The sequence below is a fragment of the Schistocerca nitens genome, chromosome 1 (genome assembly GCF_023898315.1).
Source record: "Schistocerca nitens isolate TAMUIC-IGC-003100 chromosome 1, iqSchNite1.1, whole genome shotgun sequence".
NCBI classification, from domain to species: Eukaryota; Metazoa; Arthropoda; class Insecta; order Orthoptera; family Acrididae; genus Schistocerca; species Schistocerca nitens.
In genome coordinates this window covers 814,052,143-814,124,231 of record NC_064614.1, presented here as the reverse complement: position 1 = coordinate 814,124,231, position 72,089 = coordinate 814,052,143, and positions in this window count along the sequence as shown.

The window sequence follows — 72,089 nt, the reverse complement described above, 5'->3', positions numbered from 1 at the left end:
TATAGACACGAGAAACTATTCTTGATCACAACGTATTGAACATATCTTTCCACAGTCATTATATCTGGCTAAAATAACATGAAATACATCCTGCCACAGACAACATGTCTGTCTACTGGAACCGTCAGAACTGGAGAGCCGGAATGCCCGAGACACTTAGCGCGCCAAGACAGCAAGGCGTGACCCGAACGCCACCGAAATGCATCGGCAGTAATATCGTCAGTCTTTTGTTTTAGTAATACTTTGATTTTAATAATTTTCAAATGACTGATTGATAGCTGGCTGTTGAGAGATGTTTATTTAAAAAAATGAAGTACATTTGGATGACAGGTTTAATTAATAGTAGCAACTAAAGTTTAACGTTTTGGCGTCCTACATCCGAACACAGCAGCCAATTACAGAGCAGCAGCATCATGCAGGCGGTCTTTCTCACGGGAACGGTGCCGAATCTAACATCTGTCACCGGTACCTCATCCCACATTGCGTCATCTCTATGCTTCTGGCATCTCCACTGCCCTGGGAATAGCTTCCTGGAGCCTAACATGATGGCTGAATAAGCCAGAAATATTACACACAACAACATCCGGCTTGACACTTCAGGTTAAACGCCTCGATTTGATATCGGTACACACGACGCTTTGCATCAGTTGAATAGAGCAAACTTACAACTCGTTGTGACCATGCTGCACGCTTCCAGTCAGGCACCGTACAGTTTCTGGGATGTTGCCGCGTTAAAAATGAGCGGCCTTATGTACCGCTGTAAGCAATGGGTTTTTGCGAGGATCCGACACACGCATTTCCCTTCACAATGTTCGCTCGGGCATTGGTTTAGAAGCAACTGGATTCACTGACAGTAGCAATTCCCGCCAGATTGGAAACCAACTGTCACTGGCAAGGCATGAAACTCCTCTCCGGCCTCTGTCGATATAGATCGTTGTGCGACAACAGTTGTTCAGACGTGTTACATGATTGCGAGTCGTGCACCATTCTTTGTAGACACAATGGACAGTCTGCACTGCTACAGCAAAAAATGGGACAACATGATTTACGGCGTCGTCATAGACACGTTCAAGCGCGATAGTTTCTTTCTGCGATTCCGTCTTGTTTGTCACGCAGATCCCTCTTACTGTGCTAATTCCATACAATGGTCTGGCACATACACGCTACGTAACTACCATGGACTATGTCAATAACTTTATATTTTAATTCTTCCATTTGGTCCCTGTTTGCATAGAAAAACAACAATATTAGAAATTGTGTCCGCCATGATGCAAAACACGTTGTTTTTGTTTACTTGTTTATTTTCCCAAACTAGTTTCAGCGACAAACATCAACATCATCAGTCGGTTTTTTAAATCTAAGACATGCAGAAAATACCATAGCTACACAAACAAAGTGACGCATTATTACATTTCTGCTATTCGTTTTTTGAAATATTGTTTTCTATGGATACTCTCATACTACCTTATTTATTGTATGTTATAGCATTTTTTTGAGAATTATTGTCGCTGTTTGCAACATATTTTCTGTGTTTTTTTTCTGTTGCCGTTTTTGTTCTGAATGTTACTGGGATCCCTTGCTTTTTCAAGATGTTTCAAACTCTATGTGCTATTTTGTTATTATATGTTAGTGTGTACCGTCTGTCTCTCTTTCCTGAAGTGGTGTGGTCTGCTGTGTTGCCTGTGTGTACTGCATGTTTCAGTTTTACTTTGTTGCTGGGTTTGTGTATGATGTCTGTTCTGTAGTAGTTTTCAACAGCAATTTGTTTGATTGTATTTACTTACTGAGTGTAGTGTTCTGGTTTAAGAGGTATTCTGTTTATCCTGTGCAGCATGTGTGTGAAACTGCCATATTTATGCACTGTCGGGTGATTGGATGAGATGCGGATAGCAGTGCTTGTGGATGTGGGTTTTCTGTAGATGGAGAATTCATGTTGGTGATTGTTTCTTGTGATTGTATACAGTTCAGAAAAGACTAAGACCAGTCAGAGAAACCTGAGACAAATTCTGCAACGCTGGATTTGTCAGAAAAACCTGAGACAAATTCTGCAACGCTGGAATATATCAACTCACTTGCAACACCTGTCAGGCCCGATACATAGGACAAACAAGCAGAAACTTTCGAACGAGGTACACAGAGCACATGAGAGCTTTAAAGAGTGACAGCACACATTCAACTTCTGCAGAACATCTAATGAACAAACACCATAACCCCACTAATATCGAAAACGATCTACACATTCTGAAAAACAACTACAGTCTCTACCAACAAATAACAATAGAAGAAAATTTCTACATACGAAGGGCTGTAGTCGAAGGAAAAATGTAATAAACGAAAACAACACTTTGCAACAACACACGCTTTACCGCTCTGAGAGAACTGATCAAGGACACAGAACAGAAAGCACACACACACAAAAGAAACACATCCCTATTACACACAGAGACATAAATAAGGAACAGAAGTCGTCGTAACTACCGCTACAGATTTCTTAGCCTTCTCGCTACATGCGATACACCTCTCGCCACTTACGCGAACAGCAAGATGGCGTAATATTCTTCATTACAAACAAAGTGCGAAAGTTTTGTTTTTCTGAGTGAAGAATAAGCTACATACCATCCAACGAACGTTAGTACACGAATAACTAAGTAACAGCCCAGTAAACACCAAATAACAATTCCACACCACTACCGCAACGTCAAGTGTATATTGCTGACATACGAAGTTCACCTTTTAGTATTTTGTTTACTAACAGCCGCTCACACAGTTGCAGATGGCATGATATTCGCTGAGAAAAAAAAAACACGGCAGCAGAAAAAAGGACAGAAAATATGTGGCAAACAGCGACTATAATTCTCAAAAACATGCTATAACGTACAATAAATAACGTAGTATGAAAGTATCCATAGAAAACTATGTTTAATAAAACAAATAGTAAAAATGTATGAATGTTTCACTGTGTTTGTATAACTATGCTATTTTCTGCATATTTTAGATAAAAAAAACCACTGATGATGGAGATATTTGTCGCTGAAACTAGTTTGGGAAAATTAACAAGTAAACAAAAGCAAGGTGTTTTTCACCAAGGGGGACTCAGTTTCTAATATTCTTGATGGTTTAAGTCAGCGGTGGAAGGTCACATGAGCGCATGGTACAACAGCTACGGGGTCTACAGCGCTTGAAAGCGATCAGTGTGGTCTTTAATCCGAAACTGGTATGATGGGGTCATGCAAACTCGAGGAAATTTTGTGTTTTGTTTAGCTTCAGTGTTTGCAATACTGAAGCGGTGCTGGTCTCACATCAGTAACTTTCAGAAAGTGTGCTCTGTGCTGCTGACCACAGCGATTGTGATTACAGCACATTAAGTTTGGACGAGAGACCAGTTTTGCTTTCAGTTGGGAACTGACTTCATCGTACAATGATTTTGTTTTAGGGACGTGTTTTCTGCCATCCGAGATTGAAAAGGCGTTACCTTCTCGTAACGAAACGAAAAAATTGACCCTAAATTCGCTGAATGAGTATAGTGTGTCCTTCATGAAGGAGAGAGAGAGAGAGTCCTGTTCCGATGATGACTCATATCTTGATCTGTATTGTAGAGGATCATACCAAAGTCCGAATTCAGCTTGTGTTTAGCTTGAAATATTAACAACTATCAAGATTAAATGGATTGTAGGGATCTGTTTTTATTTCATTCTCCTAACTTTGAAATAAAAAGCTGGGGCCCTGAGGACACCCATTAAACGGTAGTGCAACGAAAATTTCACCATAACAACTACAGATTAAGGGGGTGACTCAAATTTTTCTTGATGACGTTATATGTACGCTACAGATACTTGTCTGTAACGAACTTTTGGGGTTCGATGCTTACAGCTACATATTGCTTCTATAAAGGCAAGTAACTAGTGACTGAAATGACTTTGTTTTGTGTTTCAGGTGAGTGTCTGGCGCGTGACAGCAGACGCCCGCATCGGCCCACTGTAAGTCGCACGTAGTTGCTAACTGCTGCCGCTTGCCGGCTCTTGTAGCCACCCCGTGGGAACCTGCCTCTAGTTTGTGGAGGCGATTCACGAGAGCTCTCACAGTGTTTTCAGTTCCAGCTACCCGCTTGTACTGAATATGGTACTTGCTTAGAGAAAGCTAAATTTCTGAGATTGAATTGCTCGTTCCACAAGTTGGTGTTTGACTGAATTAAACTTACCGAAATCAAATGAATGGGATAATGTTTATGAAATCATTTAAAATGCAGTCTTATGGAAGGATATCCGTCAAATACTTTCAGACATGTTGAAACTGGATTGTAATGAATGTGCCACGTAAATGAAAAATTGAGGCACGCAAGTATTCGAGCACAAAATTCCTGTTTACCGCAAATAGTCATTTTAATCATTTTTCGTTTTTTGGAGCCTTTCCATACTGTAGCCAAGGTGACCTTCGTAGTTCCCAGCTCCTGTACATCTGAGAAGTTTCCACACACATATGGTTTAGAGGTCATCATGAATTCTTTCTGAATTTCGACAAACAGCATTATGCCACGTGAAAGGGGAACCTAAAATAATTTCTTAAACTCGACGAAATGACGATAGAAGCGAAAGAAAATACTCTGGTGTACAAATCTTAAGCGTGGAAGTACATTTCCCCTGATGTGTCATTGCTAAGTAACAGATCGATGAAGTAAGGAAGATTGGGTTTAAAGTCCCATCGACAGCGAAGTCATTAGAGACGGAGCACACGCTCGGATTGTGTCAAGGATTGGGAAGAAAATCGACCGTGCCCATTCGCAGGAACCATCCCAGCATCTGCCTGAAGCGATTTAGGGAAATCACGGAAAACCTAAATCTGGATGGCCGGACACGGATTTGAACCGTCGTTCTCCCGAATGTGAGGCCAGTATGTCAAGGCTCAATGAAACGTGGGCCATACGTAGAAAGACCTGTCATAGTGTAGTACAGAAGGTAACTGAAAGAAGCACACTGTACGACGAACAGAAAGGACACTTTTATTTAAAGAAAGTAGTGAAGAAAAAGGAAGATAAGGAATAAACGAAATGAGACTTCGCGGTTTGGGAGAGTACTTGATGTATCAGTGGTTAGAAAATCGAGTCGAATTTACATAGAAGTTGACAGTATGAGCCTGTTCATCCGCATGACGTTACAGCCCATCGGGCCTAGATGCATTTACTGGTTCGGCTGCGAACGGTGTCACGAAATCGCAACAACCTCTCTTGAAGCAAACTGGCTCACAACAGCTGTAACTGGTTCTTAATATCCTGGATACTGGCATAGGAACAGGTTTGACGTCCAAGCTGATCCCTCTTATGTAGTATCGGCGAGGGTCTCGCTGATAACAGGAATACCTCAACATCACGCAGACACGTGCCACTTGTGGACGAGCGTTGTGCTGTTGAAAAATGGCAAGATGACACTGTTGCATGGGAGACATGACAAGTGGACTAGGATGTCCATGGCGTACCACTGTGCCGACAGAGCTCCATCAGTCACTACCAGACGTGACCTGAAGTCATACTCAATGATTCGACACTCTACGTCGCTAGAAGTAACACTACGGTGCCTCTCTCAAACACAGACAGAATGGGACCTCTTCCCACGTCGCCGCCATACTCGATGATGGTCACCCGTGTAGGGTAGAACCTCTGAGCACATGGCGACACCAGTCATCAGCAGCCTATACTTCCTGGTCACGGCACCACAACAACAGTTTGTGTTGTTGTGTTAACAGCAGCCTACGTATGGGATGGTAGCTGCTAGCTGTTAGTCTCCGACCATTTTTGTAGGACGACAGAGAATGTTTCGAGGAGTCCAATACTTATTGTGGGGTCGCAGACGCTGATGTGACTGACGCTCAAAACAGCGATCGTCCCTTGTGGTGGTCAGATGTGGTCGACCGGAACCTTGATGACGAGTATGACAGCCCTCACGTTTCTTTGCAGTCCAACATTGGGGCACTGTCACGCCCGAATGGCCAACAAGTCTGGATATTGTACGATTCGACCAGCAAGCCAAGCGGAAACTTGCAAAGAGTCCCCTTTCCAACTCTGTCAGTTTCTGATGACGCTGTCTCACAAGAGCACGCCGTACTACTGTGTTCTTCACAGTGATCACTAAGCATATGACGCTGTCCATGCCTCTGTTCATGCCTGCTATATATCCTACTAGGCCTGGCAACACCACAAAACTCTGGTGTTCGATCTACCTGTCACGGTTAATTGTGACGCTAACAATTTACACACCCATCGATGATGTGTACGAAGCTACATTGGCATCCGACCATGTTCTCTGGGTGTTTCACTTTTCTTGCAGACACTGTAGTTCCAATCTAGTCTCTGAATAAAGGGCAAGGATTTGTGCGATGAAAGACACTACCGAAACCAGTTCCAAACTATCATCTGAATTCCGCAAACGATAATGCGTGCCACTGATCGCCACTGCTTCCAAGCCGCGACAAGCGTCGCAGTTCCGTGGGTGGGCAGGGTGTGAGCGATGCAGTTTCTCTCTTGACGGGAGAGCGTCAATTACGACGTCATACCAAAGGGAACGGACGAATGTGGTTAATTGAGCGTAAAAAATGTTGTGTCAAATTACGACCAGTTGTGGTTCGGTTGACGCAAAATGGCCGAAAGCTGCGGTGAGTATTGCATCAGCACCTAGTATGTATGCCTCATTGGGAGCCCTAGCGTGGTCTCTCTAAAGGATCTCAGCCCCAAAAGAAAATTAGCGGCATAGCTAAGTTCAGGTGTTCTTATGTTGAGATCGATAGGAACCGCCGTGGAGAGCTGTCGAAAGCGTTTAAAAAGATATTTCCTAACGCTGTCATCTCGATCCATGAGACAGGAATGACATCTCTGTAAAAGTAATAGGGTTTTTTAAAGATTCAGGTCAACCTTGATAAAAGGTGTAGCTGTGGATCGGAAGGAGACCCATGTAGTCGCCTTAATCGCTTAAACCATACAAGCATACCTCCAGTACCTGCATTACGTACACAAATTATCAGTGTCACTGGTGTCTCTCTTTTACTATTTCTGTGCACTACGACCAATGGTTCTCTCGGATTGTATGTGTGATTAAGACTACTGGGGAAACTGTTTTGATCGAGGACCGCAGCTTACCCTGTCTTAGGGGTGTTTGGCAACGATAGTAAAGTCATCTGAAGAATATAGCAACCGTTGTGTTTTATATTGGTATGAGAATGATATGGTGGATTCCTGACTGATACAGTACATCATCTAAAATTTCATGGAGAAACTAAGAAGTGTCTTACAAATAATAATAATAATAATAATAATGAATGAGGATGAAGTGATGTGGTATTTATAACTACGTACTTTGTTCAGTGCAAATGATTTAAGCGATATGTGCAATTGCTATGTTATAAGATATTACTGAACTAAGGGTTCCGGTTGTGTTGTTTCAACTGACACGCTTATGAAGATGAACAAGTGTATTTTATTTTTACCAGTGCTGTTGTAGACAGCTATATTGACTGAAATACTTTCAAGCACTCGTTTAAGCTAAACGAGGTGTTTCTTTCAGTGAAATGCTCAATGACGTCCCGAACAACAGTCTCCTCAATTTCTTCTCTGCGTTAGTACTAATACTAACGCCTGTATCATCAGCTGATTTTATATACTGACTTTCGTGGAACGACTGAACCAAAGTACCTGCCGCAAGATTGTCTATGTTGGCACCCTGTGTGACTCCACAAGGGAAAACTACGGTCACAGTGCAAATTTCTTGTTATCAAAATCAATTTTATAATGTACTGTTGATTTCTATTTGCACATTTTTTATACAGTATGACTGGTTTCGATATCTCTGTATCATCTGCGATCCATGTAGTTACCTCCAGCAACCCGTGGTTTCCATGTCGGAACTATACATCGATTCTAATTATCTTTGTGCACTTATATGGCATGAAACTACAATTATGTCACTGCAGAAACCCATTAAATTGGCATTTAGTAGTCGAAAAACAAGATATTAGTTTATGTAAATTACGAAAAAAAACAGCAAGGCACATATTATTATTGCAACAAAGTCGATTGCCGTTGTGAATATCCGCTATAAATATTAAGAGCTGTCAGCCATGGTGTGTGATTTTTTTAATGTCTGTAAAGTATCTTAAGGTAAACAAACAAGCGAAATACTGTGCCTACCCATCGGCACCCATGTCCTTAGGGAAGTATACTACAGTAATTTCCTAGCTTATAAGATACTCTGCTGAGCGGTAATGTTGTTCCCCTGCCACTGTCTGAACATGCGTTGTTGCCTAAAAACTTCGCAGATACCTTGCGTTACTCTTTCCATCACTGGATCATCATCTCAGATACCCTCCACGTGGAAAATGCGGAGTTGCAACATAATAGAGAGTCCACATTAAACTGTAGGTTCCCATATACCTGGCTGGGTAAGTTAACTGAAAGGTCGGACGTAGGCAACGAATGCCACCTCCAACAGCAACATGCCCAGAAAAGCACTATTGCAAAGAAACTATGCATTGAGGACTGCTGTAGTTTTCAAACACTTCAGTAAATACATTTGGCAGAGCCGGCCGCGGTGGTCTAGCGGTTCTAGGCGCTCAGTCCGGAGCCGCGCGACTGCTACGGTCGCAGGTTCGAATCCTGCCTCGGGCATGGATGTGTGTGATGTCCTTAGGTTAGTTAGGTTTAAGTAGTTCTAAGTTCTAGGGGACTGATGACCATAGATGTTCAGTCCCATAGTGCTCGGAGCCATTTGAACCATACATTTGCCAGACATCCATTTGAAGTACATGCTCTCATCTAGTTGCCACATCTTGTACTGTGACTCATCACTTCATAAACCCAACTGCCACTGCTTCAGAGACGAATGACGGCATTGCTTACACCGCCAGAACTGACGGCTAAACTTCTGTGTTAGCACGGCCTGTGGGAAGTTGGCAACGCTGGCTGCAGGCGTAGTAGCGCCTCTTGCGGATTACTCAGACTGTCACGTACCAACGGAAATATTGTCTGTTTTGGTAAATATGCTAACTGAAAGGAAACTCTATGTGGTAACGGATTGATCTGTAGTGTAGCCTGAGGTCTAAATTAGGTGAGAGATGGGTCTGTAACGTAACCAAATGTTCACTTGCCTGTGAGTTGACGAAGCCAGTTAATGTGAATGGAAGAAAACTAGCTGTAGTGCAGACTGAATTGTAACGTAGCTCATTCTCTAGGTTAGGTTGAAATGTGACAGTCGGTCGTTCAATCGCAGCAATAACATTTAAAATAATCGTTTCAGGAAATTTTTATCGTAATGTAGCAATTTCAGATAAGGTGATTAGGTAGGAACTTAAAAGTACAGCTTAACTTTCGTGGAACATTCCATTTTATATGACAGCATTCTGAAAAACTATATTTCATTGGACATCTGCATATTTTCACAGTCTCGCGTCGTGTTGACGTTTACCGGTAGCAGTTTTCTCATTGGTTCCTCCATCGTGTCTAAGCAGTCAACAACACCTGTTGCGAACTGCTACCCCATATTTCGCATATTTTTCTTGTAATACAATTTTCAGCGCACTGTATGACAATTTTTATGATTTTTATTAGAGGATGTTCTTCTTACCAACATTTCAGTACCCTACATTAGACTGTAATGCATACCAGTCTCTTTTAATTGGGCCTGGATCTATTCTTTAGTTTTACCCGAAGCGACGTCATACGTTCGTTCTTGCATCGGTGAAATCTGTGCAGCTGTACGACCGTGAGAACCTTATTCTATCTCCTGTCTATGGGCTGGTCTCTCGCTGACTACTGTACCTCAGCTGCGGGGACATACTTTGCGGCAACAGCTGACAACGACGTCCGACAGTTGAATTGTACGGTTCACTTAATTTCTAAGAACGAAGAGAGTGGTAATTGCTGACAGTGTTTCTTCCTCTTTTGCGCTTCGTATAGACATCGTTAACAGTGTGCGTGGACGCACGTAACACCTGATAAATTTGGCCAGTGCGGTATCTGTATTTGCTGTCTTGTTCCAGTCTTTCTGTCAAGACACGAGACAGAAAAATCGCCTGTTATGTTGACGTATTGTGCTTCTTTTTATAATGTATTCGAAACTCTTTTATCCTGAACTGACAGCAAGCTATGCACTGATTCTGATATCGGTACTGATAGCGGCTGACAAACGCCGCAGTCTTCACTAGTGGGCAATCACAAGACACCGTGGCGCCTCAACTACCATGGCCAGATAAAGCAGCTAGTGACATCGTTCAATCTATCGTGGAAACCTACCTGTTGCCTGTGAACCCAAATATGAATTGGAATAATACTGTACTTGAGGTCTTCGCTACTGCGCACGACCATTGGCGGACATTATGTTTAAACTGTTTTGTTCTGCTTTGGACTCTAATGTAATTTGACACTCATAGATGGATTACAAACTAATTCACTTGTAGTGCTGTGACTGCTACTTCAGCGTGAATAATTCAGAGAATTCTTCAAGTTTAGTGTCAAATGCTTCAGAAATCGCTGGGGTCAACATTATCGAGGTTTTAGACGAAACTAGGCTGATTGCTCTGAGATAAGAAATTAATGATATGAAATGAAACTGTCATTTATAGCGTTCACGATACAGCAAGAACATACATTCATAGCAACTGTTCAGACTGACTTTCGTATCTGATGTCTGTGGCATTACTGTGTGTTTTATGTTGTTCGTTTTCCTGGTTGCATGTTACGTTTGAAAGATTGTAACTCTAATTTGCTTTACTGAATAGCGTAAGATTGTGACTTGAATTTGGTATGCTGAAATCGGGTGCTAATTAGACCATGAAAGCGGTTTAAAACTGTGAGCTGTCTTGTGAGGTTAACCGTGCGTTTACTGGGCCACTGTTTCACGACTGGGTAACTAGTCTAGGTTTACCACATTACCAATCAGACTATCATTGATTATAATCTTTTACAGTCATACAACAACCGGTAATATATCTATATAAAAAGGAGAATTTAAATAAAAAGAAAGAAATCAGTTTATATTTGCAAATTTATTTTAAAGATTGTTCATTGAAATTTCAGCATATTATACGTGAGTTATAACTGAGCTGGTGCCTTATTTACGATTGTGAGACTGTGAGATTGGAATATTACGGAACACATAAAATATGGAGTCAAGATTGGGAGACTGGATACAACACTGCATTCATAAAACAACACACAAAGAACATTGAAACGCATGCAAGAGAAAGTTAATCACTACAAACAGATTCAAATTTTTACCCAAAGAATTTCCGTTCGAACCACAATCCTGTCCGTCATGTAATTACCACACACTGGTATACTAAATTCACATTAAATCTTTGTGAAATCTTCCCAAGAAGAATAGCTGATGGCTACTTTGGTGATTACACCACATGCTCCACGTGGTCAACTTGATTTACAGAAAGCGTATAACTCCACAATAATTTAGATAATAAAAATACATTCGATCGAAAAGCAAATTACAAAAGAAAAACCTCGAACTGGTTACTAACGTCTTACTACTAACCTGATGGGTCAAACAGTTATATAAGCACGTGGTACTGGTCTCACAAAGTACACGCCACGTGGGTTGAACATAAAGAAAAGTTGGTATATTCAAAATCTTTTCAAGACGATACGTTATAATCACACAAGCATTTGCCTTTAAGACTGATCTTACTTAGAGTTACTGACCAACACGTGGTTCCACTTTACTCACAAAGTAATAACAAAGCAACTACCGCCAATTAATCTGAACTGGACACGAGAATTACACTCCGCTGCAATTAAAGATAACCTTAGCTATTTTAAAGCTAACCCGAAATAAAATGATTAAATTCTCAGTTAACCTGAACTTAACAAATCCATTGTCCTATGGACTTAACAGACACGCGCTTGGCCGGAGATCTTACCATTTCAGACGCTCGAACCGCCAGACTGCAACTGCCTACCGCCAGACTGCTACTCTCCAACTGCCAGACTCCCCCTGAACTACCCAGCGTGCTCCCGAGAGTCGCTCACAAAGACCAACGGAAGGCGCCAGAGGGGCAGCTTCCTATACCAACATGACAGGGGACGGACCGGACCATACTAAGAATGGAAACCTCTCTGCTTTTAGGAACCGTAGCTACCTGTTTCAACGTTGGTCCTACTGTTCTCTAGCAGACAGCCTTGTCTGCTACCCTCAAGCATGCAGCTACAAACACATTTGATCATTCATCCTCTCACACAGAAGGGAAGGGGGATGACAGTATCTTATCATATACAGTATATAACAGAAAGCGGATGTAGGTTCCGTATGAGACTGTGTGACATGAATTACATATAAGAATTACATATAAACTGTGCTTTAAAGTGTAGTAGTGTGACGGATCGTTCTTGTTTACGTGTAAAAGTAACACGTTCCACTACTCAGTCTCCTCCCAGATAGTCAGAAACGCCACAGTAAATTTAGAAGAGGAATTTATTTCTTAAAAGACAACAATTTTGAGAAATTAAACATGAAAGGAATCCAACAGAGACCTTTCACGTTAACTTTTGTGGAAATATTTTATAGAAAAAGAGATAATTGGAATAACAATCCGAATAAATCACAGTTATATTTTTACCCTCTTACTAGTCAGTGGAGACAAGACACCTTCTAGAGGAGGATATAGCGACAGGGTTCGCTTCTCCATAGCCAAAGGGTTTGTTTCTGAGGGAGAATCCTTCTGCGCAGCAGGACCTGCTCCGAAGCAAGTGGTTAAGGTGTCCTTAACATTGCGTGGGAAAGAAACAAAACAATGGCGTGCTTTCCGACTTCTGGTGCTGTTCCCACGCGCACAGAATCGCCAACCAATGGGAACCGCTAATTTGCGTTCTCGTTAGCGCTCTCTCTCTCTCTGTCTCTCTCTCTCTCATACACACACACACACACACACACACACAGGCTTATGTAAATGAGTCGATGGAGAAGTTCCATAGCGTGCCAGCAGAATACTAAAACTTAATGTCTGTCAATAATCAATTGCGCCGACTTTACACTTTAGTCTCTTGGTGGCAGTCTAAAGGACTTCGCACGTAACGTCATATAAAGAATACTTAGCTACTCCTTTCATCTTGAAAGAATGTTTTCAGTGTAGCTTTTCTCTCTGTTCTGTATGAAGTTCTTTATTAAAACTTTTCAAATTTGACTCTCGCACTGGTACTCAACGTCTGTTGGAAGTTTTGCATGGGATAGAATTGAGGCCTACGGCTACCTGGATGCCTCGGGGAACAACGCGTCCGACGTTCTGAAGCTCGCGTAACTACGCTCGAAACGTCGTAGGTTTATACTTGATGTTACCTGAGGTCAGCTTCTACTTTGTTTTCCATTCTTCTGTAAATAATTTGTATCAATATTTTGCAACAATGACTGATTAAACTGATGGTTCGGTTGTATTCACGCTTTTAAGCACCTGCGTTTTATGGAATTATAATTATTACTTTCTTCTTCATGTCTGAGGATATTGCGCCTGTCCCATGCGCCCTGCAGAAAAGGGGGTATGTTGATCGGTATTACGGGATAATTTTTTTGTCATAACATTGCTCTCAAGGATCCCAGTAATTCTGAGGGAATGTGCTGTATCCACCTGTAATGACCGGATTTTATTTTGCTTGATCGAAATCCGGTTTTTGTTCTATGTAATATGAAATAATCTTCTTCTTATTTTACCTAATCTTTGTTGGATCGGCATGTGAGTTATTGGATTTGGCAGTGATAGTGGAAGAGAATGGTGGTCGGATTGCCTTACTGCAACCACCCCTCCCCACTTCCCTGCTCCCTCCCTTCACCCTTCCTCACCCCCCGTCCCCCCGTCAATCCCCTCCCCACAGGACGGAATCTGTGTTTTTCAACTGTTTGCCTCCAATGAAAATCTGCGAACGTTTTCTAAATGTTTGCAAATCGCGTGACTGAAGAGGGACGTGGGTGCCAGCCCGTTATTCACCTAGTTCAGTGCCGTTCAATGTGCCGCTCTGTGGAGCTGTGTGATTCCGCTCTTGGCTCCGGCTCTGTCGTAGCTCTGCGAGCGGGAGCGCGGAGCACTGGACTGTTCGCTAGGGCCGGCCGCTGTGGCCGAGCGGTTCTAGGCGCTTCAGTCCAGAACCGAGCTGCTGCTACGGTCGCAGGTTCGAATCCTGCCTCGGGCATGGATGTGTGTGTTGTCCTTACGTTAGTTAGGTTCAAGTAGTTCTATGTTCTAGGGTACTGATGACCCCAGATGTTACGTCCCATAGTGTTTAGAGCCATTTGAACTATTTGTTCGCCTGGCAGTGAGAGGAAAACGGCGCTGCGCAAAGCTGCCTTCTTCTCCTTTGGTGGAAGACTGGTGTCGTATATAGAAGACAGCATTTGAAGTTGTGTGATAACTAGAAAACCAATACACTCTGGTGAGCAACTGTGTACATGCATACTAAAGGAACCATCATTCTAATTGTACACGTTGAATATTTAATTAAGACGCTTATTGCAACAATTTTAACGCCGAAAAGCTTTTCGAATGCAAGAAAACATTGCCAGTAAATAAATATGGACAAAATGAATGTAAGTACATACTAAATACTAAAGTTAATGGATGAAGGCAGACTGGAAGGCAAAACTAGGAAACTGAATAACAAAGAAAATATGCGAAATTAATTCTCCTCAGTTTTCTGTTGCTGCTTTCCATATTTATTTACTTTCCTTTGCGTAAGCGCTTCAATGTTGGGAATTACTGATTCAACTCGGCTCGGTCTCAAATCACATTTCAGATGATGATCTGATTTGAAGTATCTCAGTTGTATTTTACACAGGTATGTGAGGGAAAAGAGCTGCTCACAGTTGTTCGTTGATCTGAACAGAGTAAACATCCGTGCTGCACGTCCATGAAGTTTCGGATAACGCTTCTGTGACAAAAGTTTGTAAATGTCACTTAAAGTCTTTCTGCTCTGATATCTGTCTTTTATTCTGAATCGCACTGAAGAACCATGATTTCTATTTGGAGAGGGTGGCTTACAGAAACGACGAAACGACGTCCACAGAGCACGGAGTAGCAAAAATTTCTAAATCTATATCTAAGCGCGAAATATCAGTACATTCTTGTCGCATCCGCCCTACACCCCCTTCCACCCCCCCCTTCTTACCCCTCCCCCCCCCCCCCCCCCCACTCTCGCGTCGATAGGACTAGTGGTGCCGTCCGTGAACGTTTTTTTGAAGGATACGCCTTATATACCCTCCATTACTACCAGTGCTGCCACCATCCGTCTGTGAATCGGGGTTTTGCAAGCTGACGCGGCGGTCACTTTAATGTGACTGGGCCGCGCAAAAATATTAAAACTTACTTGAAATGTGGCTTTAGCAGTGTTTAGCTACAAAGCCATCTGCGTCACAGCACATTAAAACATACCGATTGGTGCAGATCATGTTCAGATCCTGACACACTGGGAGGAGTTCTTCAGTTTGTGGCTGTGCGCATCTTTTGTGCCCATTTAACAAGATTGGTGTTTTATCTTCAAACTCCAGTCCTCAGTAGGTAAACGAAAGTCCAAGCGAGATGTTGAAGGCGAAGGCTAGCAGGAGGAGCCTCCCTCAGCTCCAGTCAGGGGACTTGTGGGCGAGTTTCTGTTTACCAGTAAGTAACTCACTTGATCTTAAAAATCTGTTCCCACATCTAAGTCTGACTGGTGACATCCGATGACCATGAAGTGGATGGCGTAGATTAGCACTTTGCCTTTACCGAAAGACTTGCGCTGCGACGAACCCCCTTATGTGAGGTGGAGGTATTCCCATAATAGGATAAATTTTTTCAGTACAGGGTTGGTCTCAAACACACCGATACGGTATATCCAGTCTCATTAACACAGACATCCACATGTTTGACATGGGTAGAAATTCACCAAGCCGCTGCCGCGTATTCTGCAGCTGACGAACAGTGTGTATCGTGGGCAACATTGGTGGAATCACAACGGCTGATTATTCTAAGACAGGAGCACAGAGAAATATTGGTGGTTGCCTGAAGTGAAAGGTACCTTGTGGTCGAAGATCAGTGGATGTACGTTTTGAGATTGGTGCATTATCTATTACGAGATTGAGAAACGTACTTAAATAATTTAGACAGAGACGGCAATGGTATGATTACTGCAGGAAATACAGTCTCCACCAGTCGTTGAGTTTGTTGCCCAAGAAAGGGCTGTCAGTTTCGTCCCTCTGCCGTATTTCAGAGGAAGCCCATCCCCCTCTGCAGGCGACGACGACTGAAGAAGGGCACATCCAGAGAGCAGCTCCGGACAGACAGGGCGGGCGAACTGAAGGACTAAGACGGCGAGGGAGAATTTATTAGAGCTCCGAACAGAGTTTATGGTGGCGCCGGCTGCGGGCAGAGAGGGGTGGGGGGACGGCGAGGCTCCGTGCGTCCGTCAGCCAGGAATAAGAGGAAGAGCCGGGCGGGCCCAGGCGGTGGGCCCGCTACTGTAAAACGCGAATTAAAAGCCTCGGATTGCGACGCGGAGGGCCGCACTGTGCCCGGCCGAGCCCTCCTCGCCGGCATCTTTCTTCAGCGCCGCACAGTGAATAGTCCTGGCAGCGCCGCCCCCTCCCTGCAGCCGTACCGTTATTACTGTGCCGTTTGTATAAAACGGGAGCTGAATGTTTGAAGTTGCTTGTTTGCATACACCGCCTTAGAAATTCATAACCCGGAATGTTTGAGTTCCATCAGGCTCAATGGGCGGTCACGTTCCCATCTTCCGTTCCCTCTCCCCGACCGGTGCGCGCTCGGCGCTCACTCTTGCTTTCTTTCTGTTTTATTTTATTTTCCTTTTTTCCCTGCTCACAGCCCCGCTCACGCCGTGCTTCAGATTTCGCTCCAGGCGCCGAACGTTTTTACCACTTTTGTTGCGGGACCGCTAGGGATTTGCGTGGACACGCCAGCGGTCATGAGTTGGCAGAACCTCGATACCCGTAGGTTTTAACATTTTGCGCTACTGAACTACTCGACATACTCATCTGAATCTGCATACACACTCCTCAAGCCACCACATGGTCCACGGTAGAGAGTTCCTTGTACCACCGCTAGTCGCGACCTTTCCTCTTCCACTAGCAAATGGAGCGACGTAAAAACGAGATTCTGTAAGGATCCGTATGACTCCTGACTTTTCCTGTCTTGTCCTCGCGATCCTTACGAGTGATATTCACCGCCGAAAAAAATGCAGCATCTTCAGGAGCAAGTACATTCTATTGACAAGTCATGTGGCACGTAGACTGTCATTGTAGGAGTATATGATAAAAAATTCAGACTAAATGAAACATACATGTCACAGTAAAGGCCAGGCCCATCGGCACACAGTGCACCCCCCACCTCCACCCCCCTCCCCCAGTATGAGGGCAGCGTAGTCGTGTATTCACGAATGTAAACAATCAGAAAGGTGTCGAAAGGCATCCTACGATAGATTATCCCAAGCGTCTTGCGCCTTTTATTACATTTCGGCAGCGATTCTTGCAGGCCCTGGAGAACGAGTAAGTTTCCAAAAAAAAAAAAAAAAAGGTTCAAATGGCTCTGAACACTATGCGACTTAACTTCTGAGGTCATCAGTCGCCTAGAACTTAGAACTAATTAAACCTAACTAACCTAAGGACATCACATACATCCATGCCCGATGCAGGATTCGAACCTGCGACCGTAGCGGTCAGGAGGTTCCAGACTGAAGCGCCTAGATCCGCTCGGCCACTGCGGTCGGCAGTAAGTTTCCAGTTCAGCATTTGCCATAAGTGTTCAGTTGGCGAGAGATGTGGTGACCTCGTTGGCCAGGGCAGTTCTACACCGCGAAGAGCAAGTTGCGTCGCATTAGCCATAAGCGGACGTGCATTGTCCTCCTGTATTCCTGTCAATGAAATGGCAGTAGCACAGGGATTACATTTTGACTAATGAAGGGGCACTGGTTGCTTTACCCTACAGAAACACCAGATGTCACTGCGAATTGTAGCTAACGCCCCCTGCCTCTCCCCCCTCCCCTACACAGCATGAATCCTGAGAAGATAGCGTGGGCGAATGTACTCTGCAGTAGGCAGCTCATCAGTTCTTCGCCGTACATGTGTAAGTCCATCTCTCATATATGGGAAGAACGTAGTCTCATCACTGAAGACAACAGAACGCCATTCCACACTAGAGTCAACTCTTTAGCGGCACCAGAGTAGCCATGCTCGGCGGTGTCGTGGTATCAGTGGCAGCCTGACCGAAAACTCACGTGATGTTATTCCTACTACAAGCAAACGGTTCCCAGTGGTTGCTAATGGCACATCAGGTGCAACAGTGTGCCTGGATTTCATCTCTGGGTGATGATCGGTCGGCCACCACTACTCGCACAATGCGTCGATCTTAACGTGCGTCTGTAATGTGCGAACGTCCACAATCAGGTCTGCAAGTGTGAGAGTGTTCCACACACCAAGTTTGAGAGCAGCAACACACCACCAATACACTGTGCCCAGTAAGAGCAACACTCTGTCGTTATGACTATCCAGCTTCCCACAGGCCAACAGTGCGACCCTGTTCAAATGGCTGAAGCTGTCGACAGGAGTATGCACTCACGAGTGGGGCATGGATTCATCCCTAGAATAGATGTTGTAAACACTATTCACCTCTAAATTCAGCACAGTGACTGCCTGCAGGGTCATAACAAGAGGGTGCACAGACAGTCCTCCTGAGTGCCATCTACTGCCGATGACTGTGACAAATGAATCACTAACACTACAGTCCCTCAGTATGCACATAGTATACCCTGGTGCCACTGAACACTCTCCCTGATGGTCTCGCACACCTCTGAATTGCTGCGATGTTTTCCTTTAAGTTAACCTGGTCTGAATTCCGAACACTCAATCAGTGAGTGCTCAATAATGAGTCATACAAGTGTTGTCTACGTCGCCTAGTTTACACTCTCCCAGAATTTTCCCAATAAACCTAAGTCACCCACTAGTTTTCCATACAACCAACAGTAATTGCCCGTTTCACGTCATGTCCCTATGCATCGTTCCCCCTAGTTATTGAATGAAATTGACTGTGTCATCCAGTACACCATTAATAATGTATTTGAACTTTACATGATTTTTTCCCTATTTATCTGCATTAACTTACATTTTCCACATTTACGACAAGTGTAGTGTTATTTTACCATGTGTGTTGCTGTAATCTACAGCATATTATTGGAGTTAAAGTATTTAATGAGTATCAGATATACGAGCATATGGCGCCGGATCCTTGTATCCAGAAAAAATTATTCCTTAAGAAAATAAGCGGAGTGGAAGAAAGTGACATCTGATCTTCTAGAAATTCACCGTCTATCACAGGATAGAACAAGTGACACTTGATATCAATGTGAGAAAATACAGGACGTTCCACATGACGTACGCCACAGTATAACATACATCCAGAGGAAATGTCTCGGAGACTATACAAAATCTGATCGAGCACTACCGATAGAGTCAACGTAGTATGGCAGTGCAATCCAGCGTTGCAGAGCACAGATGCAATGACAGAAGATGGTGGCTCGCCATAGTTAGCTGTGATGTACAAGGGGTGATCGAGGGCAGTGCTCCAGCATATACGAGGTGCGGCTAGATAAAAACCAGACTGATGCTGGAAAAAACATTTATTTACAATTATTTTCAATTTCATGTTATCTCCTTCAATGTACTCTCCTCCTCGGTCTCTACACCGCTCCATACGAATTTTCCACTGTTCATAGCAATGCTGCAGATCATTTTCGGTAAGTCCATACATTACTTCCGTCGCTTTTTCTTTTACTGCTTCAACAGTCTCAAATCTAGTTCCTTTCAAAGCTGACTTGACTTTAGGGAAAAGAAAAAAGTCACAGGGGGCCAAATCAGGTGAGTAGGGTGGATGATCCAAGATGGGAATGTTGTGTTTTGCCAAAAACATCTTCACTGACAACGCACTGTGAGCTGGGGCATTGTCTTGGTGAAGGATCCATGACTTTTTTCTCCACAAATCGTTCCGTTTTCTCCGTACTCGCTCACGTAGGGTAGCCAGGACGCTAATGTGGTAATGCTGATTCACTGTTTGTCCCTCTGGTACCCAATCAATGTGCACAATCCCTTTGATGTCAAAAAAACAATCATCATTGCCTTGAATTTCGATTTTGACATTCGTGCTTTTTTTTGTCGTGGAGAACCAGGAGTTTTCCAATGCATCGATTGGCGTTTAGTTTCGGGATCGTAAGTAAAAAACACGATTCATCGCAAGTAATAACATTTTGTAAGAAGGTGGGATCACTTTCAATGTTTTCCAGGATGTCAGAACAAATCATTCTTCGGCGTTCCTTCTGTTCAATTGTGAGACACTTTGGAACCATTTTTGAACACACTTTGTTCATGTTGAAACTTTCATGAAGAATCTGCCTAACACTTTCCTTGTCAACTCCTGTTAACTCAGACACTGCTCTGATTGTTAAACGGCGATCTTGTCGAACAAGTTTACCGATTTTTTCAATGTTTGCATCAGTTTTTGCTGACAATGGTCTGCCAGTGCGAGTGTCATCACTGGTGTCTTCGCGGCCATCTTTAAATCGTTTAAACCACTCAAGCACTTGTGTTCGCGATAAACAATCATCGCCGTACACTTGTTGTAACATTACAAACGTTTCACTTGCAGATTTTCCTAGTTTGAAACAAAATTTGATGTTAACACGCTGTTCTTTCTGTACACTCAACATTTTCCAACGCACAGACAAAACGTCAACTACTTAAAACAGACGCCACGGGCAGACTGAGTGCAGGAGGCAGATGAAACTCGAGCAGTAGGCGGAGCGAGAGTCACGTGACAGGCCACGCGACTTTCAGCCTTATTGCATTCGTTTTATTGTTTCACCAGTACTAGTCCGGTTTTTTTCTAGCCACACCTCGTATGCATCGTAGCGTGACCGCGATGCGGGAAGCACCGACATGTAGGCAAGCCACTAGTGTGGCACTCGATTGTTTCCAACGTTAGTGCGATAAATGGGGACACTTGAACTATGGCGATGTTATTACCAAGTGCGTTCAACCAGGACCGGCGTGCTGTTATTCTTTTCTTGGCTGCCGAAGGACAAACACCGCAGAGATTCATAGGCGAATGAAGAAAGTGTTTAGGGCACTATCTCTGGCGAAAACCAGCGTTGTGAAATGGTGCACCAAGTTCCGTGTTGCATCATGATAACACGTGTCTCCTTATCGCGTATGTCGTAATGCAGAAGTTACGCCAACTCAAGCGGGGAGACTCTCAAGCACGCCCCCAATTGTCCTGACCTCTCCCCATGGGATTATCACACCTTCGATCCCTTAAAAAAGGCCTTCAGGGTTCGACAGTTCCTTTCGATCGAGGATATGCAGACGGTAGTTACTGACTTCTTCACGAAGCAGGATACGGTGTTTTACCAGTCGGGTATCTTCAAACTGGCGCGACGGTGGGATGGTTTCCACAGTGCTCGCCGCGATTTTGCCTGACGCGCATATCGAATCTGGACTGTGCGTCTTTCGAACTGAAACTCTCTCATTGTCGTTCATACTTGAGGTGAGGGAGAACTGACTTCCACCTGCCAAGCGGCCGGCTAATGTGCCGTTTTCAAAGTACCACAGGCGGCCCGTTTGCGTTGAGTATTTACTGCCCCTAATGGCGGAGCCGCTAGAACTACAAACACTATTATGTCTGCCATCGACACGTCTTTGTTCATCAGTGAAATATGTATATCTGACTTACTTGTGGAGAACAAAGTTTTCCTTTACATGTAAAAAAAAAAAAAAATTCTATTCGCCTCACGGTCCGAAAAAGTACTTCCACATTTCCATCTGATTCGTTTCATTGCACCATAGTAACCGGCCGACGACTTGCTTGGTTACCATCACTTAGCAGGTAGAATCAAAAGTTTCAGGAGAAAAATACACTTGGCAAACTAATAGACACGTGATGATGTGCAAGCGAAATCTCTTGCTTGAAAAACTGAGGACTTTTTACTTCTAAACTTTTTTTACGAGAAGTTACTCTAAACTTTGGGCAGTGTGGTAGCCTAGAGAACTTCGCCTGGGTTTTATTTACCGCCTTACTCTGCATTCTCTCTATGTGTGCAGCGAAGAAATGACTCTTGAGGTCCTTCTTCCCAAGTATGCTGGGTGACAACTGCGTTTCATCTTGTGAGTACTTCGGATATGCGAATATCATCTCAGTTTCTGAAAACAGGTGGGTTCAGTTAACGCTGCTTTTCTGGCTTGAAAGTTCGCGCGACATGTCGTCCATTGAGCATGTTATGGTAGTGACTGCTCGCTAACTTCACTTTCACGGTCCTACAGCAACTCCTATTGACGTGGTGTGGAATCACACACAAAAACTGTGTGTGGAGAAGGGTGCGCGCGGAGTGTGTGCGTGTGGGGGGGGGGGGGGGGGGGTGAATTTGCGTAGAACTGTGTCCAGCTCCAGCTGCCGTGCAGAGGGACTTCTGCCGTAATGAATTCTCAGACTCAGAGATCACGTACAATTATGTAATTCTGACCAACTTTGTATTGTAGTGTACCTAAATGCGAGAACTGCTGTGCAATCATCTTCACAGCTCGTACTCCAGGCTGCTGTCATGAATAATGTACAATAATGGAAAAAATATAAAAGCTTTCAGAAGACGTTCAGTTGGCTTAGAGAAAACTTGAAGGCGCCAAAGAAACTATCGTATGACTAGTCGATGTAAAAATGCATTCCATAACATAATACGGTGAAAGTTGTTTGTAAGTTTTAGAAAGAAACGGGTACAGGCTACAACCAAAAAGGGTAACATACGAATGTTACTGCTTTTTCTTTTTTCTTTTTGTTTCAACATCCGATCAGCTACGAAATGGAAATCACAGTGAAAATCAAAAATGTTTTATTTGCTACATTCAGCTACAGCATCCTGCCACTTGTCTACCTTGTCGCCGCTCCGATTTAGACATTTGGAAGGTAGCTTCCTGTTACTTCCCCAACTCCATACTTATGTCAGCGAAGAGACGAAAATCATAGAGAGACAAGCCCGAGCTGTATGCTGGTTGATCAAAAACTTCACATTGACAATGCTGCAGGAATGTCTTCCTTATAATTTAAGAGCCAAAGGAACTGGTACACCTGCCTAATATCGTGTAGCGCCTCCGTGGGCACACAGAAGTGCAGCAACACGACATGGCATGGACTTGACTAATGTCTGAAGTACTGCTGGAGGGAACTGACACCATCAATTCTGCAGGGCTGTCCATAAATCCGTAAGAGGACGAGGGGGTGAAGATCTCTTCTGAGCAGTATGTTGCAAGGCATCCAAAATATGCTTAATAATGTTCATTTCTGGGGGGATTTGGTGGCCAGCGGAAGTGCTTTTAATCTCCGAAGTGTGTCCCTGGAGCCACTCTGCAGCAATTCTGGACGTATGGGGTGTCGCATTTTCCTGTTGGAATTGATCAAGTCCGTCGGAATGCACAATAGACATGAATGGATGCAGGTGATCAGACAGGATGCTTACGTACGTGTCACCTGTCAGAGTCGTATCGAGAAGTAGCAGGGGTCCCATATCACTCCAACTGCACACGCCTCAACACCATTACAGAATCTCCACCAGCTTGAACAGTCCCCTGCCGACATGCAAGGTCCATGAATTCATGAGGTTGTCTCCATATCCATACACGTCCATCCCCTCTATGTAATATGAAACGAGACACGGCCGACCAGGCAACATGTTTCCAGTCATTAACAGTCCAGTGTCGGTGTTGACGGGCCCAGGCGAGGAGTAAAGCTTTGTGTCGTGCAGTCTTCAAGGATACATGAGAGGGCCTTCGCCTCCGAAAGCCCATATCGATGGTGTTTTGTTGAATGGTTCGCACGTTGACATTTGTTGATGAACCAACATTGAAATCCGCAGCAATTTTCGAAAGAGTGTCACGTTGAACGATTCTGTTCAGTCGTCGTTGGTCCCGTTCTTGCAAGCCATTTTTCCGGCCGCAGCGATGTCGGAGATCTGATGTTTTACCGGATTCCTGATATTCACAGTACACTTGTGAAATGATCGTACAAGAAAATCCCGAATTCCTCGCTACGTCGGAGATGCTGTGTCCCATCGTTCAAATTCACTTAAATCTTAATAACCGATCTAACAACTGCACCAGAAACTTGTTGTCTTATATAGGCGGTGCTGACCGCAGCGCAGTATTCTGCCTATTTATGTATCTCTGTATTTGAATACGTATACCTATACCAGTTTTTTTTTGCCCTTCAGTGTACATGCAGTATGCGGCCGAGAGTTTTCATGATGAAGGAAACGCATGACAGTTACGTGATGTGGACTGTAAAAGATGCAGTCTTATGTCACTGCTATTCAATCGGAAAGCGATGGTGAAAATGAAAAAAAAAGTTCACTGATGACACTGCCAGCCTCAGAGAAAGTGAGAGTGAATTACAAGACCTGCTGAATGTAATAAATATGGAATTAGGCGGACGCACTGGGGGAAGGGAGGGGATGGTAATAGAAATGAGATTAATGATAAGGTAATATCAGAATTGGGAACCGTGTAGTAGACGAAGTTAAGAAGCGCTGCTACATTGGAAGCTCAGTAAGCCATGACAGACGAATCAAGGAGGATGTAAGAAGCAGAGTTGCACAATCAAATAAGGCATTTCTCGCTAAAAAAAAGTCTACCAACATCAAACATAAGAATTAAGTAGAAGAAAAAATTTCTCAGAATGTGGGTCTGGAAGTGAATCGTGGACTGTTTGGAAACAAAGACAGGCGAAGAGTCTGAAGTGTGGCGTTGCAGATGGGACGCTAAGATTAAGTGGACTGAGGAAAAAATGAGGAGGTTCTCCGCAAAATGGTCGAGGTAAGGAATGGGTGGGAAACACTGGCTAGAAGCGGTGACAAGATGGTGGGACATGTGTTAAAGCATCAGAGAGTAACATCTTTGGTTCTGTGGGTAGCCATAGAGGCAAAAACTGTAGAGGAAGGAAGAAAAACTGGAAAAAAGCAGAAAGGAGACAAGCCTTAAATAAAATTTTTGTAATTTTTTATATTTGTGGTACATGAAGTTCAGAACTAGAGGTACCCAAAGAGTAAGAGAAAACTGGGCGGAAAATGCAGAAAGAAGTTCAGGACGTTGGTTCAACAAGGAGACAACGCATCAATCAAATTTTTGGAATTTTCTACACTTACGGTAGGTGAAGTCCAGAACTCATATATAGTGCCACAAACCAGATCGACGTGACTCTCAGAAATTCTGGATAAATCGAGTTTTAAGATTTTTCTTGGTTACTTTAGCAGCTTAATGTGAGATCGGTTTCTCGCCAGGCACAAGGCGCTGTGGGAAAGTAGTTGCCCGGCGCGGGGACGACCAGCGTTACTTTCCAAGCAGTGGAAATTTTTTAAACAAAGTTGCATGATCTACGAGCATTTCTGTGCAGAGAGAAACACACACAAGTGAAAAAATAGCTTGCAATATTTTTCTTTAATAGAAACAAACTTTATGAACAATCTGTTGTAGAATTTCGGTAATTAGGAGTTTATATTTGCAATGAAACCTGGATTTCTGTGTGTGATAGGTAAGAAGACGTGAATTTTTCATAAAAAGGAGAATTAGGTATCTGTTAATTAGCACATATTTGATGCATTTTATATTTAGACTGAACTGAACGAGAAAAATCGAAAAAGATAACCGAAACGAGACCCGAACCAGCGATTACCAGTCTCCATCTTAATGCATTTCACTCTTCAAGGAAATGCTGTGAGAAAATGCACCTTTGCTTAAAAATTTGCATCGGCCAGGAATAGAACACAGACCATTCACTTGGTAGAGAAGCACTCTGCCACAGAGCCATACTGTCTGTCGAAAGACCAACCTTACTTTAGGTTACTAAAGACACTCGGAAAAATTTAAAACTTCAAAATCGATTTTCTCGAGAATTTTGAGCGTTGCATAAAATTGTTTTGAGGCATTGGTATTTCAGTTATGAACTTCACGTATCATAAAAATAATAAACTACAGAAGTTTCATGGCCGTGTGATCATCTTCTAACTCCTACTTTGAGTAAAAGTGTGTGGCAGAAGAGAAGAAGAATTTCGGTTTATAATGGAGAGGATTGCGAAAGTGAAAAAAAAGTACAGAAGGAGGATAAAGGTAGGAAATACGTTATTGAAATCAGCAAACGTGAAGTTTCCATCAAAATATCACTGGAAGGAAATATTGTGGAACTAATAAAATTCTTTAGGTACCATGAAGTTTGGTGACAGAAAGTGGAAGCTGTGTGGAGGCAGTAAGCGGCGTAAGTGTGGGTAAAGCAGCTTGCGCAAAGATGAAAAGTTTGTCGGCAGCAAAAAAAATCCTGATGGAATTAAAAGAACTGATTCACCAAATGTGTAATATGGCGTGTGCTACAGTATGGTGCGAACTATAGACTCTAAAAAAGACAGAAAAAGATACTCAAATAGTACCGAAAAGTGATTGTGCAGAAGAATAATCAGAGAGAAACGAACTTATGGAATGACGGCTGAAGAAGTACTTCTGAGAATGGGAGAATATTAATGGCAATCATGTGAATGAGGACAACATCTAGGCTGGTGCATACAGTGTGAAGTAAGTGCATGTAACGAAGAGTCATTACAGGAAAGACAGCAGAAAAGATAGTGAGGAAACAGAAGGCTTGGAGTGCTGGGTGACATTAAAAACAGGATGAAGCTACAATCGATTAAGAAAGAAGAGCAAGACAGAGGAAACTGAAGCCAACTACTCAGTACAAGTAGGACAGATATACCGGCCTCCTCTTCTCCCATTATGGGTTTGAGCTAGTACGCACGGAATCCGGCATATTTTGAGCATGAAGTATACAGTCTTTGATAATATAGTAACAAGTACCACTTACACGACATTGTAGCTCCTGTGCTTGGACGATGTGATCCTTCCCTTCGATTCGACAATGAAATGTGAACTTGTTAACCTTTTCCAGATCAACGTGGGATAAAAAATTTAAAATCTTGTGAGGTAACCGGCGGACTGTGGCGCCCTGAAAATATTGTAATTTCGGATTTGGCGTGGCTGCACGGGCCGCTCGGCCGGCGCGGGCCGCTCGGCAGGCCGACCACGTGGTGCCAGACATTGGCCGAAGCAAGAGGGGTCCAGCCCGAGCATCTGGCTGGGAATTCCACGGTGACGCTGTGTCGATGAAAGAGACTTGTATGCCGAGAGTGCCAAAGATGGCGGACTTTGTGAAATCATCATGGCAGATATTTCACAGTTTGTATAGAAATTAATAGTAGCCACATCAATCATGATACCTCGAAAGGAAACACGTGCATTACTATTATTTGCACAACGATTCTGATGGTAATCAGAATTTTCATATCTTCATTAGTTTAAAGTTCAGTATCTGACTGTAAATTATACAAGTAACAACCAGCAACGGATTTCCAAAATCTAAAAAATCTAAACGGTCCATCTTATTTTGTCGATCGATGTGTCTTTAGAAAGTTATTAGTGTAAACATAAATTGGTATAAATTACAGGCATGTAACTTGAGTAGTACATGAGTTATTGGTGGTCAAAGTGGCCGATTACTATTGATCGTGTCAGGCCATAAGTCCTCCACAGTTACACAAAAAAACTGTAGCAGCATGCTTATAAATATATTTATTCGTCTATGTCTTTGTTTATATCCAAGATATACTATTCATGAAGAAATTGGCCAATTATTTACTGTGTTTAGAAAGCACTGAGACATTAGGCTACAGGCCTACTTTGTTTCTATTCTTTTGATATGTTGTTGTTGTGGTCTTCAGTCGAGAGACTGGTTTGATGCAGCTCTCCGTGCTACTATATCCTGTGCAAGCTTCTTCATCTCCCAGTACCTACTGCTACCTCCATCCTTCTGAATCTGTTTAGTGTATTCATCTCTTGGTCTCCCTCTACGATTTTTACCCTCCACGTTGCCCTCCAATACTAAATTGGTGATCCCTTGATGCTTCAGAATATGCCCTACCAACCGATCCCTTCTTCTAGTCATGTTGTGCCAAAATTTCTCTTCTCTTCAATTCTATTCAATACCTCCTCATTAGTTATGTGATCTACCCATCTAATCTTCAGCATTCTTCTGTAGCACCACATTTCGAAAGCTTCTATTCTCTTCTTGTCTGAACTATTTATCCCCCATGTTTCACTTCCATACATGGCTACACTCCATACAAATACTTTCAGAAACGACTTTCTGACACTTAAATCTATACTCGATGTTAACAAATTTCTCTTTTTCAGAAACGCTTTCCTTGCCATTGCCAGTCTACATTTTATATCCTCTCTACTTCGACCATCATCAGTTATTTAGCTACCCAAACAGCAAAACTCATTTACTACTTTAAGCGTTTCATTTCCTAATCTAATTCCCGCAGCATCACCTGATTTAATTCGACTACATTCCATTATCCTCGTTAAAATGTAAATCCAGTATTTCGTATGTGTTTCCATATGTTTGTGAGTGTACGTTGGCTTGGAGACATGGAGGGAGCGCTATCGCCAATCGCAGCGCTCGTTACTAAGGGAAATGGTTCAAATGGCTCTGAGCACTATGGGACTTAACATCTGTGGTCATCAGTCCCCTAGAACTTAGAACTACTTAAACCTAACTAACCTAAGGACATCACACACATCCATGCCCGAGGCAGGATTCGAACCTGCGACCGTAGCAGTCGCGCGGTTCCGGACTGCGCGTCTAGAACCGCTAGACCACCACGGCCGGCTTACTAAGGGAGGCGACTACCGAAGTGAATGGAGGGGGAGTTCTGAGGAGTGCAGCGGGAGGGCAGTTCGGCAGAGTCGGGAGGGGATACAGGAGAGGGTGCTGGACGTGACGGCGCGACGGACGCACGGTCGCGGCAGAGACTTGGAGAGTGTGGAGCGGTTTCCGCGTGGTCGCGACAGATAGAAATACTTCGGAGAGCCGACTTGTGCACTTGTGAGATTTCCGTGGCTTCTACAGTGAAGACGTCGTGTTCGTTTGGAAGTGAATAACTCGCGAGTGATGTTGTCGTTCATAAATAATTACGTGCAGTAGGAATCTGTTGTTTCCCTATTATTCAACTTATGTTTTATTTAATTTCTGGACCATCGACACTAATAAGTGTTATACAGAAATATACCGCATTCTGAAAAGTACTTCTGCTTTCGTACTCATCATTTAAAGTCTTTAAAATAGTACCTGCAGATTTTATTTAATTGCAGTCTTTCATTTATAAATTTCTATATTAATTCGCAATTTCCGAGTGATAAGATCCTTCGACCATTCGATTCATGTGTGTATCCATTTGTATACTGTAGACTCAGCAGTATTTGGCCTGTAATGCGGCAACTACATATCCCACCCCCCAGACAAGGAAACCAGTCGAAAGTTTTGATATTTCCAACTCTGAGTCGGACGGTACGTGGTTGAGGGCCACCACATCACATCATTTTATTATTTGAAAGCCCGCAATCTTTCAAGCGATGCCAATTTCATATGTCGTTTATCATTTTCAGTAGCTCTCCATTAAGTCTTGGTTGAGAATTGGGTCTCTCTCTTCCATTCTTTACATTTCACCTCAGAAAATTTGCAGCTATTACATGGCTGTCTCTCAGTTGATAGTACAAAATAAGGGAAACATTGATGTAAGTATTATACTCTTATGTGTTATTCAGGTAATCGCTGTAGTTTAGAATGGCTAGAAAAGTCTGAAAGTATTCTGGACCCAAAGTAATTTAAATTCTCGTTTATAAATTAAGCGCCTTTTTCTTGCTAAAGTGTTACTGTATAACCTCCAGACGCTTTTCGTCTTGTATGTCAAAGGTAACTTCGGCAGATTTTTCTGGAATAACGAACAATCTTGGTTTTACGTGTGTTACTTACATATATAAAAAATTCAAGCCATAATTTTTCAATTAAACGGTACTTTTAGTTGCTTAGTGAATGTCTTGGTAAATTCTTCATTTCCTAACATGGGGTTAAAGATTAGGAAACGCACTTCCATTGCAGTTAAGAAAATTCGACGTATATTAGCGTTGAAACTTTCTTTTCTCGTGTTTTTCTACACTCCGTTTTTGCGAGGATTGAATGATGTCGAACACTCCGCTAATGACTGACAGTCAATTTAGACTGATAACAAGAAACTAGTGGTGATTTTTACTGCAAGAACAGTTGGTTTATTTGATGGGAAATTTGCTTGTAAAGGAGTGGATGTGTACACAGAGACGATCTCTTTGGCGGCCACTGGTTCGTTGTTGCTCTGATATACGTTCTTTTGAAATCCAAGAAACGAAGTAGTTTGAATTGCTTTATTGCAGAAATTATTTTTTGTTACTGCACGAAATATCATATGGAGTAATCGACTAGTAGTTCTTAAATGGTGCTGCGAAGATTTTAGTGATTTGAAAGCCACTATCTGTCCCTTATGTCAATAGCCGCTTCGCATACGCGCTGTGACATATAGGAAGGCAAGAAAAAGTCGAAGTATAAAATCAATGAGCTGTGCACCGACAAACACGATTGAGTCAATGATCGTTTACGCAACCCTAATAAAAACGTAGTACGGTCTTCTTTCAGATGGTGCCACAACAGGTAAGCCAAGTCACGATCGTCGACGTCGCAAGGGAGTCGAATTTAGACACACATCTGTTTTTTATCTCCGTGCTTTCTTTTTCTGCTCGTTAAGGCGCTGCCTCTATCGACACTATGATAATTAAAGACGGAACTCTACCTCAGTCCCTGGTGAAGCCTGGCCGAAGAAAGGAACCGACTGTCGCCTTCCTGAATGAGACTTCCGGAGTGATATAGTATCGTCAGAAACGAATAAATCTGGAACGTCACATCACGATTTTAAATCCGTTTTTCACGAATACAAGCCCAAATGCAGGTCAGTGCGTCAGGAAACTGGAAATTTGTGGTAAGTTCCTATGAGACCAAACTGCTGAGGTCGTCGGTCCCTAGGCTTACACACTACTTAATCTAACTTCAAATAATTTACGCTAAGAACAACACACACACACACACACACACACACACACACACACACACACACGCCCGAGGGAGTACTCGAACCTGCGCCGGGGCCAGACACGCTAACCGTGGCAAGGCGCCCAAGACCGCGCGGCTACCCCACGCTGCCAGTACGTCAGGGATAGCGATATGCACATGTACAGATGGGAGTATAGTTGTGTACTTTAGGTATAAAAAACAGTGCAATTGGCGAAGCTGTCATTTGTACTCAGGCGATTCATATCGAAAGGATTGCAACATAATTATGGTTGCACGACGAGAATTAACAGACTTTGAGCGCGGAATAGTAGTTGGAGCCAGATGCATCGGACAATCCTTTTGAGAAATCATTAGGGAATTCAATATTCCGAGACCCACACTGTCAAAAAGGTTCCAATAATAACAAATTTCAATTGTGGCCTCTCACCAAAGACAACGCAGTGGCCGGCAGCTTTCATTTGACGAACGAGAGCCCGGCGTTTGCTTACAAGGGGAGGCCGCCAATTGTGAAATTCAGATTCGATTCATACTGCGCATAAAAAAAGGTTGCATAGCGCGAGATTCGATCCGGCGACATTCGGATTACGAACCAGAGCGCTTACCGCTGCGTCACGACGCTGTAGAGAATTATTAATCGTAGAGAGTATTTCACTGCAACGGTTTCTTTTAACTGTCGATTTTCTCGACAACGGCTGAGAAGTGCATCTTGGTGCTTTGCCACATTACACCTCTGGCCATGAGCTTTTATTATGCTCAGTATGAATTGAATCTGAATTTCGCAATTGGCGGCCTCCCCTTGTTAGAGTTGTCAGTGCCAACAGAGAAGCAACACTGCGTGTGATAACCGCAGGAATCAGTCTGGGACTACGACGAACGTGCAGCGAAATTTGGCGATAGTGGGCTATGGCAGCAGACTAGCGACACGAGTGCCTCTGCTAAAAGCGCGACATCGCCTGTAGCGGCTCGCCCGTGCTCGTGGACACATCAGTTGGATGCTAGACGACGGGAAAACCGTAGCATGATCAGATGAGTTCCGATTTCAGTTGGTAAAAGCTGATGGTAGGGTTCGAGTATGTCACAGAGCGCACGAAACGGTGGGACCAGCTTGTCAACAAGGCGCTGTGAAATCTGTTGGTGTCTCCACAAATGTGTGGCCTGTGTTTACATGGAATGGGCTGGGTCCTGTGGTTCAACTGAATGGATCATTGACTGGAAACAGTTGTCTTCAGCTACTTGGAGACGATTTACAGCCATTCTTTGACTTTATGTTCACAAACGACGAGGGAATTTTTATGGATGACAATGCGCCAGTCACCGTGCCACAGTTGTTCGCGATTGGTTTCAAGAACATTCTGGACAATTGGAATGAAAGATTTAGGCACCCAGATCGCCCGGTACGAATCCCATTGAACATTTATGGGACATAATCGAGAGGTCAGTTCATGCACAAAATCCTGACCGACAACATTTTCGCAATTATGGGCGTCTATAAAGGGAGCACGGCTCGATATTTCGGCAAGGGACTTGATAACGACTTGATGAATGCATAACTCTTCGCGTTGCTGTACTACGCTGGGCAAAAGAAGGCCCGACACGATATTAGAAGGTATCCCATGACTTTCGTCATCTCAGTGTCTTTTTGTTTGTGACTTAGTTTCTGATATTTCTATTTAAAGGAGAGTAAGGGGCCGATAAATCCACCTCTGTCACTGAGATCGCTAAGTACGCCTATTTGTTGGTGTTCAACTCGGACGTAGCCGCCAATATTTTGTATGGAGTTAACGGAGAGACAGTGGCGTAAAGCAACCGACTAACAGACTTCGCGGCAATGTCATGCATTAAGTTCTAAATATCTCCTGAGAGTTTCATGAAATATTTGCTTGTAACACTTTCGATAGCGGTCCGTCCGTCAGATGGGGATGTTAAATTCAGAGTTTTAGCCCCTTTTTTTCTTCTCGTGCCAACATACATACCACACTATTGACACAGCCATTACAGTCACCTAATCTTAACAGATACGCGTCAGACACAACTCTCAAAACTGTGAGAAAAGGGGCCATTGTGCGCAAAGTGAGAAAACCGTTTCAGATAGGCCAGTCAAACCGACCTCTCGGGGTCTATCAGCATTAGACCTTCACATCAGGAGAAAGTCGAGTCTAGACCGCTGTTAGAAATTGTCGAGCACTCTCAACAATTTCGAAGAGCGCTTTATATGCTCGTGAGTACATATGACGACTGTACTACGATGTAATTTTGATGATACATTATCTGTATGGAAGAGTAACCACTGGTTATCAGACACCCCTTTACAAGCCCTCTCACAATAGCTTTGCTTTATTCTGTATTGTGTTCAGTTAGGGACCTTTAACGAACGTAGTATCTTAAACCAGTATGGTCACGCCAGTAAAGGTGCAACAGCGCAGCGAGCGATGTAGAGTAAGCCTCAACGATACCTTTCGCCTGATACGTCAGGTGCAACGGTTAAAAAAAGGCTGTGTATTCTAGGAACATGCGATGCGAGTCTGTGACACTTTTGTGAGACGATATGTGCTGACATTTCTGAGGAACCGAAGGCACTTCAGATAGTTCTTTCAAGTTCGTTCACTCGGCCAATTAACAATCAAACTATCAGATTACAAACTAACCTAGACGTTTGGCTAAGCTACATATCAGCCTGTCAACAAAGCCACGCTTTTTGATTTCACATTCGTTGGCTTCGACAGCTCACACACAAAAAAAGTGGAAATGAGCGTATGCCATCGTTGGCCGGGAGGCCCCTATTCGGGGAAGTTCGGCCGCTAAGTGCAAGTCTTATTTCATTCGACGCCACATCGGGCGATTCGCGCGCTGGTGATGAGGATAAAGCAACAGCCAGTCCACGAGCAGAGAAAATCTCCAACCCGGCCGCGAATCGAACCCGGGCCCGCTTGAATGGGAGGCAAGCATGTCACATTCAGTCCTAACCTAGATATCGTGTGCAGGTAGGCCAACCAAACTGAAACTGGTAAAGGCAAAGTGAATTATATAAAAAAGATTGGTAGCGGTTTTTTTTTTCAACTTGTCAACTTGCATTAAAACAACGAGCAATTCATAGTAACAGTGCCAAACAGGATACAAATTACTACCGTGCCTGTCTGCTACCTGCGAAAAGCCGCTAATCGCAGCAAGAGCTCTAGGCTCAGCAAAAATATGTCTTCACCAAAGCGTCAACCGGCAAAACGAGTTTCATCCCCTTGCATTGCAGCTACTGCAACCTCTCTGTAATTAGCGTGCTGATTAAAAAGCTTTTCAACCGCATGCAGCAAAAACACGTATCAAACTACTCATAGGCTAAAATCCCTGACGAAACATTTATTCGCAAATGATTTCTGGAAAGTATCAACGTTCTGACTGAAGAAATAAATCAGGATCTTTGCTAATGCGGTGGTAACCGAAGACTAATAACGGCAAACTAAAGAAGAACCTAGTGTCGCACTGAATCAGTGCAACCTGAAACTTCGTCAAAAGCGATGACTTCAAATAGTACATTATCAGACTAAAGAGAAGGGTGCGCGGGAAAGTAATACCTCCGGGCTTTTTATTCTGTTCTCAATATCGATTGACGCATTACATATCACGCATATTACTCGGTCGACTTTCCCACTTCGATGACGCAACCCGCTGCCGCTAGAGGACTCGGAATTGCAGCGTGTAAAATGGCGGTGTGCACCGTAACTAGGTCAGTGCTTGAGAAACAGCAAGAAACATGCCTCCAATAGAAATGCATAGAAGAATGAAAGCTGTGTACGGTGACGATTGTACGGATATCAGTAATGTACTACTTTGGGTTGTACACTCTCGTAATGAAGGGAAACGCTGGTTCTTTCGTTACCGTGTATGACAGAGTTTGAAGTGGACGACCGCGTACGTCAAATGGTTCAAACGGCTCTGAGCACTATGGGACTCAACTTCTGAGGTCATTAGTCCCCTAGAACTTAGAACTACTTAAACCTAACTAATCTAAGGACAACACACACATCCATGCCCGGGGCAGGATTCGAACCTGCGACCGTAGCGGTCTCGCGGTTCCAGACTGCAGCGCCTAGAACCGCACGGCCACTTCAGCCGCCCCGCGTACGTCAGCTGAAAAGACACCTCCGAATCGTGTTGATGATCTCATCGCAGGAAATCGTCGGATGACTCAGACACAGCTCTCAGGTAAGTGTGGGATGTGGCGAGAGCGTGGTCAGGTCATCATTGCAGAACTGTCCGCCCCGGTAGTTGGATGGTCAGCGTGACGGTCTGCCGTCCTACACTCCTGGAAATGGAAAAAAGAACACATTGACACCGGTGTGTCAGACCCACCATACTTGCCCCGGACACTGCGAGAGGGCTGTACAAGCAATGATCACACGCACGGCACAGCGGACACACCAGGACCCGCGGTGTTGGCCGTCGAATGGCGCTAGCTGCGCAGCATTTGTGCACCGCCGCCGTCAGTGTCAGCCAGTTTGCCGTGGCATACGGAGCTCCATCACAGTCTTTAACACTGGTAGCATGCCGCGACAGCGTGGACGTGAACCGTATGAGCAGTTGACGGACTTTGAGCGAGGGCGTATAGTGGGCATGCGGGAGGCCGGGTGGACGTACCGCCGAATTGCTCAACACGTGGGGCGTGAGGTCTCCACAGTACATCGATGTTGTCGCCAGTGGTCGGCGGAAGGTGCACGTGCCCTTCGACCTGGGACCGGACCGCAGCGACGCACGGATGCACGCCAAGACCGTAGAATCCTACGCAGTGCCGTAGGGGACCGCACCGCCACTTCCCAGCAAATTAGGGACACTGTTGCTCCTGGGGTATCGGCGAGGACCATTCGCAACCGTCTCCATGAAGCTGGGCTACGGTCCCGCACACCGTTAGGCCGTCTTCCGCTCACGCCCCAACATCGTGCAGCCCGCCTCCAGTGGTGTCGCGACAGGCGTGAATGGAGGGACGAATGGAGACGTGTCGTCTTCAGCGATGAGAGTCGCTTCTGCCTTGGTGCCAATGATGGTCGTATGCGTGTTTGGCGCCGTGCAGGTGAGCGCCACAATCAGGACTGCATACGACCGAGGCACACAGGGCCAACACCCGGCATCATGGTGTGGGGAGCGATCTCCTACACTGGCCGTACACCACTGGTGATCGTCGAGGGGACACTGAATAGTGCACGGTACATCCAAACCGTCATCGAACCCATCGTTCTACCATTCCTAGACCGGCAAGCGAACTTGCTGTTCCAACAGGACAATGCACGTCCGTATGTATCCCGTGCCACCCAACGTGCTCTAGAAGGTGTAAGTCAACTACCCTGGCCAGCAAGATCTCCGGATCTGTCCCCCATTGAGCATGTTTGGGACTGGATGAAGCGTCGTCTCACGCGGTCTGCACGTCCAGCACGAACGCTGGTCCAACTGAGGCGCCAGGTGGAAATGGCATGGCAAGCCGTTCCACAGGACTACATCCAGCATCTCTACGATCGTCTCCATGGGAGAATAGCAGCCTGCATTGCTGCGAAATGTGGATATACACTGTACTAGTGCCGACATTGTGCATGCTCTGTTGCCTGTGTCTATGTGCCTGTGGTTCTGTCAGTGTGATCATGTGATGTATCTGACCCCAGGAATGTGTCAATAAAGTTTCCCCTTCCTGGGACAATGAATTCACGGTGTTCTTATTTCAATTTCCAGGAGTGTATTTGGCCCGGTTTCTATTCGCGGCTGGGTCGGGGATTTTCTCCGTTCAGGGACTGGGTGTTGTGTTGTCTTCATCATCGTTTCATCCCCATCCGCCGCACAGGTCGCCCAATGTGGCGTCGAATGTAATAAGACCAGCGCCATGGCGGTCGGACCTACCCCGTTCGGGGCCTCCCGGCCAATGACGCCAAACGCTCGTTTCCATTTCCATTGCAGGACTGCGGTACAGAAAACTGTGTAAACGGTGGGTGCCTGAAATGCTCACTCCTGACATGAAACACAAGAGAATGGACAGCTGTCAACAACGTCATTTGCGTTTTGAGCGTGAGGGTGATGGGTTCCTTCACAACACTGTGACAGATGGTGAAACTGCCTTTACCATTTTCACTCGAGAACAAAAGAGAATCAATGGAGTTCCGCCCCGAAGGATCACCAACGCCAAAAACAAACCATGCCCTCAGCAAGCAAAGTCATGCTTATAGTGTTCTGTGATGTTCGAGGTGTTGTGCATTTGGAATTCATACCTAAAGGCACCGCCAAAAACTATGCAAGGCACTGCGAGACGCTCAGAAAACTGAAAGCACTAAGTTGAAGAGTTCATCCACTCATGGATCACCCACTCCTTCAGCATCACAATGCCAGACCACGCAGAGCGGTGCGACCTCTGCAACAATCCGACACCTTGGATTCGCTGTCATCGATCATCCTCTATACAGTCCCAACTTGACCTCATCCGATTTACATCTATTTCCAGAACTGAAAGAACATCTTCGAGCCGGCCGCGGTGGCCATGCGGTTCTAGGCGCTTCAGTCCGGAACCTCGCGACTGCTACGGTCGCAGGTTCGAATCCTGCCTCGGGCATGGATGTGTGTGAGCTCCTTAGGTTAGTTAGGTGTAAGTAGTTCTAAGTTCTAGGGGACTGATGACATCAGATGTTGAGTCCCATAGTGCTAAGAGCCATTTGAACCATTTGATCACCTTCGAGGACTTCACTTTGACAGTGATGAAGCGGCGCAAGCAGAAGTGAGAATTGTGGCTCCATCAACGAAGTCAAGCATCCTACAGTGACAGTATCGACAAACTCGCCTCTCGTTGGGAGAAATGGGTTCGTCGTCAGGATGACTATGCTGAGAAATAAATATGTAAGTTAGCCATGAAGAATAAAAAGGACCGTTCTCTAGGTCCTCTCACACCTCTGTCGAAGTGGGGGAGCACCTTGCTACCGTATTGGTCAGCCACATTTCAGGCGCTCAAAGCTCAGGTAAATTTTATCTCTTTGGTCCCACCAAAGGTGGCCAAAGGATCGTCTCAAAGATGATGATATATTCACATTCACTATCTGTGGTTAGCAGACGACCATACATTCATTCATTTCACAGATCTCACCAAACTGGATGTAGGGATTTACTTTGTGGGAGTGCACATGTGATCAATTAAATAAATAAATTGTCATTCCTTCCCACACTGGTATTCGGCTTCGCTGTATTAATTGAAATGGAGTTATTTTACAAAAAAAAATGTGTTGTTCTGACAAAAATAATGAAGTATGTTGTACCTATTTTCAATGTCGGGCGGTACTGTACCCTTTCAAAGTCAACAACGGAATAAGTTAGATAAATAGAAAAGAAATATAAAGAAACAATATAGAAGAATCGTTACGGACAGAAAGAAACTTTTTGAAGAATGAGGAACTAAATTTAGAAGACTTTGAAAGTAGGAAAAAAAAAACTAAGAATACAGGAACAACAGGGGCGGGAAAAAAGAAAAGACAGTTTGGAGAAAAGATGAAGGAGTACTGTAAAAATAAAATACAAAAACAAAAAAAAGAAGATATGCTGAAGATGTAACATGCGTGCTGTTTATTAATTCAAAGTTAATGATGATGATAATATTATTACTAATAATAATACTACTGATATGAAATCGTGAAATTGCGCACACTTTCTCGGCAGTTAAGGCTCATACTATTTACCATGTGGAACTGAAAGGGTAGAGTATCGTGCCTTCTTAGTAGTAGATACCTAAATACATTCCATTCACTTTATGGAGACAGTCATTTGTACTGCCGCCAAAGGCTATAACAATACTGGACTAAGGACAGTTCGAGCCTGTCTTGAGAGTTTCAAGCGTACGTAGTTCCAAACACTGCCTCCTCGTAACGAATGCTGTTCGTGATGATATGCAGAGACAGCAAATTTATTCACAAGTACGGCGCGGAACGCCATAGACTGTGGCAGTAAATGTCTTTTAATGATTTATACGTTAGACGGTGCCACCTCGTTCTCGACTTTATAACTTGACACTCAACAAATGTACGACGTCCTTCGTTTAGCACGCACTGACGCGTTCACAAATCATGACATTCCTCTTCAGGCTTTAGATGTCATTCCTTTTACAAATATGTACATACGTGTAAGAACCGGTATTGCTCTCCTCTTCAAAGAGACTTTTTTCTTTTTACTGGTAAAATCCTTTTCTGGAAAGTAATATTTTCTGTTTTCTTTCCTTCCAAAGTGCGCTGCAAAAAATCCTGCACCAACAAGAGTGAGTACGTAGATTAATGTGTTTGCTTTAAGTTGTAAAGCTTCGAAAGAGCCCACACTGTCATTTATATGACGCAGACAATGTTCTTAGAAAATAAAGAGAAAAATTCCGTATTTACAAGAGAAATGAAATTTTCCGTGTTCTCAGAAATAGTTTTTAACACTAGTTGGCAAATTATTGCTTCAGTATTAAAGACATGAGGCAGACTATAGAAATTAAGATTGTACAGAACATTAATCAAAATATGTAAAAAAGTGTACACAGCTTTAGTTCCTCTTTGGTTATTATTGTGGTTACGTAACGCTATAGTTAATATGTACATGCACGTCTATTATCCGCAAGCCACTTGGCGGTGAGTGGAGGAGGGTACTTTAAGTACTAGTGTCACGTCCTGCCTTTTTTGTATCATCCGCGAGGGAAGAATAATTGCCGGTAAGCTTCCGTGTGGGCTCGAATGTCTCAAATTTTCTCTCCATGATCTTTTCGTTAGATATACCTAGAAGGAAGCAATATATTTGATGACTCTTCTAGGAACTTAAGCCCTCTGAAAATTAAGTAAAGCACTCTGTGATGAAAAATGCCTCCCGTGCAGCGTCTTTCACTGAAGTTGGTTGATCATCTCTGTGACGTTGTCGTGGTTACTAAATGAACCTGTAGCGAAATGCGCCGCTCTTCTTTGGATTTTCTCTATTTTCTGTTTCGGACATTTGTATGTTGATTAAACTGGCTCGTGCCATTCTCAGTTACCCTGCTTGGTTTTTCGTTCTGACTCAAGAGGCGAAAGACCGAATGTTTCCATTGTTTGTCAGCTATCAGAAAATCTTTGTTTTGAAGAGCTGGTGCGCCTATAGTGAGGTCTCTTTTGTGCGGAATGTGATGTAAAGCCGATATTTAATGGATAGACGTTAGCATGGCTGTTTGGTAGGGGCTTTTCTTGAGAATTATTACAAAATGCTGTACTGTAACATGAGAAGGTTTCACTGTGACATTTTTCATGATTCTGTGTGGTAATCGACAAAAGTTCGCATAGTAATCACTGTTTTGAGAGCTTAATCAGTCACATATGGTCAACAGGGTATCACACTTGACAAAGATCAACGACGGCGAAAATCGTTCAAGAAAGTATGAAACAATGGTTTTAAACGCAACATACTGTGCGTGGTGAAAGAGAATTTGACGATGAAGGACTATGGTTGTACTTAACGACATAGATTGAGCATCAGCTCAGTTACACACGAATGGAAGAAACTAAAGAGACCAACAACACCGACAACTGCCCTTCGTGAGTAAGAAGCACGTAATGCACGCGGAAACGTTATCGAACATTATCATTTGATGCTCCAGGTTGTAACCTCCCCGCAGAAATATTTAAATGGAAATGGAGCCAAATGTAAACTCCCCACAAAAATAATAATTTTAATTGAAAAATGATAATGAGCCAAATGTAGCGTGGCCACAAAAAATAATAATTAAATGGATTTTAAATATTGTAACCTCTGAACAAAATTGGCTCCGATTTATAGTCTGTGTGCAGAAATGCATTCACATTTAATGTTACCACAAAAATTATATTTCATTTAATGTCAACTTCGAAACAGAAAAATTCCTAAACACCAAAATTAATAAAAATGTTTTGTAACCTGATGAATTTTATAAGGACAGCAGCGCTGACCTTCGGCCCTGTATTCTGAATAAAAAAGCAAAAATTCTTACCTCAATAAAACTGCAATTTATGTCTGCTCTTAATTAGTCATTTTTCGACACAGCTTCGTGCAATGCTGGCGTATATTTTTTTTTATTCTTGGAAGCAATGATAATGCATTGGAAAAATTCTTTAAATAGAAATGAATGCTTTTCTTTAAAAGAGTTACTTTATATTATAAAAATTATTATTGGGGCATTTTTTACTGAACAAATTAAATTACAATTAACATACATTATTAAATATGCGCAAGGCTGCTTCTTTACCTTCTACAACAATACTCATCCTCCAGAGTCCTGACCAGAGTCGCGAGCAGAGCACACCGCCGACGCATGCCGACTCCCGCAGACTACTACCGACTCGCTACTGACTACTACTGTCGACTCGCGCAGTCAAGCGCAGACTAGCGACAAGCAACAACTAACGACAAAACTACTCTCTGGTCAGAGATTATGTCATGCCTCGCCCATCGCCGGCAAAGCATACGTCTTACAAGGTGCTATGATGTGCGGAGGCATGTTGTGTGGATGTACTGACATCCAAACATTTAAACACGGTACACTCATCGGGCTACGGTATTATGACGCTATACGCCGGACGCTGGTGGCAGAGCGGTTCTGGCGCTACAGTCTGGAACCGCGCGACCGCTACGGTCGCAGGTTCGAATCCTGCCTCGGGCATGGATGTGTGTGATGTCCTTAGGTTAGTTAGGTTTAAGTAGTTCTAAGTTCTAGGGGACTTATGACCTCAGCAGTTGAGTCCCATAGTGCTCAGAGCCATTTTTTGACGCTATACTCCTACTCCGTGTACATCTTTCCAGGGAGGCATTCGTCCCTGATTTCTTTTTTTATGGGTGAAAATGCGTGACCGCACAGAACAACGCAGGTAGAGGAGCTCAAGGAACGAGACGATACTCTACGTATGGAGTGGCCTACCTATCCCCTCAACTAAAATTTCGTCGAGGAAGTGTGGCATGCGTTGGGCAGACGTACGATAGTGTGTCCACATGTACGAACGACCATCCAGCAGATATCGACCGCGGTAGTGGAGAAATGGAGCACCCTACAAGAAGAACTTAAATTGGCACTTAACTTCTAAGGTCATCAGTCTCCTAGAAATTAGAACTACTTAAACCTAACTAACCTAAGGACATAACACACACCCATGCCCGAGGCAGTATTCGAACCTTGTGCCCACCATGGGAGCATGTTGCAGAGCAAACACTGCCGTCCCTGGTGACCACACACGCTAATAAGAAACATAACCCGTCTTTTGTAATGTCCTGGGGACCATCATAGGTCACAGCGACTTCATTGTAATAATTGTCTTTCAATAAAATCACCATTTGTGTTCGTCCGAATGCATATTTCTTTCAGTTACCTTACTGTACTATATTGCAGCAGTTATTATGAGAATGGTCAAAGTTTCATTGAACTACGTTACTTGGCCTGGCAGATAATGAGAAAGTTTGTTTCGTCCTTAAGTTTCGCACATAATTGTTCATTATCTCAATTTTAAGATAAAAATATCATGCAAGGAAGAGAGGAACGTTAGTTTGGTCATTAAAGACAGAACGCAAACCCATATGAGTCTGAAACGAGGAAGGAAACTGTCCTCTCCACTCGAACTATCCTGATTCTTGCTATCAGTGAAACTGCACAAAATGGAATGATCACGAAGGTTCTGACGTAGGTTACACATGCGACAAAATTCAGTTCATCAGTGCAATACTTGGAAAATGATGTCAGTGTACTGTATAATGAAGATTACTTTCAAAGCACTCTTGCGAACCATCCAAATGTATTGATGAAGCGATACAAAATGGCATTCTTCAGATCTGAAATTAATCGTATGCATAGAATCCTACTCATCCCCCATGATGAACAAAAAGAAATTAACATTATCAAAGAAGCTTCCTGGCAGATTAAAACTGTGTGCCGGACCGAGACTCGAACTTGGGACCTTTGCATTTCGCGTGGAAGTGCTCTACCATCTGAGCTACACAAGCACGACTCACGCCCCGTCCTTACAGCTTTACTTCCGCCAGTACCTCCTTTCCTACTTCTCAAACTTCACAGAAGCTCTCCTGCAAGGTTCTCAGGAGAGCTTCTGTGACATTTGGAAAGTAGGAGGCGAGGTACTGGCGGAAGTAAAGCTGTGAGGACGGGGCGTGAGTCGTGTTTGGGTAGCTCAGATGGTAGATCACTTGCCCGCGAAAAGCAAAGATCCCAAGTTCGAGTCTCGGCCCGGCACACAGTTTTAATCTGCCAGGAAGTTTCATATCAGCGCACACTCCACTGCAGAGTGAAAATCTCATTCTGGATTATCAAAGAAATTACACGTAGAAGTCGATACAGCCCATATGAAATTGATAAACTTAACAACATAATCGAAAAGAAACAATGCCTACCTCCTAAATCAGATTCACAAGAAGGAAAGAAACACGTTTGCACGCATACCCTTTATAGGTGAAATTTCTTACCAAATTGCCAACCTCTTTTAGAAAGGTGGTATTCAAATTTCTTTCAGCAATAACAACAAACTGCAACAGCACGTCATCCGCAACAGTAAGACAAGTAACCAGTGCCACCACAAATCGGGTACTTAAAAACTTTTATGTGACAATTGCCGACTGTTCTACACAGGACAAACTGGAAGGAGTTCCCCTACAAGATGCTGTGAGCATATGCATGACTTCCGGCAAAATAACTTTGACAAATCCACCTTTGCAATGCATCTAAAAGACCATGGTCACTCAGCCACAGCCATTACAGACAGCCTACAAATACTACACGCTGTCAACAAAGGAAAGAAAACGAATCTGTTCGAAGCACTAGAAATTTACGTACACAGCTCTAACTCACCACACCTTATTCTCAACGAACAAGTTCAGCTTGCGAACACATCTTATCTCTACATATTTCATGAAATATTCGAAAACAAAAACTCGTTAGCCTCTGATATCTAATAACAAAGTAATACGTTATGGAAATCCTTTGTAGGAATCTTACAACAGTTCAACTGTCATTATCGTAATTTGCAAAAGTCATACTATAAACACAAGTTCTGTCATTTTCGTAATTTGTAATAGCTTTCAACATTCATGTATATAACATTATTGTACTTCCTAGATCCAAGTTCCCTGACAGAAGTGTCGATCAAAAATTTCATAATGTGGATCAAAAATTTCGCAGTTTATAATACTTTTTAACATTTTTGCACTTCGTATGTCTAAAATCTTTTACCATAACCGACATGTTTGAATGTAAACACAGTGATATACACAAGTTCAAGACGCTGTAGTGAAATATGGAGGTAAGTAAAAAAAAAAAAAAAAAAAAAAAAAAAAAAACTGAAACATGGACTTGAAAATGGTAACAAATGGGCAGCTGAGTGGAAAAACTGTCACCACAGGATAACTATAATAAGGGTACTTCATCTTTATTTAAGTACAGATATATTTTCGACAAATGCTGCCTTGCCACTTACTATTGTTCCACTTGTATCTGTTTAGTCAAGAGCAAATAATTTTCTTTGTACTCAGACAGTGAACTCCAGCCATATAAACATGTACATGCATATATAAACATCTGAGGATGGGCACAAGCCCGAAATCGGTCGTGTGACTAATAAACAATTTTCTGTTGTGACAGGTATCGGAAATTTTTGTACACCCTGTCACGGAGATACTGACAAAACTGAACCAGCAGGTGATTTAGACAGTCGCTACTAGCCCTCAAAAGACACTTATGGAGCTTCTGAGGCCAGTCGTAAGTGAGGAGTCTAGGAACAATTGCACCCCGCTCCCGTAGAGACTGTAATGCGCTATGAGGCAACACTCATAGAAACATTTAAACGTCCTTTTCGCACTCAGTACGTGAATGGAAACGACGAAATCGTAAATGGGAAGTACTCTCTGCCATGCACTTCACACTGGTGGAGATGTAAATGAACTAGGAGGGATCATCTGATTCAAGAATCAAGCCGTACAGTGCGACTAGTACAAAGTTGTGGTCCAGCATTTCTCGTTCTGCCTACGAAGTGAATGACACGAGGGGCATCTTGCGTTGCGGCGCTGCTGTAGGTACAGTGGTTGAGCCAGGCTGGCCGCCTGCTCTGCTACGGCCGCAGCTGGCTTCCCCGCCAGCGGCCAGACGAGTGAGTGACGCGCTGACGCGAGCTCCCAGGGGTGTCCAGAAACCGCCGCCACAAAAATAGCCGTGACGCTGTGCAGACGACTCGCCTCTCGCCGTCACTGTTGTGCACTCTTTTGTTACTCTCAAGTCTGCAGTGTCTTCCCTAGACGGCAGAATCCACTAGGGACGGTAATCGGTACGCATGCGACATAATGCGCTACCTATTATACTGAAGTGAAAAAAAAATCATAGGATAGCGATGTACACATAAACACAAGGCGGGAGTATCGCGTACACAATGTATAACAAGGCAGTGAAACAGTGGAGCTGTCATTTGTACTCAGATACTTCGTATGAAAAGCTGTGACACTCGATTAAGGCCACACGACGGAAATTAACGGACTCTGGCCGACGCCCATCACTTAACGACCAAGAGCAGTGACGTTAGCTTAGAGTTGTCTGTGCTAACAGACAAGCAACTCTGCGTGAAATAATCGCAGAAATCGATGTGGACATATGACGAATTTAGCCATTAGAACAGTACCGAGAAATTTGGTGTTAACGGGTAGACGAAAGATGCGAGTGCGTTTGTTAACAGCACAGCATAACGACAGCGACTGTCCTGGGCTAGTGACCATATCGGTTGGAACACGTCAGATGAGCCTTGATTTTAGTTGGTTAGAGCTGATGGTAGGATTCAAGTTTGACGTAGACCCTACGAATTCATGGATCCGATTTGTCAACCAGGAGCTATGTAAGATGGTGGTACTCCATAATGGTGAGTGCTGTGCATACATGGGATGGACTGGGTTCTCTTGTCCAATTGAACCTATTACTGACTGAAAATGGTTATGTTCGGCGACTCGGAGACCATTTGCTACCATTCATGGACTTCATATTACCAAAAAACGATGCACCATATCACCTGCCCACAATTGTTCGTGATTGGGTTGTAGAAAATTCTGGACAGTTCGAGAAGTGTTTGCCCACCCAAATCGACCGACCTGAATCCCATCCAACATTCATGGTACGTAATCGAGAGGTCAGTTCGTGCACAAAATCCTGCACGAGCAACAATTCCGCTTTTATGGACTGCTATAGAGGCAGCAGGGAATTTCCAGCGTCTCCTTGAGTCCCTGCCACGCCGAATTTGGTTCAAATGGCTCTGAGCACTATGGGACTTAACGTCTATGGTCATACGTCCCCTAGAACTTAGAACTACTTAAACCTAACTAACCTAAGGACATCACACAACACCCAGTCATCACGAGGCAGAGAAAATCCCTGACTCCGCCGGGAATCGAACCCGGGCGTGGGAAGCGAGAACGCTACCGCACGACCACGAGCTGCGGACCACGCCGATTTTCTGCACTATTCCGGGCAAAATGAGGTGCGACACGTTATTAGAAGGTCCCCCGTGACAGTTTTCACCTCAAAGTATGTTCCAAAATGCCGCACATAAATACGGGTTTTCCTGTGAGCATGCCTCGGATACTATTGGTGATTAAAAGTCATGGACAAGTGTTTTGGATAGCCCTTGGGCTAGGAACCATTTATATACTCAACATAAGGATCATCTTACTCCTAACTGCCCTACTGTATAGGCTCAAAGTTCCAATATTACACGCTTCCTCCACCTTAGACAAATAGAGCAAATCGGTTGATCCTTTTTGCGTTATGGGCTTATGGAGCCATCATTTAGTTCATGGGTGGTTCCTGAGAAAACCACAACAATGTGGGGTGAGGGTAACATAACCGAACCCAGTAAGTAGGCTGTTTGTTTTCTTATTGGCAACGTTACGTAGCTCTCTGTATGAAAATCACTGGCTGTGCTAGTAGGCTGTTTATGTTTTCTTATTGGCCACGTTACGTAGCGCTCTGTATGAAAATCACTGGCTGTGCTGTGTGCAGTCTGTGGCTAGTTTGCATTGTTGTCTGCCATTGTAGTGTTGGGCAGCTGGATGCGAACAGTGCGTAGCGTTGCGCAGTTGGAGGTGAGCCGCCAGCAATGGTGGATGTGGGGAGAGAAATGGCGGAGTTTTGAAATTTCTAAGACTGGATGTCATGAACTGCTATATATATTATGACTTTTGAACACTATTTGTACTACAAATGTTATCTGTATTGTTATATTCTTTAATGATGTATTTTGTACCTTTGTTATTGTAGTCTTATGTTATAAAATTGTAATTGATACCAGTTCCTCAAATTAAGTAACTTGTAAGTTACATTTCACTGCACACGTTTCTGTTGGTCATAGTATATGAACAATATGTGAGAAGTAGGGACTTGGTTCAAATGGTTCAAATGGCTCTGAGCACTATGCGACTCAACTGCTGAGGTCATCAGTCGCCTAGAACTTAGAACTAAGTAAACCTAACTAAAAGGACATCACACACATCCATGCCCGAGGCAGGATTCGAACCTGCGACCGTAGCGGTCGCTCGGCTCCAGACTGTAGCGCCCAGAACCGCACGGCCACTCCGGCCGGCAGTAGGGACTGTTAGTGTTTGCACGTGTGTTAATAATTCAGCAAGGGACTGGATAACATCATTGCTATATTGTCCGCAAGACTCTTCGATGGTGATTGTGCACCTGCACAGTCGCAGCAGATGGTTGCTGGCCATCTCTACAAGGACTACAGTGGGTCTACACCTTTGATGATCCATCAATACCATTATTTCTACAAGGACTGCAGTGGGTCTGCACCTCTGGTGGCCCACCAATACCATACTCTCTACCAAGACTATACTGGGTCTGCTCTGTGATGACCTACCTACCAATATTCTTCAAAACGTTGAATGACTCTGCTGTGGGTTTGCTCTGTTGTGGCCCATTACCTGTCTGCATGTCGAGAGTCAGCACTGTCTTTCCGTTGGAAGGACAACACTACTTCTTCAAGACTGCATGGAAATCCTCTACTTCCGTGTGCATTTTCTTTTACTGCTCAGACTTTGAGAAAAACACTGCAATTTTACTGTGATGAATGATCAAGACTGTCTTTATGGACTGTGAGAAAATTTTAGCTTTTGACCAACATTGTATCAATAAGTATGTGCATTTGATATCTTTGTTATTGTAATTATGAAAAATTTTATCAAATCATTATTGGCCACTGCCCAAAACTATTTGTAAAATTTTTTGTGGGGAGCATGGGGGCTATGTAAGTAGGCTGTTTATGTTTTCTTATTGGCAACGTTACGTAGCGCTCTGTATGAAAATCACTGGCTGTGCTGTGTGCAGTCTATGGCTAGTTTGCATTGTTGTCTGCCATTGTAGTGTTGGGCAGCTGGATGCGAACAGCGCGTAGCGCTGCGCAGTTGGAGGTGAGCCGCCAGCAGTGGTGGATGTGGGGAGAGAAATGGCGGAGTTTTGAAATTTCTAAGACTGGATGTCATGAACTGCTATATATATTATGACTTTTGAACACTGTTAAGGTAAATACATTGTTTGTTCTGTATCAAAATCTTTCATTTGCTAACTATGCCTATCTGTAGTTAGTGCCGTCAGTAGTTAGAATCTTTTATTTAGCTGGCAGTAGTGGCGCTCGCTGTATTGCAGTAGTTCGTGTAACGAAGATTTTTGTGAGGTAAGTGATTCATGAAAGGTATAGGTTAATGTTAGTCAGGGCCATTCTTTTGTAGGGATTTTTGAAAGTCAGATTGCGTTGCGCTAAAAATGTTGTGTGTCAGTTTAAGCACAGTCATGTATAATTGTTCAGAGGGGACGTTTCAACCCTAACCGCGGATTCTAAGACTACTATTCGCAGCCGCGCGGGATTAGCCGAGAGGTCTCAGGCGCTGCAGTCATGGACTATGCGACTGATCCCGGTGGAGGTTCGAGTCCTCCCTCGGGCATGGGTGTGTGTGTTTTAGGATAATTTAGGTTAAGTAGTGTGTAAGCTTAGGGACTGATGACCTTAGCAGTTAAGTCCCATAAGATTTCACACACATTTGAAAATTTTGAACTATTCGCAGCAAATGGCTGAAATGTTTAGGAAATATTCCTAAGATCTCAGTCTCGAACAACCTTGAAAATTTTCTTGATATATTATCCGTTCCGAGATGCAGAGGTTTAAATTTACCCTTCCTGTACATTTAAAATTTGTGGCCAGACGAAGTCTTAGTTCAGGAACTAAGGCAGCATAGAGAAATTTGCTGTAAAGTGTCTCTGTTATCATAAAAGCGTTCTGGAAACCCCATGTTGTTATAATACTGAAGTACATGCTAAATTTTCATCTACATAAAATGTGCAGTTTTGCGTTATTTCAGTTACACGTAGGTAAAGTATCAAAATTTTACTATCTCATAAAGTTCTTGTCGAATGCCGGACATAGCCTGCTGTATTAGGGAAAAGAAGGGACCAGCGGGAAAAGGCTCCTATGGGAGCACAAAGAAGCGAATATGCTCCTGTTCAAAAGACTCTGACTGGAAAGTGGGGTACCAGCTGCCTCATTCTCCCTTCCTCAGCACCCGTAAAATTTTTCCCCAAAAATTTTGACATGCAACATAACGGCGTTTTCTTATCCTGAGAGAAGAGACAGTCGCAGTGGAAATGGGACGGAGACTGTGGTATAGACAGAGCAAAGAAGACAATGGCAGTGTGTGTGTGTGTGTGTGTGTGTGTGTGTGTGTGTGTGTGTGTGACAGAGGAACGCTATAGTAGTGGAACATAGTTGACAGTGACGGAAGTGTGTTAGGAAAAGAGTGGAGACAGTGTCAGTGGCAGAGGTACAAAGATAAGCAAAGAGAAGGAGGAAGTGGAATGACAACGAGGAAGAGGGAGATAGTGACAGTGAGAAGAAACAGAAGCAGTGGGAAGGAATGAATGAGACTGCAGAAGTAAGTGATAGAAAGAAGGAGACAGTGACAGTGAGAGGAAACAGTTGTAGTAGGACAGAACGAAGGCGACTGTGGCTGTGAGACAGGAGTGAGTAAACGAGAATGGGCAAGTGGGAGTGGATAGGTATGAGCGACTTACAGTGATGGACTGGTGGAAGTGAGTTACAGTTAGCGGAGCTTTTGGAAATGTGAGGTGAGATGCATACTAAAAAAAAAAAAAAATAGTGCGAATATGTTCACAGGCCAAAACTTTTGATAAAATTATTAAAGCTACTGAGGAAATTACAATGCGGCAGATAATAGCCAACTTTTCACTCAGTTTTAATAAAAAGGAGCATGTTCGCATATTTTTGTGCTCCGATAGGTGCATGTTTCCGCTCGTGTTGCTATATCTGACGCAAAATTCCTTCGTTAATTTCACCCTTTGTTGGAAACTGTTTTGTAGCTTTGCCCGTTCCAGGGGAAGTATTACCAGTGAAGGATCCCCTGCAAACATACGATTTCATATCAGTGGAAAATAAAACGTCAGCCAGTCATTTTATGACTCCTGAATTTTTATTAGAGATTTTTTGTGTAGGGATAACAGCTTATCGTCTGACAGCCCGCTTTCAAAAAATTTTAAATAATAATTTTAATTCATTCGAATTACTGTCGTAAAGAAAGCGCATGTCTTGTAGTGGAAATAAGATCTCTGACTGCAACGGAAGGCTCTGGCTTCGATTCCCAATCCGGCACTAAGGTTTAATCAAACGGGATGTTTCAAGCAGCATTGCTTTTGTATTAAATTTATTGGTCTCGTTGGCGTCAACATAGTAAGGATTGTACTACGTTATGGGTAATCCTCGCATTCTTCTACTAGTTTTTGGTGTATTTAAACTGGAGATTAGTTTTTGAACTAGTTTTGATTTGCCTCACGATTTTTACGGATAGTTCGCGTGTCTACGAAGACTCAGTGATTACCGACTTAGGGCTTCTTGAATACGAAGTTAACATCGCACAATAACAGTGTTAATGCTATAAGGTACGCCCCATTGCAAAAGTTTTCGCTGTAGTGTCGTCGTACGAAATCCCAGTGGGTGAATGTGTTTACCGAGAGATGGTGCGGCTGAATTGCCAGTTGCACAAGCGGAGTTAACGGATTCGCAGCACTATCCTCATTTCTGGAGAGTTGTATCTGCAGTTCGTTGTGTGGTTTATTCCTCCCGAATAGCACAAAGAGCGGTTATCAAGTTTCTTCGCGCAGAATGGGAGTACGCTTTACAAATTTATCGCAAGATGAAAGAGGTGTGCGGAGGGGAGTATCTGACACGATGCACAATATTACGGATGGTATCAACGTTATGAGGCGGGATATGTGGCCAAGATGACCACCGACCTCATTTAAAAATTTCGATTGCAGGTCCTGGAACATCGTTCATTACAGCCCCGATATCTCTCCTTATCACTCGCGTATCTTCAGCCGCCTAGAACAACCTCTTGAATGGTCAGAGGTTCACCTACGATAAGAAAATGCCGGACTATATGAAAACTGGATTTCATAGCAACCCTGAATTCCTACACTGAAGCCATTCACTCCCTTCCTATGCACTGGGCATTGTGATTGGGGTATCAGTATCAATGGCAACGATGTATATTTACACTGCCCCACATATTGTTATCAAAACTTCTTTACATGTGATTGTGTTCTCTTTTTCATTTGGCCACACCTTACACATTGTACACTGATGACTGATGACTTGCTTACGGGAAGCGTTTAACCATTTTCACCTTTCCCATCTCCGTCCTCCTCTCCCCTCCCTGTCCCCTCCCCCTCCACAGTCACTCTAATGACTGCAAACTTATGTTAGTGTTGGGAAGATATCCAGTCACCCTTCCGAATAAACTGAACTGAGGAAAAGTTCTTCCGTGAAACAGCGTATCATTATAGGTGACTAGAATGACAACCTCCTTCGAAATGCAGATGATTGTGACAACTATGACACAATCGTCTTGACCGCCGATGCATCAATTTACTGACCAGAATAATAAACAGAAGAATGGAAAAGTAAACGGACGAACTTTTAATGATCATTGTGGCTTCAGGATATAAGAAAGAAAACTGACGACAAACAAGACACTTTCTTAGGATTTGTCGATTAGAAAAAGTGTCCGATAATATAACGAGATGCAAGTTGTTTTAAATCCTCCGAAAAATGACCAGACTACACAGAAAGACTTATGATGTTCAGTATGGACAGCAATCAAGGGAGAATAATGGACGACAAGGAGAGAATTTTTCATATTAAACAGGTAGTAAAGCAGAGATGCAGTCTTTCTCCTCCACTGTTCAATGTGTGCATTGAAGAATCAATTAACGAAATAAAAGAAAGATTCTGAAAAATGATCAAAATTGAAGCTGAAAGAATATCAATGGTAGGATTCGATAATGATATTGCTGTTCTCTGCGAGGGTGAGGGATGGAATGTTACCGCTGGTGTTCGCTGCTAGAGTATACTTACCCAGGGTACCAGTTCTGTGAATGTTATCCGTCTGTCGTATGTTCATAATTACCTTTACCATTAAATCTTCTCTTTCTGCACTCTTGTAGCTCCTTGAAGTTGTGGTCCTGCTGTGCAGTGCCACTCGTATAGCAATATCGAACTACTTTGCCGTCTGGAGGAAAGCGCTGTGATACTGGAAGATTATGTTTGTTACACACTAGCTACGATATCACGTAACCACTTCTTTGCAGAACCTTTCTGTATTTAACTGTCCCCGTAACGACTTCAAGATATCAAAAATTTACATTTAAGCTCTTAGTAACCAAACTCGTCGACTGACAGATTGTTAGTGTCCCACAGTGAAGAAGTAAGTACATAATTCACTAATAAATTCCATATGATTTTCTTTTGTTTTTCTTTTCGCAACAACAGCTATTGTCGTTTCGACCTTTTCCTCTTTAGAGTCCTTGGCGCCCACAAGCCGCGGCGTCGAAGTGTGAACTGTTCCTTCCCCATCAGTAAAACACTCTCCCCCACGGTCAAGCCTTGTGGCTGTTCTGTGCTTACATTTACGTTTCGTATCTGCGCATAAATAGAAAATGCGCGCGCAGTATGCGGTCTTTCCACTACTGCTACTACTGCTATTACCATTAGGGTTTCTGCACGACCATCTGTCTTCGGCACAGCAGAAAGGAAGTAGGACATGTTGATACCTTGAATAACAACATGTACCACCACAGGGAGAATTACAGGACATTTTGAATGGGTTGAACAGTCTACTGACCTCAGGATATGGATAGAGAGTGAAGCAAAGAAAGGCGACTATATTAAGGATAAGAAGAAATGAAACTAGCGACTAACTTTATCTCAAAATCAGGGTCCACATAGTGGATGAAGTGAAGGAATTCAGCTATCTATGAACAAAAATAACGCCTGATAAACGAAACACATAGGATGTAAGAAGGAAACTGGTACAGGCAAAATATAGCGTTCATCGCTGAAAGAAGTTCAGCAGTATTAAACATAGATCTTTACTTGAGGTAAAACATCTGACAGTGTGCGTCTGGAGAACGTCACTGTATGAAAGGAATCATCTACTGTAGGAAACCTGGAAATAAAAGGAATCGATATTTTCAGATGCTGTGTAGCGAATGTATGATGTAAATTAAGTGGGTTGGTACCTTAAGAAATGAGGACTTCATCTGCAGAACCGGCGTGGAAAGTAGTAAATGAAAATCCGGGAATGACTTCCGAGGTAGTAGAGGGATCTGTAGAGGGCAAAAACTGTGTGTTTATTGTGGGGGGGGGGGGGGGCGAGGGGGGGGTGGAGGAAGAAAGAGATTAGAATACACAGAACAAATAACTGAGGACGTTAGACATAGGTGCTACTCTGAGATGAAGACGTTGGCATAAGGTGGGCAACCTTGCGGGCATCAAAACGACTGGAAGTAGATTGATACGTGAAACATAAATCAAAGTGGGAGGGCGTTGGGGGGGGGGGGGGGGGAGAGGAAAAATAAAGAGAGGATGAGAAAAGGAATGATAACGGGTAGAGGGGCAAGAGGAATGTAAGTTTGACATGTGAAAGGCGCTGTCACATCAGATAGAGGATGAGGAGTCCATGAAATGTCATCCACGAGGCGGATCACAACTATTTGACTATTGCTGACTCCTTCTCGCTGACCCGTTTCAGACATTCAGTTAATAAGCTATTCAGTTAGTGCAGTTTTGCACGTAGCGCCACATGGTGCTTATTCAGATGTGCTACAGAGTGGAAGGAACCTGAGTTTCTGACCGCTCCCCTCCGTCTTGGCCACAAGCTTTTGTTTACTTGTCTGCGCCTGGTGCTAGACCGCAGCTGCAGCGTTCTCCAAACAGCCGGTTCCTGGTGTTGCTTTCAGCGGATGTGCCGCAAACAAACAGCACCCACCGTGCATATAGGTGTCCTCAGCTCTCAGTGTTGGAAAAACACCTGAGTCCGGTAGAAGCTTCGTTACCCCTTCTTAGATTACCCTCTCTTTCACAACCTAATTACACAAAGGTCGAGACCTTTTCTCTAAATCACAGTTTCGAATCGTCACTAATCTCCAGAGTCGGCAACACACTTACACTTACTGTGAGAATCACTGAAAGAAATTCTGTTCTCATCTACAAATAGGCTACAACTGGATCACACGTTCTCAGATCGCAACAAGACGTCTGAGGCACTGACAAACAGCTGAATAACACTAAAAGACTAACATACCGGTTACCTCGTGTAATTTGTGTTATTACCTCCAAAGCTGCTACTGAGCGAAGAGTAGTGGACACCAGAAGATCCTGTGGAATATCCCAGCAGATCATTTTAGTAGAAATATGACGTGGCCTAACTACTCAGAAGTTTTTAACTTCAGTGACAACGGCCACGAAAACCTGCAGAATTGCCTTTTATTTCCTTAATTACGACAGAGATTTCTCTTGTGATTCCTTTAGCTAGTCTCCTTTTGCTGTATTCAAGCGATAGCTTAAGAAAATAGAAAATAATCATCGTAATATTAATGAGGGACTGCGTCGATGCTGGTCTTCTGCTTTGCTGTGGTGAACATGACAACGAATAAAAGTCTAGGTGAAGCTTTCTCCTGTTTTCGCGTTGTGTCATTATAGTGAGCGGGAGCGACGTAAGCGGTTGGCTTAACCCACGAATAAGCTGCCTGGCTTTCTGCTCTTCCCTCTTGATGCAGCTGCGGTGTCAACGTTTCACTGCGCTATCGTCATCACTGTGCTAAGACAGTACACCTTAAGTCCATGTGACATGAATCACTGACAATTTTGACCGTCTACAAAAGGGGAGGGAGGAGAAAGGAACATGGAGGTTAAAAAGACTCGCAAGAAAAAACGTTATTGCGAAATCTGAAAATATATTAGACGCTTTTAAATATTTCCTGCTAGAAACCGGAGTAAGTATTCCCGAAAATTTTTATTTATCTGTAGAAGAAGTGAAAGAAAAATTATAACACTCCACATATGATATAAAGGAATTACAACAGAAATCAAGTACAACAAATTACACGTAATTATCTGCATCAGAGGGTACACATTACGGAGAGAAATGGGAGACCTAGGGATGTTAACGTCGACGTAAAAAAGGCGACACTAGAGTAGCAAAATTTGGATAAGAACGTTTCCTCGACTTCTTGTTTTTCGGCGCACACACTTGTGTGCTCCGCAGATGTCAGTAATCCAAAATGTACATATTTTCTGCGACCATCATATCATGACAACAGAATCAGCTGTAGATAGAGTGATTGATACGCATTACATTTACAGGACTTCAGCACTGGTATAACTGTGAGTGCTCGAGAGGGTACCGTATTCGTGAAGATGAGTTTCTCCCACTAAAGGAATATTCATTGCCTTCCCAAGACTTAACGGAGTTAATTTTGATGCCTAGTTTTTTGATACAGCACTTGAGATACGGAAAATCACCGATAAATTTGTAAATGAAAACCTAGTTAACATTACAGATATTGAAAATCCCGCATCTGTTCTCTCACACAGTGTTAAATTTTAGCACTATATCCATAATCGATATCGAGGTCTCTTAAGACTGCTTTGTATGTAATTTAGAACAGTAGCAAGGAATTTCCATGGCCTTGTTGAAGAAACAACGGAGTCAGTCAGCTTAAGTTAAGGCTTAGAACGCTGAAAAAGTTATCAGTGTGGCCGGAAGGGATTTCAAATCTTAGCCGCAAAATTTGAGATCAGTGCCGGAACCACTGCGCCACCTTATCATTTAATACGCATTAGCGAATAAGGAAACAAGAAAGGAAATACATGAAGACACCAACGCACTGCCTGGCAAAAAGATGAAGCACCAGAAGACATGGCCGTATGTCGATGTACCTTCGTACACGTACACACCATTGGCGGCATATAAATGATACGCATCCAGAAAGGTAGAACAGCAACCAGATTCAGCGCAATGTGTGTGAATAGCGTCAGCTGTTGAGTGATCACTGTGAATGGCCCAGAGATGCAGCTTACTTATGTGACACAGTATTTTCAGCATATGACAGAGACTGAACATAGCCTGTCTGCGGGTCTCAATTTGGCCGACTGGTCGAAACCTGCAATATCCATAGTTGAGTGTGACAGGGGCCCGCTATTGGATGGCATGTTAACGTGAGAGAATCCATACTCGCCGTCAAGATTCCGTTCGACCACCGCAAGGCAAGGTCACCCTATTGTGCACCAATCACATTGTAATCGCTTCACATCTGCGCCTGCCATCCGAGAAAAAGTAATAGGCTATCTGCAACATTGTGGGTCATCCCATAATGTTGGTCACAGAATATCAGCAGCCTACTACGGAACTACGATCCGGTGCGTAGGTTTCTGTCAACGCCACAGCACAAACGACTGTATTTGGAGTGGTCCCGTGACTGGGAAGCGAGGCCTCCTGATGAGCAGCGTTGCACTGTGTTCAGCAATGAATCATGGTTCTGCACCACCCCGCAAAACCGTCGGTGAATATGGTGGTGACTCGGTGAGTGGTCCCATTCTTCCAATGTTTTGAAGAGTCATAGAAGTGTTGCTCTTGGTGTGATTGAGTGGAGAGCCATCGAGTAGGACTTCACGTCAAGACTGGTAGTGATTGAGGGAGATCTAACGACACAACTGTATGCCACAGACGTTCTGCGTCCTCGTGTGTTGCACGTCATGTGACTGTATCGTGGTGTCATTTTTCAGTAGAACAATGCTTGTCCACACACAGTACGTCTCTCCATTAACTGTCTGCGTGATGTTGAGGTAATTCCGTGGCCAGCAAGATTCCCAGAAGCGTCCTCGATAAAATGTGTGTGAGACCAGCTCAGAGTCCGTTCCAGTGGCAATAAAAAATGGTTCAAATGGCTCTGAGCACTATGGGACTTAACCCAGTGGCAATAACCAAGATATCGAGGACAAGTTGCAATACTCGTCTCAGAAGAAGACGAATTGGCTTGACGACATCCTTCCAAATCGAACCAGAGGATGCTTCCAGGCTAGAGGGGCAGGAACGTCATACTGGTAAGTGGTCTCCTACTGCCAAGTTCTTTGCAAATTTAACTCGATTTTATTGTCACTGAAATAACATTACATTCACCGTCAATCCGTGAAGCTTCATTTCGTTTCCTCCCCCCTCCTCTTCCCCCCCCTCCCTCGACAGAGGGTGCTTCACGTTTGTTATCATCAGTATTTTAGGATATAACGTGCCGTCGACGACGAGATTATCAGAGACAGACCACGAGCTCACGTGTCTGTTTTAAAGGAACCATCCCGGCATTCCGCTCACCGACTTAGGGAAACCACGAAAGATCTAAATGTGAACTGCACTGCGGACATTTGACCACCGGTGTTTTCAAAAGTTTGTTCAAAAATGGTTCAAATGGCTCTGAGCACTATGGGATTTAACTTCTAAAATCATCAGTCTCCTAGAACTTAGGACTGCTTAAACCTAACTAACCTAAGGACATCACACACGTCCATGCCCGAGGCAGGATTCGAACCTGCAACCGTAGCGGTCGCGCGGTTCCAGACTATAGCGCCTAGAACCGCTCGGCCACCCCGGCCAGCTCAAAAGTTTGTACAGTGCAGTAAGGGAATGTCTGAGAACGGAAGTAAGAATATCTTCTTCATTGTGTGGTGTCACCACGTCATGCATGAGAAGATGTGTGCAAACTGCTTCTGTTAGTTGCGTTATCCCGATCGAAACGAATTGTTCATAAATACACCTTCCTTACGTACTTCCGAAATTGACTTTATTCCTGACATGTAAGTGACGTCAGCATAGTAACCACAGCGGCAGCTTGCACTAACAACAGTAAACAACATAATTATGCGCGTTAGACCAGTCGGTTGGGTCAACGTTGTCGTGTCACAGATCGCAATGGAGCAACATTTCTAAATCAAGTTTTCAAGACATTCTCCGCAGTGTCTTGAAAATGAGAAAAGTGAAAGCAGAGTTTATTTCACACACGTTGACTCCCGAACTAAAACAAGAATACGTGTCTCCTGCCACGACTTGACTGAGATGCAAAAGGCAGAAAAGAATTTTCTGTAGAAAATCAACACAGGTGCTGTGACTTGGTCTTATCAGTATGAACCACGTATCGAGAAAGTGCAGAAACTCACATAAAAGGTCAATGCTGTGAGGACACAATCGATGTTTGAGCCAAAGCGATGCGCGCGTTGAGCAACTTCCAATAAACGCCTTTCTGGCAGTTTCACATGGTCGTAGGAACATTCTCAGTGTTGTACTCAAGTGGGGAATGGTGAAGACGACTGTGTGGAACACCTGCTTCCTTCGACTGACGATGTACATAATACATAAACGGAATAGTCGAAAATTGCGAGAATTGTTGTCCCATATGAATATGTGTCACGACACCAGAGTGTTGCATCTAGGTGCAGCGTGTGGCACGAGAGATCATATCTGAGTAGTCTTTACAGGCAGGCTGATGTGAAGTGAACAAGGCAGTACCTCTTTAGCTGACTGCCTCTGGACGTGGGTGATAACTGGTCTAAGAGAGATGAGTCAAAGCACATCGAACACTACACAAGAATTTGAGTTTCCGAGGTGACCAGGACGTCATGTCGCAAAGTCACAGGAGGCGATCGACCGTCTACTGTCAAACCGTTTCTGATATGTGTGTGGCGCACCAGGAACGCATTTGTGGCTGTACTATGCGCAGACAAATGCACTGCATACGCATCAGCTGAGACGAGCGACTACGGTTATAGTGTTTCCCTGTGACCTTCGCCCACTCAGGTTATTTAACTAACAAAAACAAGTCCAACACACACCAGCAATCAACCAGTTTATTCCTAAAAATCATATTCACTACGTCGCTTGTACTGTAGTAAAACCGTCAAGCCGAAATATTTTAGTGCCATATACTCGCAAGTTCAAAGCTGTCTTCTTAACGGGGACGATCGGAAGGTTCTGCTTCGGGCCTTGTGCCAACCAACGTTCCGTGTAAGAGGTTTTCCTCACGTCCGTGTTTGCGATGCGTCCAAGTGAGCGGGGCACGCCGCTTCCAGCTGCTGAATAATGCGTGCGTGTGCTCTCCTGAAGCTGCAAGCGCAGTTTCACCTGCACGGCACGCAGCTACCTCGGGCTAGAGGAATCTGCAGACTCACTGCGACTTCACAGGCAGAGGAGTGCTGAAATATTTGCAAGTAATGCTGGAAGAGTGTTCCTGCAGCACTTCATTTCCGTTACTCTGACTCTACGTCGATTGCAAAGCTTTGTACGCACCTCTTTAGATAACACCCGTAATCTCGAAATTCTGGAGGATGGCACTGTTACAGTTATAAGAAAGAAAGTATCATTCGTTCCAAGCAATCTACAAAAACGTATTATTCGAGGCTATAGCATTTTTGGAAAAGAATGAAAATTAAAATTGTCGTTTCCTGAAAATGAACAGTAATTTCGCTCGAGGTTCTCCAGACATTCAGTTTATGTTTGACAAAATGACAACATATTTTATATTATGAGCGACGTCAGCTCTAAGAATGCATCTTTGCTAAGCAAAACCACACCTGCTGTTGAAAACTCCTTTATTAGTACAACCAGTTATGAAACACTATCTCCATTTACATCTGAATAGAAAAGAAGACTCTTTAAGTATGTTTTAATACAACTTTGACTGTGAGTGATGGGGGCGTCAAGAAGTCTATACGTTTCGCTGTAAATGAGTGGATTGTGAGTATTCTGCTTACTGCGTACCCGATTCTCTTGAGGGCTATTGTCAATTTCGTGTATTTATTATCTAAACACCATTGAAGTTACATATTGACGTCACTGCATCTCTTTTCAAAAAAATTGTAAATTTTTCTCGAATCTCTGTTTTTTCGACTCACATGTACGTGATGATGCAACTTCGGTTTTGCGAAAACGCTTTTTTTCTCGCCCATACTCCGCAAGCCATCTGACGGTGTGTGGCGGAGGGTACTTTGAATACCTCTATCGGTTCTCCTTTCTATTCCAGTCTCGTACTGTTCGTGGAAAGAAAGGTTGTCGGTATGCCTCTGTGTAGGCTCAAATCTCTCTGATTTTATCCTCATGGTCTCTTCGCGAGACATACGTGGGAGGGAGCAATATACTGCTTATATGAAACTTCCTGGCAGATTAAAACTGTGTGCCCGACCGAGACTCCAACTCGGGACCTTTGCCTTTCGCGGGCAAGTGCTCTACCATCTGAGCTACCGAAGCACGACTCACGCCCGGTACTCACAGCTTTACTTCTGCCAGCATCTCGTCTCCTACCTTCCAAACTTTACAGAAGCTCTTCTGCGAACCTTGCAGAACTAGCACTCCTGAAAGAAAGGATATAGCGGAGACATGGCTTAGCCACAGCCTGGGGGATGTTTCCAGAATGAGATTTTCACTCTGCAGCGGAGTGTGCGCTGATATGAAACTTCCTGGCAGATTAAAACTGTGTGCCCGACCGAGACTCGAACTCGGGACCTTTGCCTTTCGCGGGCAAGTGCTCTACCATCTGAGCTACCCAACCACGACTCACGCCCGGTACTCACAGCTTTACTTCTGCCAGGAAGTACCGGGCGTGAGTCGTGCTTGGGTAGCTCAGATGGTAGAGCACTTGCCCGCGAAAGGCAAAGGTCCCGAGTTCGAGTCTCGGTCGGGTACACAGTTTTAATCTGCCAGGAAGTTTCATATCAGCGCACATTCCGCTGCAGAGTGAACATCTCATTCTGGAAACATCCCCCAGGCTGTGGCTAAGCCATGTCTCCGCTATATCCTTTCTTTCAGGAGTGCTAGTTCTGCAAGGTTCGCAGAAGAGCTTCTGTAAAGTTTGGAAGGTAGGAGACGAGATGCTGGCAGAAGTAAAGCTGTGAGTGCCGGGCGTGTGTCGTGCTTCGGTAGCTCAGATGGTAGAGCACTTGCCCGCGAAAGGCAAAGGTCCCGAGTTCGAGTCTCGGTCGGGCACACAGTTTTAATCTGCCAGGAAGTTTCATATCAGCGCACACTCTGCTGCAGAGTGAAAATCTCATTCTGAATATACTGCTTGACTCCTCGGTGAAGGTATGTTCTCAAAACTTCAACAAAAGCCCGTACCGAGCTACTGAACGTCTCTCTTGCAGAGTCTTCTACTGGAGTTTATGTATCATCTCAGTAACGCTTTCGCGATTACTAAATGATCCTGTAACGAAGCGCGCTACTCTCAGTTGGATCTTCTCTATCTCTTCTATCAAACGTATCTGTTACGGATCCCACACCGGTGAGCAGTATTCAAGCAGTGGGCGAACAAGTGTACTGTAACCTACTTCCTTTGTTTTCGGATTGCATTTCCTTAGGATTCTTCCAATGAATCTCAGTCTGGCATCTACTTTACCGACGATTAATTTGATATGGTCATTCCATTTTAAAACACTCCTAATGCCTACTCGTAGTTAATTTATGGAATTAACTACTTTCAGTTGCTGACCTGCTATATTGTAGCTAAATGATAAAGGATCTTTCTTTCTATGTATTCGCAGCACATTACACTTGTTTACATTGAGATTCAATTGCCATTCCCTGCACCATGCGTCAATTCGTTGCAGATCCTCCTGCATTTCAGTACAATTTTCCATTGTTACAACCTCTCGATGTACTACAGCATCATCTGCAAAAAGCCTCAGTGAACGTCCGATGTTATCCACAAGGTCAATTATGTATACTGTGAATAGCAGTGGTTCTTCGACGCTCCCCTGTGACACACCCGAAGTCACTCAGTAACCTCCCAACAGATAAAAATTACTTATATAATATTCACATTCAGCGTAACACAGTTACAAATATCTCCCAACAGTAAAAAATAAGTATGACATTCACATTCAATGTAACCTTCCAACAGTTTATTATTCCGTAACCTTGCAATAATGAAATGTGTCTAATCTCTCAATAAAATTTTCGCTCACTTACTACCTTTCAGTAATTGACTGTGAATTTAAACTGATAAATTTTGGACATCAGCAGTGCTGCGTCATGGCCTTGAAAGATCATACTGAATAAATTGAAAATTCTTACCTCAATGAAGTCGCCAGATAACGTGTACATATCTGCTCCTATAAGAAATTTTTCTGGCACAGCCCAGTGCAATGGTGGGCGATAAATTTGTGATGTATAAAAAGAAGCAACTGATTTTTCTTTACAATAATCGGGATGATTACGGATTGGAGAAATTAGTAAATTCTTTAAATTGAGAATGATTGTCAAAAGTTACTTTTTATAAGAAAGATTATTACTAAGAGATTTTTTAAAAACATTTACATGCGACTTGATATAGCAGTAGTACATATGCGTGAGGTTGCTTTCACCTTAAACTACATCGCTCAGGCACCGCCATCGCTCCCCCCGACCGACCCAGCCAACTCGATACACCAGACTGCTCGCTACTACTACACGGTTCCTACTGCACTCGCAGGCAGCGCGTGAACAATCCATCGAAATTACATCTGCTCAAGTGCGCTAGCAATAAATTCCTTAATCATGGACCTCTTACAACTCTTACTCCGGAAGACTTCTCTCCATTGAGAATGACATGCTGCGTTCTGTTATCTAGGTACTCTTCAATTCAATCACACAATTGGTCTGATAGTCCATATGCTCTTACTTTGTCCATTAAACGACTGTGTGGAACTGTATCAAACGCCTTGCGGAAGTCAAGAAACACGGCATCTACCTGGGAACCCGTGTCTATGGCCCTCTGAGTCTCGTGGACGAATAGCGCGAGCTGCGTTTCACACCATCGTCTTTTTCGAAACCCATGCTGATTCCTACAGAGTAGATTTCTAGTCTCCAGAAAAGTCATTATAACGGAACATAATACGTGTTCCAAAATTCTACAACTGATCGACGTTAGAGATATAGGTCTATAGTTCTGCACATCTGTTCGACGTCCCTTCTTGAAAACGGGGATGACCTGTGCCCTTTTCCAATCCTTTGGAACGCTACGCTCTTCTAGAGACCTACAGTACACCGCTGCAGGAAGGGGGGCTGTACTAAGAAAGAATTATTCAACAGCTGCTGCGATTTTTTTTAACAAGAACACAAATTTGATGAATAATTCCACTAACTACGACAGATTTCACCGATTCATTACTGCATGTTGTCTATAATTCTGTAAGTTATTATTTCGTTTTCCAAGAAACTGTGTGACTATTGTGTAAGCTTTGTCGAAGTAAGGAATGATTCTGTGTTTTGGAAGCGTTATGTGCTACCGTTTACTCTTTCAAGCAGGAGGCCTCGTAAATGGATACATTGAGTTTAACCTTCCTGCCTACGGTTATCGGTGCACCGAGCCGCACTCTCGCACACGGTAGCTGACCTACCGTCTGTCGGCGTGTTGTCATAGAGATACTCAGTATGAAAATGTTTACCAGAGAGCAAGTAGTTGTAGCTACTGCAAACGTTGTCATTAAAGAGAAACGCAAATTACGGTAAAGAAAGTATTAATCGTTCCCAATGACTAGTTTTCGGTTACGTTTAGTAGCTTTCCATAAGCTTCAAGAGACACTCCGAGCAGATGTTGAGAAATTAAATGTCATTCGCGTCGTTTGACGAACATGTAGCTAGTCTGAACTCAGTGCGCAAATAACTACAGTAAAATGTATCATTTATACAGAGTTAGCATAAAATCTGTCCTGATGGAAAAATTTATTTCTAAGAAATTATGATTATTACAGCTCTTTGATTTGTTACAAACGCCGGTTAACTCATAAAGATTTTTATGGATCTACTTCCGCATGTGCTGAATTGTTGCTGGTAGAACGTGTGGCGATACTCAATTTCTACCCATGTGTTTACGAAAATCTCTGCTGCGATCATCTCTACAGCTTCTCATATTCCACCTCAAAGAGTCTCCATATCAGGAATGGCGAGAAGAACTTTATGTCCTAAATGTAACCCTATAAAAAAGACAAGAAGGATTATGTATGGTGAAAGTGGTAGCCATGTTGTTGAACCATTTCTGCCGATTCGTACATCAGGAGTGGTTTCATCCAAGAACTGTCGAACATACAGCCCCCAGTGCGGTGGTGCACCGTCTTGTTGAAACACTTCCCTTAACTGAAATTCATGTAACAGAGGTAACGGAGCGTATGTAGAAGTGTATCCCTAAAACTTTCCTAAGTTAAGCTACCAGTTGCAGAAATACTGCGTAGACATGTGGTACTGCATCCAGAAAAATCTTTGATTTAAGGTACCATTTGCAACCAAGCGAACAACTGTATCTAACACAACACCTTAGAAATATATTTTTGTAATCTGCAAAAGAGTTTGTGCTCACTCTGTACACGTCCGCCAGCTGAATACTGTGCTACGGATTAAATAAATTCTTCCAAAAATACTTAACTACCATTTTCTTTACCTCTGGTGCTACAGTCTCAAAATCCATGTTATATAATGTACGTACTTCATTCCAAACTTAAGCAGTTTTGTTTTGCCTATTGAGATATAGGACATTCCCATAGTTCTGGCTCCATTTGCACTTGTCAGTGAAACTCTTTAACATCGCAGATAGTGAGTTTGCTCCATCATCAGACATGCACAGAAAACTTTCACTCTGTAATATACTAATGATGATTGGCTGGCAGAAATAACCGAGTTACTGACTTGACAATGTGCTCCGAAACTGCGCCTGAACAGGAAAAGCTGCGCGGGATTATCCGAGCGGACAAGGGCGCTGCCGTCATGGACTGTGTGGCTGATCCCGGTGGAGGTTCGAGTCCTCCCTCGGGCATGGGTGTGTGTGTTTGTCCTTAAGATAATTTAGGTTAAGTAGTGTGTAAGCTTAGGGACTGATGACCTTAGCAGTTAAGTCCCATAAGATTTTACACACATTTGAACTTTTTTTTTTGAGAGCAAAGCAAAGACGCACACGAAAGGCGGCAAGCGGCCTAGCACCTACATTTGAAAGAACGCAAAAGGTTCAACGTAAAGCGAATCGCTTCAGCTTTCTCCGTCTAGGTGCAGGGCTTCCCGTGAGTAAGAACCCTAATTGAATGACTGTCGTGAGAATGTGTCCTGTACGAGGCTAAATGTCAGCTGCGATAAACGTATAACTCAGGGTCCAATACTTCTAGTCTGATAGAACTCACTAAAATGCTGATATTGCTTCTGTTGATGTTTGTAATATTTTTGGCTCTTACAGACGCGATTGCATTATTGTCATCGAAAGCATGTTACGAGTAATCCCAGGAGTTAACCCGGCGATTAGTCTGTCGCATAGTGCGCACCTTGTTGGTAGCAGTGTGATTGTGTTTGAGCGAGCCTGCGAACAGTTCAGACCGATTACTTATTAGGAGAGTTATTTACCACCCATTGCACATGAAAAATGTTCTTGTAGCGTATGGAGATATTCTTTTGTGTGGGTTATGTATCGTTGATCATTGTGAGCACATTACTTTGTGAGCACGTTACTTTGTGGGCATAGTCTTGTTATTTTAACCAACCTCAACGTCGTGAATAAAATAACTGGCGTTCCTCGTGAAATTTCAATGAGTCACTTAATCGTCTGCCTGAGCCCGAATATCAGTGTGACGTCTAGCAGCAATCCATTTCAGAATGAAGCAACTGGTCGAAAGCGACGGCTCGCCTACCACAGCGCTGAGACGAACTACTTGAGGTGAAGAGCCAGGTAAACACAACGTACAGAACGCTGTCATCTTTACCGATGTGTTAAGATCCAACGACGATCACCACATGGTCTGCAGTTTCAGGGCAGATGTCGCCATACCTTGGACACGCAGGTGCCATCTGCAGGCGGAAGTTGTATAAGCATTAAATAATCGCATGGTTTCCTGCATATCGGCATCTTTCTGTTCGTTTGGTGGCTTTTCAGTGACTACGCCTGCTGTTAACACTGACCTTCCTAGAAGAGAGCAGAAATGAGCCGCCTATGCCATATACACGCTTTGAACTCGCAAGCGAGTTCTGTAACGTCATCTCCGAACTCGCGGTCTCCTTGTGCCCGTAGACTCGATTCGTCAACCACCGCCGCAGTCCACGCGTCAAGTGAGTCTGTTATCGGATATACAAGTGGACTCGACTCGCTCAGAAAGGACAGCAAGTGCCCGAGTTCGCAGTTATAACCGCGGACTAGCGACGTTCCCGCTACGTAACCGACCGTTTTGAAAGCAATTTCCGAAATTAAAGTACAGATAACTAACTATTCATTTATTTCAAGCAATCGTGTTTTCACCTTTATAACTATTCTTTATAGCTATTCTCAAGCACAAGCTGAAATGTCATACAAAGTTCGACCTACATAAATGACTGAAGCAATTATACGTATATAACAGCTGATCGGTTAGCAGTAAGTATTGTTCTGTTTATGAATAAATTGATACATAATTTGCACATGCTGTTGGGGCGATATAATGTTATAATTTATAATATTAGAGACCAAAGTAGCTTGATTTGAAACAATTTATTTTCATTACCAGTTTCGACAGTAACTAGCAAACTTCCTCAGATTTTCAGATCTCACATAAATATAGTAAGGCAGCTGTCTCGTCGACATTCTGAGAACATGTGCCAGTGACAATATTGTAGCTCCACACTGGTTTGTCAGGTTTGTAAAACTTGCTAAATAAAATATCCTTACCACCAGTAAAGAGTACGGGAGCAAAAACAGGCACATCAGTAAATATGCTGCGTCGATTATGGTAAATGGAGCATGTTCTCAGTATGTCGACGAGGGTGATGTCTTGCTATATTTCTGGGCGATCTGGGAATCTGAGATGACAGCTAGTTGCTGTCGAAACTAGTATAAAATAAACTATTTCAAATCAAGCGATCTTTGATTCCAACATTATAAATTACATATATTTACAAAAAGTGGCTCTGAGCACTATGGGACTTAACATCTATGGTCATCAGTCCCCTAGAACTTAGAACTACTTAAACCTAACTAACCTAAGGACATCACACAACACCCAGCCATCACGAGGCAGAGAAAATCCCTGACCCCGCCGGGAATCGAACCCGGGAACCCGGGCGTGGGAAGCGAGAACGCTACCGCACGACCACGAGATGCGGGCATATATTTACATACATAAAACTTTTTCGAAGACTGCTGTAAATTAATTATAATATTTAATATCTATTCAGAGAATGTTTAAATGTTGAGCTGACATATAAACATTTCTGAGGCGTTACCGAGTCTGTAACGACAGTATCAGAAAACGTGGAGATGAGGTGCAGTCTTTAATGATGATCAGTTATTAAAATAAATTACGTAAATGAATAATAAGCTACACAACTCGCTGTAGCCCATAAACGCAAATTGCCATGACCAAATGGATGCAGAAAAAGCTCAATTCTTTGGTTGCAGGGATATAACAGTGAAGTTGCTCTGTGCCCAGTTTTCGTTAGACGCAACACATTCGCAGTTGTGTGCTTTGCATCAGTTAACTTTCGTCTTACACCCTCCACAGCCTCACAAAACACAGCTTCATTAACGGCCATCTGATCTCTACAATCGGTCATTTTCCTTTATCAGTGCCAGTTTACAGCAGCAAGATAGCGTACCCCTCTTCCGTATTAACAACACGTCACGACTAGCCTTACACTCCTGCATACATCAGTAAGAGAGAATGAGACTATAAGTGTGAAGCGACCGCAGCGCCTCAGGGCTCAAACTCCCAAAACTGCATCGGGAACGAAGGAAGCCCGTTATCAGGCCTACCAGCAAGACAGGCCGTGACGTGTACGTCACAGCACGTAACACTGCAGGTCTACGAGTGCCAGCAGCCGTCTCCGGCGGGAAGCGAGTACCTGTTGCAGAGTTTAATAATTCTTAACTGCGTTTTTAAAAACATGTAAGTTCTCGATAGCTCATGACAAATTCAAGATCTTTAGTGGGTACCTTTCCAGTTAAATATTATTCTATCGGGGGAACTGCACGGAGGCGAGCGTTCACGAAGTGTGGCGGACAAGCCGACTAGTGTGACGTCACAAGTTCGTTACAGGGCCAGCATACCTCGTTGGCTCCGGCCAGTTAGCAATGATTTAACACTGGCGCCTTGATTTCTGAAGTATGCAGCCAGCAGATTAGACTCGTACCCATTCCGTTTCCGATCTATGCTTCCTAGTCACACAAGAAAGGGAGTTGCTCGGGCTGTGTCTCCCTTAACTCTGCCCTACCTTCAGCTTTTATATCTGGAATCTATCTGCAAAACTCCGTTGTTTGGTTTCATTCGAGTCAATGTTCTGAGTGCTACGTTTTTCACAATCGTTTGTGTGTTTCTTGGCCCCTGTCAGGCTTTAGTAACAGAAATAATGGGTCTCCCTTATGACCAGGCTACCCGCTACTTCTTCGTCCACCTGTTTTTCAGCTCCGCGCAACAGGAAGGCGAGTCACACGTCTGCAGCGCCGGTAATTTGAAAGCGGCTGGCGTCGTCGTTCCGCTTACCCAGCAGGTGGCGGTCGGCAGCGCTTAATCCGGGTCCGAAATTTAAGCGGCGCCCTTCCACGCCCCCACCGCCGCCCCCGGCCTCGGGCAACGCCCCCCGCCGGACGGCCGATAGTGCCGACGCCGAAGGAAAATCGTGGACTCTGGGCGGGGGGCGGCGCTGCAATTAAGGACGGGCGGCATGGCGGCGGGGGCGGCAGGGCGCCACGCCTCATTACAGGCTGCCGCCGGCCGAGTTGACCCTCATTACGGCGCCGGGGACGGCGGGCGCGACAGAGCGACAGGGTAGTGCGTGCGGCCGCCCGCTGCTTATTACCCGAGCGGCCGGCTCCCTGTCATTATCACACTTTGCCGCCCAGACAAGACTCTGCCAGCGGGTCCTTAACTCACGGCATCAAGCTACGCGAAGCTAACACTTCGTCCCTACTGAACGTGCCCACTCTGAAGCTGAACCGTGTTGCAATAACGGATACTATGTGCTACGGTAACGGTAGTATCCCTGTGCAAATGTTTTGCTACCACCGCGTTTCGTAAAGGGCTCTATAAACCGGGAACGGTGACTCATCATCTTATTGGAACAAGGTATTGGAGTTTTATAGCCGTTCTCTTTATTTGAAGGAATATACTACTTAGGATTTCGGTATAAATCGGGAGGTTGGAACACAACACGAACTTCTGGATGGCTGCGGTTACAGAAAGAGTGAACATTCTCAAATACTACAAATTCATAAAGGAAACCCCGCAAATTCGACTTACAGCTATGAGAAATGCAGCCAGAGTCAAACATCAAACACAGTCCAAGTTCGCAGTGTAGGTCACGAACAAGAGCGCAGCCTCCACATATGTTGCAAATGGAACACGTTGTTTGTATTGCCTGGACTGAACGAATGTTCAAATGCGTGTGAAATCTTATGGGACTTAACTGCTAAGGTCATCAGTCCCTAAGCTTACACGCTACTTAACCTAAATTATCCCAAGGACAAACACACACACCCATGCCCCAGGGAGGACTCGAACCTCAGCCGGGACTGAACGAATGTTTCTCTACCAGAGACTGATGGGGGGTGCAGCACAGAAAGGCAGACCATGGATATTAACTGCGCGATACAATCAAAGGGCCGCTTTTTCGAAACCTCACAGTTGTCTCCCGTTGCGACGCAGAAGTTTGAAATTTGCCTCAAAGCTGCCTACAGTCTTCATCTGTAATAGTGCAAAAGCATGGTGCTCTGTGACGTCACACAACGGCTCGGCGCCGCTACAGACGGCGAGGTGTCGACATATGCGGAAAGAAAGCCACAGCTCAGAAATTCATGAGAGGTGTTAGCTGGGTTAATGATGTATTGACACCAAATTTCACCTGAATTCTGCCCAGCGCCACTTAGGATGTGTCACACGATGGGAACATCGTCACATCGCCTCTTATCACCAATCCACCACTTCTTTTGACGCCTCTGCGATGGAGGTCAGAACTGGGATGGCCAGCGTTGAAATCGCGTGGTTTTCCTACATGCACTCAGACACTTCGCTGCTCGGTATCAACACGAAAGATACCGAGGGGTGGCATTAAGGGCATCAGTGAAACCATCCGTTTCCTTTGGTCGTTGATTACCCTTCCCTTCGGAAGTCGATTCCCGCACATTTCGCAGTCGAAAACGACATTCTCAGTGAAGTTACTGACAGTAAGACGTCTTGACAACCTCTAAGGGGACCACACCATGGTTCAGGTCGAAAAAATCGATTTTCGGTTTTCATCATATTTCGATACATTAAGGTTTTATTTAAGTACTATGAAAAGGATTTTGCTGATTAAAATTTTTTTGAGCATTTTATGAGCATTTTCAACCACGTGTGTTTATGTGCCACGCCCACTTTTCTGTCACCTACTGTTAACCAACCCACTTTCAATTCTAAGCCATATGGAGATTCTATTATTAGCAATATAGAATGTGTAGGCGATGTTCAAAAACGTTTGGGAACAAGTCTGAGAAAACTAACTGTTGATATGAGAGGAAAGGAATTAGAAGATGGAAAATTAATGACCAGATAGGGTCGGTTGACTAAAACTGAAATAGAAAACCTGCAGGTATACTATGGGCAAGCAATTATGAGAAATAAAGAAAATCTGGAGGCAATGAAGAGAGATGTTTGGGCCATATTCTTCCATAAGTCCTCTACTGATGATAAGCCATGTCATGGAGTGTGTCCATCAGGAGAAAATTCGTGGTACAAATACAATAGGGCTCAGGCAACTGGAGAATCTTATTCTCACCAGCATTCTCTTCCTGCTGCTGTTATTACAGCAATTAAACCTATTTCCAGAGACTTGGCTCATCCTGACCTTCTAAGGAAATGTCTGCATGGGCAGACACAAAACCCAAATTAATGTTTCAAGAGCATAATTTGGAACCGCCTATTTGTAGGCATGCATACAATGAAACTAGGAGTTCATCACGGTGTTATTACATTCAATTGTGGTAATATTGGAAAGTGTTGGGTACTGAAAAATCTGCGAATTAATTCTGGTGAAAATATGATCACTGGGCTGCAACATTGTGATAAAATGAGGATAGCCGATGCAGACGGGTCTGCGTCTAATATAGCCAAAAAAGCAAGACAAGAAGAAGCTGGAAGACCTGCTAGAGGCCAAAGAAGGGCCATCATATGCAGGAGGACAGTTTTAATTAACTGTAAGTAACAAATTTCAGAAGTTTTTTCTTTAAAGTCAATTTCCCGCAAACCAAAATCTTCAGTACATATGCCCCATTTTATCAGAACTATCATAGATAAATGAATGAAATTTTCAGAGACTCTGGATAACATAAAAATCCACCTCTGGTACTACATTCATTAATATGCCCCCATTAGGAAGATCACAAAAAAATATTTTCTACAGAAAAAAAATAAATTTTTTTGTTAATAAATTTAAAAAAGTATTTCTTAAAAACTATAAAATGAGTAAAGTAGATTTTAGTACAGTTGACTCTATTAGCATCATGTAACATACAGTAAAAATATAAAGGTCCTGCATCAAATAGTTTTTTCAGAAATGGGTCAAATACTTGCCTAAGTTAACATCGGTTAAATAGGCCGGGTGTGGTCCCCTTAATACTCTTGACACACCCCGGACGCTTCAGCTCTTCTCTAAGGACATCATGGGGCTGCAATCCTATCGCACCCTTTTGGAGTGTAGCGCGACCGCATTTT